This window comes from Cervus canadensis, chromosome 2 (genome assembly GCF_019320065.1).
Source record: "Cervus canadensis isolate Bull #8, Minnesota chromosome 2, ASM1932006v1, whole genome shotgun sequence".
Classification (NCBI taxonomy): Eukaryota; Metazoa; Chordata; class Mammalia; order Artiodactyla; family Cervidae; genus Cervus; species Cervus canadensis.
The window spans coordinates 4616609-4688697 of NC_057387.1; the positions used below are offsets into that span (position 1 = coordinate 4616609).

General features: G+C 37.7%; 1 protein-coding gene and 1 non-coding gene across 2 annotated transcripts; both read left to right on the top strand.

Moving 5' to 3' along the window:
• Nucleotides 1–33121: 33121 nt before the first annotated feature.
• On the top strand, nt 33122–33256 carry LOC122437499. The gene has a single exon (XR_006268313.1). It is a non-coding gene; the product is annotated as a small nucleolar RNA SNORA70 (small nucleolar RNA).
• On the top strand, nt 33129–33659 carry LOC122426861 (60S ribosomal protein L10-like). Its single transcript, XM_043446094.1, has one exon. The coding sequence runs from the start codon at nt 33207–33209 to the stop codon at nt 33657–33659; it is 453 nt and encodes a 150-aa protein (XP_043302029.1). The 5' UTR covers nt 33129–33206.
• The last annotated feature ends 38430 nt before the right edge of the window (nt 33660–72089 follow it).

Consider the following 72089-nt stretch of genomic DNA (forward strand, 5'->3'; position numbering starts at 1 on the left):
TTCGTTTTATTTCCATTACTCTGGAAGGTGGGCCATAGAGGATCTTGCTTTATTTTATGTCTTTGAGCGTTCTGCCTATGTTTTCCTCTAAGAGGTTTATAGTTTCTGGTCTTACATTTAGATCTTTAAAGAAATTTTTTTTTGCCATTGGGGACTATGTTTAGCCCTTTGAAAAATAAAACCACCATCCTTGAAAAAAAAAAAAAAGAAAAAAATAGATCTTTAATCCATTTTAAGTTTATTTTTGTGTATGGTGTTAGAAAGTGTTCTAGTTTCATTGTTTTACAAGTGGTTGGTCAGTTTTCCCAGCACCACTTGTTAGATTGTCTTTTTTCCATTGTATATTTTTGTCTCCTTTTTCAAAGATAAGCTGTCTATAGGTGCGTGGATTTATCTCTGGGCTTTCTATTTTGTTCCACTGATTTATATGTCTGTCTTTGTACCAGTACCATACTGTCTTAATGACTGCAGCTTTGTAGTATAGTCTGAAATCAGGCAGGTTGATTCCTCCAGTTCAATTCTTCTTTTTCAAGATTGCTTTGGCTCTTTGAGGTATTTTGTGTTTCCATACAAACTGTGAAATTATTTGTTCTAGTTCTGTGAAAAATACCATTGGCAGCTTGAGATTGCATTGAATCTATAGATTGCTTTGGGTAGTATACTTATTTTCACTATATTGATTCTTCAATCCATGAACATGATATATTTCTCCATATTTGTGTCATCTTTGATTTCTTTCATCAGTGTTTTATAGTTTTCTATATATAGATCTTTTATTTATTTAGGTAAATTTATTCTAACTATTTTATTCTTCTCATTGTAATGGAGAAAGGGATTGTTTCCTTAATTTCTCTTTCTGTTTTCTTATTGTTACTATATGGGAATGCAAGGGATTTCTGTGTATTAATTTTATATCCTACAATGTTATTATATTCATTGATTAGCTATAGCAATTTTCGGGTGGTGTCTTTAGGGTTTTCTGTGTAGAGGATCATGTCATCTGCAAACAGTGAGAGTTTTACTTCTTCTCCAACCTGGATTCCTTTCATTCCTTTTTCTTCTCTGATTGCTGTGACTAGGGCTTCCAAAACTATGTTGAATAATAGTGGTGAGAGTGGGCACCCTTGTCTTGTTCCTGATTTTAGAGGAAATGCTTTCTTCCTTTCTTTTTTATCTTTTTTCTTTTTTTCTATTGAGGATAATGTTTGATGTGTGTTTGTTGTGGAGAAGGCAATGGCACCTCACTCCAGTACTGTTGCCTGGAAAATCCCATGGACAGAGGAGCCTGGTGGGCTGCAGTCCATGGGGTCGTGGAGAGTCGGATACGACTGAGTGACTTCACTTTCACTTTTCACTTTCACGCATTGGAGAAGGAAATGGCAACCCACTCCAGTGTTCTTTGCTGGAGAATCCCAGGGATGGGGGAGCTTGGTGGGCTGCCATCTACGGAGTCACATAGAGTCGGACACGACTGAAGCGGCTTAGCAGCAGCAGCAGTGTTTGTTGTATATGGCTTTTATTATGTTGAAGTATGTTCCTTGTCAGCAATACGTGAACCAAGAACTTCCAGATGTTCCAGATGGTTTTACAAAAGGCAGAGAAACCAGAGATCAAATTGCCAACATCCGCTGGATCATCAAACAGCAAGAGAGTTCCAGAAAAACATATATTTCTGCTTTATTGACTATGCCAAAGCCTTTGCCTGTGTGGATCACAATAAACTGTGGAAAATTCTGGAAGAGATGGGAATACCAGACCACCTGACCTGCCTCTTGAGAAACCTGTATGCAGGTCAGGAAGCAACAGTTAGAACTGGACATGGAACAACAGACTGGTTCCAAACAGGAAAGGAGTACCTCAAGGCTGAATATTGTCACTCTACTTATTTAACTTCTACTTAGAGTACACCATGAGAAACGCTGGGCTGGAGAAGCACAAGCTGGAATTGAGATTGCTGGCAGAAATATCAATAACCTCAGATATGCAGATGACACCACCCTTCTGGCAGAAAGTGAAGAGGAACTAAAGAGCCTCTTGATGAAAGTGAAAGAGGAGAGTGAAGAAGTTGGCTTAAAGCTCAACATTCAGAAAACTAAGATCATGGCATCTGGTCCCATCACTTCATGGCAAATATATGGGGAAACAGTGGAAACGGTGGCTGACTTTATTTTTTTGGGCTTCAAAATCACTGCAGATGGTGATTGCAGCCATGAAATTAAAAGACGCTTACTCCTTGGAAGGAAAGTTATGACCAACCTAGACAGCATATTAAAAAGCAGAGACATTACTTTGCCAACAAAGGTCCGTCTAGTCAAGGCTATGGTTTTTCCAGTGGTCATGTATGGATGTGAGAGTTGGACTGTAAAGAAAGCTGAGCAATGAAAAATTGATGCTTTTGAAATATGGTGTCGGAGAATACTCTTGAGAGTCCCTTGGACTGCAAGGAGATCCATCCAGCCCATCCTGAAGGAGATCAGTCCTGGGTGTTCATTGGAAGAACTGATGCTGAAGCTGAACCTCCAACACTTTGGCCACCTCATGCAGAGTTGACTCATTGGAAAAGACCCTGTTTCTGGGAGGGATTGTGGGCAGGAGGAGAAGGGATGACAGAGGTTCAGATGGCTGGGTGGTATCACCCACTCAATGGACATGAGTTTGTGTGAACTCCGGGAGTTGGTGATGGATAGGGAGGCCTGCATGCTGCGATTAATGGGGTCACAAGGAGTCGGACATGACTGAGCAACTGAACTGAACTGAAATGAACTGATGTTCCTTCTATGCCTGCTTTCCTGTAGAGTTTTTGTCATTAACGGGTGTTGATTTTGTTAAAGGTTTTCTCTATATCTATTGTGATGATATGTTTTTTATCTTTCAATTTGTTAACATGGTATATCACATTTATTGATTTGTGAGTACTGAAGAATACTTTCATCCCTGGGATAAAACCTGCTTGGTTAAGATGTATGATTTTTTTAATATGCTGTTGGATTCTGTTTGCTAGAATTTTGTTGAATTATGTCCATCAGTTATATTGGCCTGTAGTTTTCTTTTTGTGTACCATGTTTGGTTTTGATTTTAGGGTAACTGTGGTCTCATAGAATGAGTTTGGGAGTTTACCTTCCTCTACGATTTTCTGGAAGATTTTGAATAAGATAAGTGCTAGCTCTTCTCTGAATTTTCAGTAGAATTCACCTGTGAAGCTATCTGGTCCTGGGCTTTTGTTTGTTGTAAGATTTTTTATTACAGTTTCAATTTCCATGCTTGTGATGGGTCTTTATGATTTTCTATTTTTTTTTTTGTTTATTTGTTTAAATTAGAGTGGTGACATTTAAAAAAATATTTATTTATTTGTCTGGTCTGGGTCCTAGTTGTGGCATGCAAGGTCTTTAGTTGTGGTTTGTGAACTCTTAGATGCAGCATGTGGATCTACTTCCCTGACCAGGGACTGAACCCAAGCCCCCTGCATTGGGAGTATGAAGTCTTAGCCACTGGATCACCAGGGAAGTCCCTCTGCAAAGAAAATCTTAATAAGCCATATGTAAGACTATGAGGAAAAGTCAGAGAAATTTGAGTTTTAGGCATGGGGATGGGAGTGGGGGATTGAGGACTACTTACAAATTGCCTGCAATATAATGATGGTAAATATATGTAATATGCAATGATATATAGGATTAAAGTAATTTTAATAAAGAATAACTAGCAGTTTTCTTAGAGGTTTTTAATCATAATCATTTAGAAGGTAGCAATTGTATCCTGTGTGCTTAGTCACTCAGTCATGTCTGACTCTTTGGGACTCCATGGACTGTAGTCCACCACACCTCTCTGTCCATAGAATTCTCCAGGCAAGAATACTGGAGTGGGTAGCCATTCCCTTCTCCAGTTTGGACCTTCTTGACCCAGGGATCGAACTGAGGTCTCCTGCATCGCAGACAGGTTCTTTACCTTCTGAGCTACCAAGGTAAGGAGAACTATGTCCTAGGCAGTATATTAAGTGCTATTTTTGGATTATCTTAATTATTTTTCATTACAACCCTAGGAAAATGGTATTATTATTATCATTTTACAAGGAGGATCCTGAGGCTGGAAGGGAATGTTACATTGTCTAAGACCAAACATCTGTAAGAAGAGGGCTAGGATTTTATCCCATGCAATCTACCCACACTCCTAATTAGTAGAAACGTCTCCCAAGTTATTGGGGAGTTTAATTGTATGTGTGGCTATGTGTTTTAATTAATAAAATGTGCCTATATCATACTACAAAATAATCACATGCTCCTTCAATTGCTGTTTTCCTTTTATAGCCTCTTTGCCATTTCTCTATTGATAATTTGTTTATTGAATCATGAGTTGTATCTATGCTTCTCTGGAAAAAAAATAACTCAATAAGTTATACTAATTCATTCTATCAAAAAACTAGGCATTATCTACTAAAGTTTATTTCCTAAAGAGTAAAGATCTTTAAGTAGTGACTAAGGCAGGGGAGAGAGGAGAAACTAGGATGGCTGAAGTCTTAGGCAGAGGTCTGTTATCAATGATGATAAAGCCATCACTTATAATGGATCACTCAGAGGTTGACATATATAGATAAGATGAACCAATTACAGCAGTTGAAGAACTAGGAGTGTGATGTGAAGGACTGTATACAAAGGTGGAGAATGGGGAGCTTGTGGACCGTTGGATCAATAATTTAGATACTATGGTGGAGCTAAAGAGAAAAGATGATTAGGCAGACCAGGTTCTATAGAAAGAAAGGTAGTAAAGATAAAATAATGTACATTAGAGGACCCCAAAATAGTTGAGATGAAAGTGGGTGAGTGGAGCATGCCCATGAAAAATATTTTGGACAAGATTCTGTCAGACAAGGGAATGTTCATGCAATAGTCATGCTTGGTCCAATATTTCCCAAGGTTAACATAACTGGCTTCTGATTCCAGAGATCTCAGGGAATCTCTAGAGGGCTTCAGGGACCTGTGAAAGTTGTAATCTGGCTCTCATGCATGTCAACGAACTCACTGGAAGAAATTTTGTGACACTTTCTACCTCTGAGAGCCTGCATTTCCCTTATTAAGTCCATCCCAGAACTCTGCTGAAGTGGCAACCCAGTAACAGGTAACACATCAACTCTTGGCTGGATAAATAGACAGATGATTCTTGGAACATGTTCTGTTCCACTGATTTCATTTCCCTTAGATGGAACGATACCTGGAGATTTAATCATTCTTACTGCTGAGTGGATGCACAAAAATACAAGACAAAGCAAGAAGAGAGCTGCAGCTTACAGGAAATGTTCCTGTGTAAAAGCTTTCTTCAAAAGAAGGTTTTTAAAAACAGCATTCTGGTAAGTGAGAAAGCTTGAACCCATATGGATTTTTAAATTATTTTTATTTTAATCCAGAGCATTTGCAAAAGCCAAAGAGAAAAGGAAAGGTATAGCCATCTGAATGCAGAGTTCTAAAGAATAGCAAGGAGAGATAAGGAAGCCTTCCTCAGTGATCAATGAAAAGGAGTAAAGGAAAACAATAGAATGGGAAAAACTAGATATCTCTTCAAGAAAATTAGAGATATCAAAGGAATATGTCATGCAAAGGTGGGCACAATAAAGGACAGAAATAGTATGGACCTAACAGAAGCAGAAGATATTAAGAAGAGGTGGCAAGAACACACAGAAGAAATATATATATATAAAGATTTTAATGACCCAGATAGCCACAATGGTGTGATCACTCACCTAGAGCCAGACATCTTGGAATGTGAAGTCAACTGGGCCTTAGAAAGCATCACAACAAAGCTAGTAGAGGTGATGGAATTCCAGTTGAGCCATTTCAAATCCTAAAAGATGATGCTGTGAAAGTGCTGAACTCAGTATGCCAGCAAAATTCAGCAGTGGCCACAGGACTGGAAAAGGTCAATTTTTATTTCAACCTCAAAGAAGGGCAATGCCAAAATATGTTCAAACTACCGCACAATTGCACACATCACACACGTTAGTAAAGTAATTCTCAAAATTCTTCAACCTAGGGATCAACGGTACATGAACGGAGAATCTCCAGATGTTGAAGCTGGATTTAGAAAAGGCAGAGGAACCAGATCAAATTTCCAACATCCGTTGAATCATCGAAAAAGCGAGAATTCCAGAAAAACATCTGCTTCATTGACTACTCTAAAGCCTTTGACTGTGTGTATCACAACAAACTGTGGAAAATTCTTCAAGAGATGGGACTACCAGACCACATTACCTGCCTCGTGAGAAATCGATATGCAGATCAAGAAGCACAGTTAGAACCGGACATGGAACAATGGACTGATCCAAATTGGGAAAGAGTACATTGAGGCTGTGTACAGTCACCCTGCTTACTTACCTTAAATGAAGAATACATAGTGCAAAATGCCAGGCTGGATGAAGCAAAAGCTGGAATCAAGATTGCCAGGAGAGATATCAGTAAACTCAGATTTGCAGATGACACCACCCTTATAGCAGAAAGGAAGAGCAACTAAAGATCCTCTTGATTAATGTGGAAGAGAAGAGTAAAAAAGCTGGCTTAAAACTCAACATTAAAAAAAACTAAGATCATGGAATCTGGTCCCACCACTTCATGGCAAAGAGATGGGGAAACAATGGAAACAGTGAGAGACTTTATTTTCTTGGGCTCCAAAATCACTGCATGGTGACTGCAGTCATGAAACTAAAACTTGCTTACTCCACGCAAGAAAAGCTATACCAAACCTAAACACCATATTAAAAATCAGAGACGTTACTTTGCCAACAAAGGTCCGTCTAGTCAAAGCTATGGTTTTTCCAGTAGTCATGTATGGATGTGAGAGTTGGACCATAAAGGAAGCTGAGCGCTGAAGAATTGATTCTTTTGAACTGTGGTGTTGGAAAAGACTCTTGAGAGTTCCTTGGACTGCAAGGAGATCAAACCAGTCAATCCTGAAGGGAGTCAGTCTTGAATATTCACTGAAAGGCCTGATGCTTAAGTTGAAGCTCCAATACTTTGGCCACCTGATGCGAAGAACTGACTCACTGCACAAGACCTTGATGCTGGGAAAGATTGAGGGCAGAAGGAGAAGGGGATGACAGAGGATGAGATCATTGGATGGCATCACCATCTCTATAGACATGAGTTTCAGCCAGCTCCATGAGTTGGTGATTGACAGGGAAGTCTCGTGTTTTGCAGTCCATCGGGTCGCAAAGAGTCAACATGACTGAGTGACTTAACTGAAGTGAACTGAAAGCATTTGGGGTTGGAGTAATTCATTTCTGTTGTACTTTTGTTGATACATTTGTTGCTAATAGTTAAAATGCAATAGTATCATTTTGGAAATTCAGCTATGTGAAATTTATGCTCTCTACTGAGAACATGGTTGGCACTTGTCATTTGTTCTCAAGGCCAGAGACTTAGGTTTGCTTGATCTTCACATTGTTTTCTTTCATCCAAAGAAACTTGTAAAAATATCAGTAAATCAAAGAGCCCTCCAGCTGAAAAGTTTTCACGTAATTTTTTAAAAATTATTATTCTCACATATATGTTTGGGTTTAAAAATGATGAGATAAAGCAGTGTATTACTAAAGTTTTTTGAGAGTATGTAGATTCTAAGTGACCCTTTAAACATGAAGGTAAATGGATGAATTAAATTCTTTTAATTTTTATGAATAGATTATATTTTTAAAACCCTGGTGTATCCTTTGGCATATTTATTTATTGTCTGAACACTCATTCATTCATGTATCCACTCCATGAATAAAATGGAAAGTTGGACCATAAAAAAGACTGAGCACTGAAGAATTGATGCTTTTGAACAGTGGTGCTGAGAAAACTCTTGAGATCCCCTGGGCAGCAGGGAGGTCAAAGCAGTCAATCCTAAAGGAAATCAGTCCTGAATATTCATTAGAAGGGCTGATGCTGAAGCTGAAAAATACTTTGGTCACAATTATATGTGTGATGACTGTGTGATATACTGTGATGAGAATAATATGAAAGAACATATACATTACTCCCAAAACATTCCTCTTGCCTCTTATAGGTCTCTTTCCTCCCATCCATTCTTAAACCCTTCCCTTCCTCAAGTAACCATTGATCTGCTTTCTATCACTATAGATTATCTTATGCTTTATAGAATTTTATATAGAGGAAATCATACACTATATTCTCTTTTTTGGGGGGCTGTTTTCAGCCATTGTGTCTATTTTGAGTTCATATATACTGTTGCATGTACCAATAGTTTATTTCTTTTTTATTGCTGAGTCACATTCTATTGTTTGGCTATGCAACAATTATTAATTTACCTGTTGATACATTTATATTTTTCTAGTTTCAGGCTTTAAAAACTAAACATTGCTACAAACACAGTGTTAAATCTTTATGGGCCTATGATTTATTTTCTCTCTGGCAAATACCCAAGAGTGGTATGGTTAAATCATGTGGTAGATACTCATTTATATATGGTCTTTTTTTTTTTTTTTTAACTGCCAAACTGTGCCCAAAGTTGTGATTGTGTAATTTTAGATTCCCATCAGCAGTGCATGAGAGTTCCATTTCTTCTACTTCCTTGTCAGCACTAATATTGGCAAGTGTTTTTAGTTCAAATTTTAATTTTAACAGATTTTATTTTTTAGAGCAATTTTACATTTACAGCAGAATTGAGGGGAAAGATAGATATTTCCCAAATGTCCTCTGCCATGAATCATGCATAACCTCCCTCTTTATTCACATCCCCCACCACAGTGGTCCATTTTTTACAACTGATGAATCTACATAATCCATCATTATCACTCTAGATCCATAGTTTGCATAGTTAACTCCTTGTGTTGTGCATTCTGTGTGTTTAGACAAATGTGTAAGGACATGTATCCATCATGGTATCATAAAGAGTATTTTTATTGCTGTAAAAATCCTCTGCACTCTACCTAACTCATCCTTCCCTCCCCATCCCCAATCCCTTGCAACTATGGACAATTTTTCTGTCTCCATAGCTTTTCATTTTCCAGAATGTCATATAGTTGGAATCATATAGTATGTAGTCTTTTCAGACATGCTTCTTTCACACATGCTTTCTTTGTTTTGTTTTGTTTTTGACAAATAATATTCTGTTGTCTTGATGTACCACACTTTATTTTTTCATTCACCTATAAAGTTGAATGAACCTTGGTGAGTTGCCAAATTCTATATTTTGGCAGTTATGAGTAAAACTGCTATAAACACTCATGTGCAAGTTTTTATGTGGGCATAAGTTTTCATCTCCTTTGGTAAATGCCGAGGAGCATGATTGCTTGATTGTATGCTAGCAGTATACTTAATTTTGTAAGAAACTGCCATTCTACCCTCCAAAGTTGCTGCAGCATTTTGCAGTCCCAACAGCAATGAATGAACATTCCTGTAGTTCAAAAATATTACCATTTGACGCTGTCAGCATTCTGATTTTTGGCCATTCTAAGTGGTGTGTAATAGCATTATTGTTTTAACTTGCATTTCCTTTATGTCATATGATGTGGAGCATATTTTCATATGCTTGTTTGTTATCTGTGTATTTTTCATGAGGTGTCTGTTATGATCTTTGGCCCATTTTTAAATCAGATTATTTTCTTATTGTTGAGCTTTCAGAAATTTTTGCATGTTTTGGAGAGCAATCCTTTACCAAATGTGTCTTTTTCAAATGTTTTCTTCTGGCCTGTGGCTTGTCTTTTCATTCTTTTAATATTATCTTTCACAGAACAATTTTTTTTTAATAAAGTAGAGCTTATCCTTTGTTTCATTGATCTTGTTGTTAATGTTTTATACAAAAGGTCATCATCCTACCCAGCATCATCTAGATATTTTCTTATTTGCTTTCTAGGAGTTTTAAACTTGTATTTTACATTTAAGCCAGCAATTTATTTAGAGTTAATTTTGTAAAGTGTTTTTTTTTTTTTCTCCTGAATTTGGATGTCCAAATGTTCTAGGACCATTTTTTGAAAATATTATCTTTGTTCCATTGCATTTCCTTTGTTCCTTTGTCAAAAACCAGTTGACTGTGTTTCAGTTCAGTCACTCAGTTGTGTCTGACTCTTTGCGACCCTATGGACTGCAGAACGCTGGGCCTCCCTGTCCATCACCAACTCCCGGAGTATTCTTAAACTCATATCCATTGAGCCGGTGATGCCATCCAACCATCTCATCCTCTGTCATCCTCTTCTCCTGCCTTCAATCTTTTCCAGCATCAAGTTCTTTTCAAATGAGACAGTTCTTTATATCAGGTGGCCAAAGTATTGGAGTTTCAGCTTCAGCATCAGTCCTTCCAATGAATATTTAGGACTGATTTCCTTTAGGATGGACTGGTTGGGTCTCCTTGCTGTCCAAGGGACTCTCAAGAGTCTTCTCCAACACCACAGTTTACAAGCATCAATTATTCAGTGCTCAGCTTTCTTTATAGTCCAACTCTCACATCCATGCATGATTACTGCAAAAAAAACACAGCTTTGACTAGACAGACCTTCTTTGGCAAAGTAATGTCTCTGCTTTTTAATAAGCTACCTAGGTTGGTCATGACTTTTCTTCCAAGGAGCAAGTTTCTTTTAATTTCATGGCTGCAGTCACCATCTGCAGTGATATTGGAGCCCCAAAAATAAAGTCTGTCACTGTTTCCACTGTTTCCCCATCTATTTGCTATGGAGTGATGCCATGAAGTAACTATGTTTATGGGGGCCTATTTATGGGCGTTTGTTGCTATTCATGTGTGTTTTTTTTTTTTTTTTTGCAAGTGTCTTTCAACCTTCTGACACATTTTTATTAGTTTTCAAATTTTTCTTATTGCTGAGTTTGAGAGTACTTTTTGTATTATCTTTGTATCTTTTTATCATGTGCAGTCTTTGCAAATGATTTCTCCTGGATTATAACTTGTCTTTCAAACCTTTTATTCATTTTTATTAGTTTTTAGTTTTTTTTTTTTCAAATTATTCATTTCTACTATTTACCATTTATTTTTGTATGTTGAACTTGAAACTGAAATTTGCTTATTTTACTTACTAGTTCTAGTAGATTTTTGCTGATTCCCTGTATTTTCTATGTGAATAATCATAATATTTGAGAATAAAGATTTCTTTCTTTCTGATGTTGATGCATTTATTTATTTTCTTTCCTTATTGTACTGAGTAGGGGCTTCCCTGATAGCTCAGATAGTAAAGAATCTGCCTGAAACGTGGAGACCTGGGTTGGGAAGATCCTCTGGAAAAGGGAATGGCTACCCACTCTGGTATTCTTGCCTGGAGAATTCCGTGGACAGAGGAGCCTGGCAGTCTACAGTCCATGGGGTTGCAAAGAGTCAGACATGACTCAGCAACTAACACACACACTGAGTAGAACCTCTATGCTGCATAGACATTGTGAAATAGCAATCCTTATCTTTGGTCTGATTTTATTTTTTTTTAATTTAATTTTATTTATTATTGGCCTTGTGGCATGTTAGGATCTTGGTTTCCCAACCAGGGATCAAACTCATGCATCCTGCTTTGGGAGCATGGATTCTTTTTTTTTTTTTAAATTAATTAATTAATTAATTTTTTTCAGTGGGTTTTGTCATACATTGACACGAACCAGCAATAGATTTACACGTATTCCCCATCCCGATCCCCCCTCCCACCCGCCTCTCCACCCGACTCCTCTGGGTCTTCCCAGTGCACCAGGCTCGAGCACTTGTCTCATGCATCCCACCTGGGCTGGTGACCTGTTTCACCATAGATAATATACATGCTGTTCTTTCGCAACATCCCACCCTCATCTTCTCCCACAGATTTCAAAAGTCTGTTCTGTACTTCTGTGTCTCTTTTTCTGTTTTGCATATAGGGTTGTCGTTACCATCTTTCTAAATTCCATATATATGTGTTAGTATGCTGTAATGTTCTTTATCTTTCTGGCTTACTTCACTCTGTATAAGGGGCTCCAGTTTCATCCATCTCATTAGAACTGATTCAAATGAATTCTTTTTAATGGCTGAGTAATATTCCATGGTGTATATGTACCACAGCTTCCTTATCCATTCGTCTGCTGATGGGCATCTAGGTTGCTTCCATGTCCTGGCTATTATAAACAGTGCTGCGATGAACATTGGGGTGCACGTGTCTCTTTCAGATCTGGTTTCCTCGGTGTGTATGCCCAGAAGTGGGATTGCTGGGTCATATGGCAGTTCTATTTCCAGTTTTTTAAGAAATCTCCACACTGTTCTCCATAGCGGCTGTACTAGTTTGCATTCCCACCAACAGTGTAAGAGGGTTCCCTTTTCTCCACACCCTCTCCAGCATTTATTGCTTGTAGACTTTTGGATAGCAGCCATCCTGACTGGCGTGTAATGGTACCTCATTGTGGTTTTGATTTGCATTTCTCTGATAATGAGTGATGTTGAGCATCTTTTCATGTGTTTGTTAGCCATCTGTATGTCTTCTTTGGAGAAATGTCTGTTTAGTTCTTTGGCCCATTTTTTGATTGGGTCATTTATTTTTCTGGAATTGAGCTTCAGGAGTTGCTTGTATATTTTTGAGATTAATCCTTTGTCTGTTTCTTCATTTGCTATTATTTTCTCCCAATCTGAGGGCTGTCTTTTCACCTTACTTATAGTTTCCTTTGTAGTGCAAAAGCTTTAAGTTTCATTAGGTCCCATTTGTTTAGTTTTGCTTTTATTTCCAATATTCTGGGAGGTGGGTCATAGAGGATCTTGCTGTGATTTATGTCGGAGAGTGTTTTGCCTATGTTCTCCTCTAGGAGTTTTATAGTTTCTGGTCTTACATTTAGATCTTTAATCCATTTTGAGTTTATTTTTGTGTATGGTGTTAGAAAGTGTTCTAGTTTCATTCTTTTACAAGTGGTTGACCAGTTTTCCCAGCACCACTTGTTAAAGAGGTTGTCTTTTTTCCATTGTATGTCCTTGCCTCCTTTGTCAAAGATAAGGTGTCCATAGGTCATGGATTTATCTCTGGGCTTTCTATTCTGTTCCATTGATCTATATTTCTGTCTTTGTGCCAGTACCATACTGTCTTGATGACTGTGGCTTTGTAGTAGAGTCTGAAGTCAGGCAGGTTGATTCCTCCAGTTCCATTCTTCTTTCTCAAGATTACTTTGGCTATTCGAGGTTTTTTGTATTTCCATACAAATTGTGAAATTCTTTGGTCTAGTTCTGTGAAAAATACCGTTGGTAGCTTGATAGGGATTGCACTGAATCTATAGATTGCTTTGGGTAGAATAGCCATTTTGACAATATTGATTCTTCCAATCCATGAGCATGGTATGTTTCTCCATCTGTTTGTGTCCTCTTTGATTTCTTTCATCAGTGTTTTATAGTTTTCTATGTATAGGTCTTTTGTTTCTTTAGGTAGATATACTCCTAAGTATTTTATTCTTTTTGTTGCAATGGTGAATGGTATTGTTTCCTTAATTTCTCTTTCTGTTTTCTCATTGTTAGTATATAGGAATGCAAGGGATTTTTGTGTGTTAATTTTATATCCTGCAACTTTACTATATTCATTGATTAGCTCTAGTAATTTTCTGGAAGAGTCTTTACGGTTTTCTATGTAGAGGATCATGTCGTCTGCAAACAGTGAGAGTTTCACTTCTTCTTTTCCTATCTGGATTCCTTTTACTTCTTTTTCTGCTCTGATTGCTGTGGCCAAAACTTCCAACACTATGTTGAATAGTAGTGGTGAGAGTGGGCAGCCTTGTCTTGTTCCTGATTTCAGGGGAAATGCTTTCAATTTTTCACCATTGAGGGTGATACTTGCTGTGGGTTTGTCATATATAGCTTTTATTATGTTGAGGTATGTTCCTTCTATTCCTGCTTTCTGGAGAGTTTTAATCATGAATGGGTGTTGAGTTTTGTCAAAGGCTTTCTCTGCATCTATTGAGATAATCATATGGTTTTTATCTTTCAATTTGTTAATGTGGTGTATTACATTGATTGATTTGTGGATATTAAAGAATCCTTGCATTCCTGGGATAAAGCCCACTTGGTCGTGGTGTATGATCAGGCCAGGGACTTCCCTGGTGGTCCAGTGGTTAAGAATCCATGCTCCCCGTCTAAAGGGAACCGCTTCAGACGGGGAGCATGGATTCTTAACCACTGGACCACCAGGGAATTCCCTGGCCTGATTTTATTGAGAAAATTTTGGATTTCACCATTAAGTGTGATGGTAGCTGCAGGATTTTTTATAAATGTCTATCATCACGTTGAAAGAGTTCACATTTTCCCCTAGTTTGACAAGAAATTTTATTCGTAGTAGATGATGGATTTAGTCAAATACTTTTTATCTGCTTATCGAGATGATAATTTCATTATTATTTTAAGAGTATGAATATGATGAATTATATTATTTGATTTTTAAGTAGTCCTTTGCAGTCCCAGGATAAACCCTACCTGGTTATATAGCATTTTCTCTATACTGTTGGGTTTAATTTGCTAAAATTTTGTTAAAAATTTCTATTGGGATATTGGGCTATTGTTTTTGTATCTTTTTTAAAATTTAATTTATTTATTTTAATTGGAGGCTAGTTACTCAACAATATTGTAGTGCTTTCGTATCTTGTACTACTTTTGTCTTGTTTCAGTATCAGAGTAATGCTGGCTTTATAAAATGGGTTGAGGATGTATTCTCTTCAATTTTCTTGAAGAGTTTGTGTAGCTTTGTCAAACATTGTGAATTTTAGCTTGTTGGATATATAGACACCTACATATAAACATATGTATCATACAACTTTATTAATACTTGCTTTTGGTATCTTCAGGTTTTTTTTTTTTTTTTTACATGAGAAGTTGAAATTACAAAAATGTTAAGGAATTTGCTTGAAGCCATAAGCTGGTAAATAATGAGACCAGGATGTAAAATAAGTGAACTGACTTCAGAATTCATGCTCTTAACCATCACAGTATATTCTGTTTTAATTACAGTAAGATTTCCTAGGTCTGTCTGATTCCTGAAGTTTTAAGTAAAGCAATATTGTCTTTCCCAGAATAAAGCAATGCTGTAATGATGGGCCACAGAAATATTCCTTTACTTCTTTCGACTAACTTCTCACCTTTTTCTTCATATTTTTCCTTCACACTACCGAAATAAAGAATATCAGCTCTCAGCTTAACATAACACATAGGCTTGAACATTAAGTACTCTCTAGGCTTGCTGTGTCTGCTCATAAATTGTTGGCAGGAAGATACTAAAGTAACTAAGGGTTTGCTTCCTATATGTTTTCTGTTTGATGAGATACATTTTGGAGATGGAAGTAGCTGTTGAGCTTGGCTTCCGTTTGCTTCCTCTTCCCACAACTGAAGACATTTTCTGACTTCTACCATTAGGCTCAGCCACACTCTGGTCCTAGAAACACTCCTTGGAGTAGACAGATCCAGGGGCTCAGTACTGTGTCACTCTTCTTGTTACCCTGATGTAGATTTCACAGTCCAGTTGTGGTGACTGAGCTCCTCCTATATTCCTTAATTTGACAAGAATCCCGTGGCCTATTCCTAAATGAAAACCTGACTGTGCTAACCCCATTCCACTTGTCTCAGCCTTCTCTCTCCAGACTGCTCAATTCTAGAACCAGAAATATAAACGCAATTACCTAAGATCTCATCTGCCTGTTATAGGGATTGCACTTGGTAATGTCATGAATGGAGTCACAGTTCTGCTGGTGACTCTCACCCCTGTGTTGGTAATTCTTTCACCCAATCAAATGTTTCCAGATGCCAAGTACTTGCTTGCTGCTTGACTCTCTGTCTTTATCAGCCCACCCCTCATGTAACTATATGCCTGAATGAATACCTACAGTGTTCTGCCAGGTTCTGTGAACAGGGTACCCTGCTGGGAGGCTGTGTCTTCAAACACGAGCACCTAAGTCTTCCTCCCTGGCATTTGTCTGGTCAAGTGGGTTGGTAATGTTTTTTTAATAATTGTTAATTTATTTAGCTATGTCAAGTCTCAATTGTGGCATGCCAATTCTGTGTTTCAGCACTGAGGCTTCTCTAGTTGTGGCCCATGGGCTCCAGAGCATGTGGGCTTAGTAGTTGCAGGGCTTAGTTGCCCAGAGCATGTGAAATCTTAGTACCCTGCCCAGAGATGAAAGTGACATCCCCTGCATTGGAAGGCAGAGTCTTAATGACTGGACCACCAGGGAAGTCCTGGGTTGGTAGTTTTGGACCTTGGATTCCTTGCTGCCCAGGTTCTATTGTAGTTAGCATAGCCATATCAAGGCATTAAGAGAATAACAAACTCTTAGAGCAAAAATAGCCCTTTTGAGTTCATATGTACAAAACTGATTTAGCTATGTCTCTTCTAACCCTTCCAACAAATCATTATCCTGCTTGAAGACCTCTGGGGATAGAAAGATAAATTAGGAGCCACTATTTTCTAGCAAGTCCATTTTGAAAATGTATGATAATATTGAGCCAAATTTTTTCCTTTAGATTTTTACATCTTATCCAAATTTCATTATCAGGCTTAAAGTCATTAGTTTTAACAAAAAAAAAAGCTAAAGTCAATACTATGTAATTTCACTACAGTTAAAAGCTGGCAATCTAGAAAACAACTTGCTAAACTTTAGGCATTAGTGGGCTGCTAACCAGGACTAAGAGTCTTAGCTCCATTTCTTTATCTCATAAGGTGAGAAGCTGAGCTACATCATCCATTCCGAAATTGTTTATTGGTTTTCTTACATTTTGATAGGCTTTCCAAAAATATCTAAAAAGCATTCTGTCAAATAACCCAAATTGCTGGGTTAAATAAATGAGTTTTTTTCACAGGAAGATTTCTTAAAACCCTTAATAAATCAATGTGCTTTATAAGTCCAAGAAGGAAATAATAGTTTCTAAATAATAAATCAAATAAAAGCAATAAAAAATAGTTTCTAAAACTTCAATTTAGTTCTTTTTTATTCTTTCATTGACTACCTAATTAACAGAATTCAACTGAACACTTCTGGAAATGCTGCAACTAATTTCTATGGCCAAAATATGTGATTCTATGTTGAAAAATGTTGCCTTTGAGGAGAAAGCTTAAAAAAGCATATATATATATAATTTATACTGAAGATTTGAATATCAGTTAATGTATCTTTCAAATATATCCTTTAAATTATAGTGTAAAACTTACCTTTTAAAAAGAGGCTTCCTCAAGTAATATCTATGTATGCTGATCACTCTTGAGCTCTGTGTATTCAGCTGTGAGACTCTGTCTGCCGTAATGACTCAGGTATATCCATGTGTTACCCTGTCTCCTTAACTAAACACTTCAAAGGTATGTGTAGCCTGCTCTGCTGTCTTCCTTTCAGGGTCTAGAATGGTGCTCTAAGTACAAGAGATCTGCACATACAAATGGACTTTCTCGTGATTTTTTTTTTATTTCTCGGTTTACTGATAGACTGATGTTTCTTCTCTTCAGAGCAGTTTCTTTCCCAAGACTCTATTTAGTCTCATGATTTTTAGGAACCGACGTGTAGCAATTGCTTAAATAAATCCAGTCAATCGTTTAAGTTATTCAAAAGATGAGCGGAACTTGAAGCTATATTATTTTCTGAAGAGATTTTTAGTCTCATTTAATACCATACCCCAAGAAAAATATGCCATGCCATTTCAGACAGATTTCAAACTTCCTGTTTATCCGTCCTCCAGTGTGCCAGCTCCTCTGCAGAATGAAATGTCTCCAAATCGCTGAGACTGTAATTTCCATGACGGTGTCGTCCATCTCATTTCGCGCCTGTCCTTTCAGTTTTATGAAGGTTACAGACATTCTTCCTGGGTGTTTGCTAAATTGTTTATCTAGTCTGGAACCAGCTACCTGTGCTCTGCTCAGAATATTTTATGCAGATTCTCCCATCCCTTGTTGCTGGACGCCTCTGAAAGCCGGCAGCCACCAAGCAGGAAGAGACACATCTTTGATGGCTGTTCCATTTGCGTTTAACCATATTCATTCATGTCAGTTTCTCATGCTTACTCGTTGGACTCAGAATATATGCTGTGTCAACAGACTAGGGCAGTTCCTGTTTGGTCACAAGTCTGTTGTATTTTTCTGTCTCACTCCAGTTCAGTGCACACTGCAGATTTTGGTTCCACCTCATCAATATTCAAACCTGTTGTTCTGATCAGGAAAATAAACACACATTCTCTCTCTTTCTCTCTCTCTCTCCCCTCCCTCTTTCTCTCCTTTTTCTTTCTCCTTTTGCAAGACATTTTGTAAAAATGACATACAGTTTCTCCTACTGAACTTCTCCATATATTTAATAGAAAATGCATTTATATGGTCATTCACTGATTGATGCACTCCAATGTTATTGAGCATGACCCAGGAATAAAAACAAAAATAATAAGACAAGATTCTTGCCTTTGAAGAGCTTGCAACGTGTTTTGTTTGGGAAGGACCAATGTGGTAGCAAGAAAATGGGCTGGTTTAGTTAGGAATGGAACTCATTATTATTATTTTTTTTAAAGCATTATGGCTAAAAAAGATGAAATTACTTTCCAAAGCTGGTGGCAATTCTTCCATTTCTATAGAGAAGAAATTTGACTTCTTTTTTAAGGTAAATAATCCAGTTGCATTTTAGGGAAAATTCATGTAACATTTTTAATGTACTAAGGTGAATCTGTGCTACTATTCCAGAATGGCAAGGATTTATGCTATGAAAACCTAAAGCATTCTCATGGAAACATGAACAGTTATCTTCACTATGGAGTGTTGTTTTTGTTCAGCTGCTCATTTGTGTCCCATTCATTGCAACACCATGGACTGCAGCACATCCCTTTCATCTCCTGCCTTCAATCTTTCCTAGCATCAGCATCTTTTTTTAATGAATCAGCTCTTTGTATCAGGTGGCCAAAGTATAGGAGTTTCAGTTTCAGCATCAGTCCTTCCAGTGAATATTTAGGACTGATTTCTTTTAGGAGTGATTGGTTGGACCTCCTTGCAGTCCAAGGGACTCTCAAAAGTCTTTTCTAAGACCACAATTCAAAAGCATCAGTTCTTCAGTGCTCAGCCTTCTTTACGGTCCAACTCTCACATCTATTCATGACTACTGGAAAAACCATAGCTTTGACTAGATGAACCTTTGTTGGCAAAGTAATGTCTCTGCTTTTTAATATACTGTCTTTGTCATAAGCAAGCACCCTTTAATTTCATGGCTGCAGTCATCATTAGCAACGATTTTAGAGCCCAAGAAAATCTATCACTGTTCTCACTTTTTCCCTTCTATTTGCCATGAAGTGATGCCAGGTGCCATGACCAGGTACCATGATCTTAGTTTTTTGAATGTTGAGTTTTAAGCCAGATTTTTCACTCTCCTCTTTCACCTCCATCAAGAGGTTGCTTATCACTATGGATAGCATCTCTGAAAATATAGTGGTGAAGAGCCTGGCCTTAGACTTGGAATAAGAAGAAAACTGAGACTTTCCCCTTCTGTTTGGTATCAGAAATGAACTTCCTTGAAGAAGACCATATATACAGACAGTCAGATTGGAGATCAAGATTTTTTTGTTTTGTTTTGTTTCATTTTCTTTTCATTCTTCTTTGTTGTCCCAGGCTATTGGTCAAGTTTTGATAAATGTTAAAAAGCCTGGCCTTGGTAATGCTTTGGTGAATTAAGGAGCAGAGATGGATTCTCATAGGGCAAAATGGAATAAGAAAAGCAGCAGCAACTCATTACACAGTTGGAAGCAGTGATTGTGGGAGCTGAACAGGGAGGGAGGGTCATTGCAATTCTGTCCTACAAGGTTATGAATGAAAAGTAGCTAGGCCTGTGTGACATGAAAGCTTTCCTCACAGGTGTCTAGAGATATCTGGGGAAAACATGGTAAGGACTGAGATTATTATAGCCACGTTGAATTAGTCTTCAGACTCTTGCTGTTTGAAAAATGAAAGATTACCATTTCTGATGAGGGGCCAAAAAAAAAAAAAAAATACAGATATTTTGCTATGATTCACAGAAGAGCCTTCTGACTACATCCACAGCTATATTCTAAATATACTACAATGAAACTAATTTTTTACACACTTATCAACTCTAACATAAATAAAGGGAACTCCTAAGGGCCAAATAACCACAGTTTTGAAGCACAGTAGCTGAAACTACAGAAAGTAGTAATAAACGGTGAGCAAGAACAAAAGCTAGGATTGCCCTGCAATCAATGAAATAGGGAAACTAAGTCTTAGACCCACCTCAAGATGAGGGAGTTGAACTTGATATTAAACTTGTTTCCAGATTATTAAGCTTTGTACTGCCAGTAAAAGGAAATGCAATTCTCCTCTGTAGGAAACTATATCCAACCTCAGAATTTTTCCAGATTATATTCAGTGGCATGTGAGCACATAGAAAATTTCTCTAACAAAGAAAAAAAATGAGATATCATAAGTAATAGTAAAAAAAAAAAAATGAATGATAGATGTATACCTTCTAAAACTTAAGATATTGTGATTATCAAGCACTTAATATTTAATATATGTATGGAGTGCCTAAAGAAATAAAGAAGAAATTAAGAAAAGCAGAAAACAGGAGACTATAATACATATTTAAATACAATAATTTTTAGATATAAAAATATAATTGTTAATGTTAGTACATGTTCTAAACAAATTTTATAATTGGTTGAATAAAATAGACTAGAAAAGTATAGAAAAAATATCAAAAGAGTATAAAAAATTTCTTATCTTTTCTTTAGGTGAAAGTAACAGGTGGGTAATTTTCTAAACTGTTCGTTTCTTATTTACTTTTATACAGAGAAGTGAACACTGAAATCTTAATTTTATATGATGTGGAGGGTGAAATTCTTTTTACACTCCTCACTTGAATAGATACTCAGATGGGACTGGAAATGGGAAATCTAAAGTCACCCAATTTGACAAATTTCTTCACTATAAAACCAGGCCTGGTTCTCTGCTTTCTTCTTGAGATTTCACATAGTTTTTTGTCTACTTAGCTTTTTGTGGAAAGATTTTTTCTACTTTATTGCTAATTCAGTTCAGTTCAGTTCAGTCGCTCAGTCATGTCCGACTCTGTGACCCCATGAACTGCAGCATGCCAGGCCTCCCTGTCCATCACCAACTCCCAGAGTTCACCCAAACCCATGTCTGTCGAGTCGATGATGTCATTCAAACATCTCTTCCTCTGTCATCCCCTTCTCCTCCTGCTCTCAATCTTTCCCAGCATCAGGATCTTTTCCAATGAGTCAGCTCTTCGCATCAGGTGGCCAAATTGTTGGAGTTTCAGCTTCAAAATCAGTCCTCCCAAAGAACATCCAGGACTGATCTCCTTTAGGATGGACTGGTTGGATCTCCTTGCAGTCCAGGGGATTCTCAAGAGTCTTCTGCAACACTACTTGTGCTTCCTCCAGCCCAGCATTTCTCATCATGTACTCTGCATTAAGGTACTCAGATCATGAACACTTTATTGCCAAATTCAGACTGAAATTGAAGAAAGTGGATAAAACCACTAGACCATTCAGATATGACCCATCAAATCTCTTATGACTATACAGTGGAAGTAAGAAATAGATTTAAGGGACTAGATCTGAGAGACAGAGTGCCTGATGAACTATGGATGGAGGTTCAGGACATTGTACAGGAGACAGGGATCAAGACCATCCCCAAGAAAAAGAAATGCATAAAAGCAAATTGGCTGTCTGAGGAGGTCTTAGAAGTAGCTGTGAAAAGAAGAGAAGTGAAACGCAAAGGATAAAAGGAAAGATATACCCATTTTTGAATGCAGAGTTCCAAAGAATAGCAAGGAGAGATAAGAAAGCCTTCCTCAGTGATCAGTGAAGAGAAAGAGAGGAAAACAATAGAATGGGAAAGACTAGAGATCTCTTCAAGAAAAATAGAGATACCAAGGGAACATTTCATGCAAAGATGGGCTCAATAAAGGACAGAAATGATATGGACCCAACAGGAGCAGTGGATATTAAGAAGAGGTGGCAAGAATACACAGAAGAACTATACAAAAAGATCTTCACAACCCAGATAATCACAATGGTGTGATCACTCACTTAGACTCAGACATCCTAGAATGCAAAGTCAAGTGGGCCTTAGGGAGCATCACTATGAACAAAGCTAGTGGAGGTGATGGAATTCCAGTTGAGCTATTTCAAATCCTGAAAGATGATGCTGTGAAAGTGCTGCACTCAACATGCCAGGAAATTTGGAAAACTCAGCAGTGGCCACAGGACTGGAAAAGGTCAGTTTTCATTCCAATCCCAAAGAAAGTCAATGCCAAAGAATGCTCAAACTATCACACAATTACACTCATCTCACACACTAGTAAAGTAGTGCTTAAAATTCTCCAAGCCAGGCTTCAGCAATACGTGAACCGTGAGCTTCCAGATGTTGAAGCTGGTTTTAGAAAAGGCAGAGGAACCAGAGATCAAATTGCCAACATCTGCTGGATCATCAAAAAAGCAAGAGAGTTCCAGAAAACATCGATTTCTGCTTTATTGACTATGCCAAAGCCTTTGCCTGTGTGGATCACAATAAACTGTGGAAAATTCTGGAAGAGATGGGAATACCAGACCACCTGACCTGCCTTTTGAGAAATCTGTATGCAGGTCAGGAAGCAACAGTTAGAACTGGACATGGAACAACAGACTGGTTCCAAATAGGAAAAGCAGTACATCAAGGTTAATTCAGTAATGCATTTTAAAAAGGGTGTTAGGTTCTGTTGCTCAGCACTTTATACTCTTTTAGATAGTCCTTTCAAAGCTTAGTTAAAAACAAGCAAAAAGAGAAAAAATCAAGCAAGTGTGGTGAATAGAAAAATACAATAAAATAATTTAAAAAAGAATAAAATAGTTTAATAGCCATAATATTAACATATATAATAGACTATTTGTTAAAGATAGGGTCAAAAATCCACTTAAAAAAAGTCTATATATGTTCTAGATACATATTTAAAGCCTGAGTATGAAAAAAATAATGAGGTCAAATATATGGCAAAACCACGACAATATGGTAAAGTAATTAGCCTCCAATTAAAATAAATAAATTTATAAAAAACAAACAAAACAAAGAATGGAATGTTGAATATGCCAGTTGAATACTAAAACAATCTGAAAGTGTACATCAGAAGACACAAATAAGACAAGCAGCACTATTCAGGCTATTAATAACTTAGAAAAGGCAGAGGAACCAGAGAACAAATTGCTGACATCTGTTGGATCATCGAAAAAGCAAGAGAGTTCCAGAAAAATATCTACTTATCCTTTATTGACTATGCCAAAGTCTTTGAATGTGTGGATCACAATAAAATGTGGAAAATACTTAAAGAGATGGGAATACCAGACCACCTGACCTGCCTCCCGAGAAATCTGTATGTAGTTCAAGAAGCAACAGTTAGAACTGGACATGGAACAACAGACTGGCTCCAAATTGGGAAAGGAGTATGTCAAGGCAGTGTATTTTCACCCTGTTTATTTAATTTACATGCAGAGTGCATCATGGAAAATGCCGGGCTGGATAAAGCAAAAACTGGAATCGAGATTCCTGGGAGAAATATCAATAACCTCAGATACGTAGACGACACCACTCTTATGGCAAAAAGTGAAGAAGAACTAAAGAGCCTCTTGGTGAAAGTGAAAGAGGAGATTGAAAAAGTTGGCTTAAAATGCAGCATTCAAAAAACAGATCATGGCAGGCATCTGGTTCCATCATTTCATGGCAAATAGATGGGGAAACAATGATAACAGTGAGAGACTTTATTTTGGGGGGCTCCGAAATCACTGCAGATACTGATTGCAGCCATGAGCTTAAAAGACGCTTGCTCAGTTTACTTCAGTTGCTCAGTTGTGTCCGACTTTGCCATCCCATGGACTGCAGCATGCCAGGCCTCCCTGTCCAACACCAACTCCCAGAGCTTACTGAAACTCATGTCCATCGCATCAGTGATGCCATCCAACCATCTCATCCTCTATTGACCCCTTCTCCTCCTGCTTTCAATCTTTCCCAGCATCAGGGTCTTTTCGAATGAGTCGGTTCTTCACATCAGGTAGCCAAAGTACTGGAGTTTCAGATTCAGCATCAGTCCTTCCAATGAACACCCAGGACTGATCTCCTTTAGGATGGGCTGGTAGTCTCTTTGTAGTCCAAGGGATTCACAAGAGTCTTCTCCAAACCACAGTTAGAAACCAATTCCGTGCTCAGTTTTCTCTATAGTCCAAACTCTCTCATCCATACATGACCACTGGAAAAACCATAGCTTTGATAAGACAGACCTTTGTTGGTAAAGTAACGACTGCTTTTTAATATGCTGTCTAGGTTGGTAATAGCTTTTCTTCCAAGGAACAAGCATCTTTTAATATAATATAATGGCTGCAATCACCATCTGCAGTGATTTTGGCGCCCCCAAAATAAAGTCTGTCACTATTTCCATTGTTTCCCCATCTATTTGCCATGAAGTGATGGGACCAGGTTCCATGATCTTAATTTTTTGAATGTTGAGTTTTGAGCCAAATTTTTCACTTTCCTCTTTCACTTTTATCAAGAGGCTCTTTAGTTCTTCTTTGTTTTCTGCCTTAAAGGTGGTGCCATCTGTGTATCTGAGGGTATTGATATTTCTCCTGGCATTCTTTATTCCAGCTTGTGCTTCATCCAGCCCAGCATTTCACATGATGTACTCTGCATATAAGTTAAATAAGCAGGGTGACAACATACAGCCTTGACATACTCCTTTTACTCTTTGGAACCAGTCTGCTTTTCCATGCCCAGTTCTAACTGTTGCTATTTGACCTGCATATAAATTTCTCAGGAGGCAGGTCAGGTAGTCTGGTATTCCCGTCTCTTTAAAAATTTTCCACAGTTTGTTTTGATCCACACATCAAAGGCTTTGGTGTAGTCAATAAAGCAAAACTAGATGTTTTTCTGGAACTCTCTTGCTTTATTGATGATCCAGCTGATGTTGTCATATTGATTTCTGGTTCTTCTACCTTTTCTAAATCCAGCTTGAACATCTGGAAGTTCAAGGTTCGTATACTCTTGAAGCCTGTCTTGCTCCTTGAAAGAAAAACTATGACAAACATAGACAGCATATTAAAAAGCAGAGACGTTACTTTGCCAACAAAGGTCCATCTAGTCAAAACTATGGTTTTTTCCAGTAGTCATGTATGGATGTAAGAGCTGGACTATAAAGAAAGCTGAGTGCTGAAGAATTGATGCTTTTGAACTGTGGTGTTGGAGAAGACTCTTGCAAGTCCCTTGCAAGGAGATCAAACCAGTCAATCCCAAAGGAAATCAGTCCTGACTATTCACCGGAAGGACTGAGGCTGAAGCTGAAACTCCAATACTTTGGTCACCTGATGCGATGAACTGACTCACTGGAAAATACCTTGATGCTGGGAAAGGTTGAAGGCAGGAGGATAAGGGGATGACAGAGGATGGGATGGTTGGATGGCATCACCGACTCAATGGACATGAGTTTGAGCAAACTCCGGAAATTGGTTATGGGCAGGGAAGCCTGGAGTGCCGCAGTCCATTTGGTCGCAAAGAGTCAGACATGACTGAGTGACTGATCTGAACATTATTAAGGATAAACATAGTCACTACATAATGATAGAAAGAGGTTCAGTTCAATAGGAAAATATGATATATCTAAGCGGTACACCTTTAATAAAATAAGCTCAATATTTTCTCAAAAAATTGAGAAAAATCTATAGGGAGAAGTTGAATAATTTACTAGAGTTGAAGCTTTTGATATACTTGTCTTAGTAGCAATGATATAAATTAGACAAAAGCTACCAAAAATAGTGAAAGTTTGAATAATGACATTAACAAATCTAATTCAATGAGCCTCTGTAACAATGTAAAAAAAAAAAAAAAACACATTATTCTCAAAGTTTATAAAATGCATACAATAGGGAACAAGACATTAGGCCATAAAGCAAAATTTGACAAATATGAAAGAAATCACCTTCTCTGAAAATAGTGGATCAAATTTGAAATTAGTAACAAAAAAGACAGGTGAAAACTCCAGTTTGGGGATATTACAAAATATTCCTAGTTAACCTGTGGTAACAGAAGAAATCATATTAGATATAATATTACAAAAGTAAATATTAGTAAATGTTTGTGTATATAAGTGTAGGATGAAATAAAAGTGGCACTTCAAATTAAATTTATAAATTTCAATGCTTATTAGGAAGGAACAAAGATAAAAAATGAATGTGCTAAATTTTTGATTTAAGGTATTAGGAAAACAACAGAACAGAGGACAGGATAAAATGAAGAAATCAGTGAAATAGAAAAATATATATATATAATAGAAAAATAAGTAATAAAATAAATTTCTGGCAATACCAGTTAAGGAAAAATATATTTTACAAAAAGTTCCACCAAACGTTCAAGTTCTGGATAATTCTTGATTCATGAAGAGACTCTTCAGAGGCTGCAATGAAAGAAAATATTCCAGAACTCATTTTAGCAGGACTGGAACAACCCTGTTATAAAGGAGAGAGAGAGAACCACAGAAGCAGAGATAAGGAAAGGAGGGGAGGGGAGAGAGATTGATTTATTATGAAGATAGTGTTTATGTGATTTAGGAGGCTGAGAAGTCCTACAATCTACTACTGTCTGTAAGCTAGAGACCCAGGAAAACTTTGGTGATGTAACTCAGTCTGAATCCAAAGGCCTGAGAACCAGGGACAGTGAAGGTATAAATCCCAGTCCCAAGGCAGAGGAGGTGAGATGAGATGTTCTAGCTCAAACAGTGAGGCAAGAATAAAGTGAGTGAATTCCTTGTTCCTCTGTCTTTTGTTCTGTCCAGTCCCTCAGTGGATTGCATTTTGCCCACCCTTGCTGGTGAGCACTACTACTTTACTGAGTCCACAGATTCAAAGTATAATCTCATTCAGAAACACTTTTACAGAAACACCAGGAAATGATGTTTAATCTGCAAAACCCATGGCCATCCAAACTGACATGTATAATTCACTATTACACTGGCTAAGTATAATAAATCCAAAGTCTTTAGAGCAGATTGAAAGGAAGGGAAGAGCTCAAGCAGATGAGAGCTCCATGGCACAAACTCAAATTGCTCTTTAGTGAGAATTCCTTCTCTCTTTTGGGAAAATCTCAGCCCTGTTTTTTAATTAATTAAGTTTTATTGACATATATTTTGCTCACAAAGATTCAGGTATATAGCAAAGTGATTCAGTTATATATATGTATATATGGGGATATGTATATATATATATATTATTTTTCATTATAGATTATTATGTGTGTTTGTTAGTTGCTAAGTCGTGTCTGACTCTTGGCGATCCTGTGAGCTATAGCCCACCAGCCTCCTCTATCCATGGAATTCTCCAGGCAAGAATACTGGAGTGGGTTACCATTTCCTTCTCCAGGGGATCCTCCCAACCCAGGGATCGAACCCAGGTCTCCTGCATTGCAGACAGATTCTTTTCCATCTGAGCCACCAGAAAAACCCTAATAAATTATCTAATGGACATGAGTTTGAGTAAACTCTGGGTGTTTGTGATGGACAGGAAGGCCTGGTATGCTGCAGTCCATGAGGTCACAAAGTGCCAGACACAGCTGAGAGACTGAGCTGAACTGCACAGGCAGGGACTACAAATTCATATCTAGAATATGTGTCTATTCGAATAAAAAAAAAACAAAAACAAAAACAAAAAACTGCTCCTTCCATGGTGGAAGTGGCCCAGTGTAATCAAACTTCTATCAGGTAGCTCATCACCCTAGGGAATGCTGCCATGTTGGAAAAGCCGTTTGTGATGGTGTTGGTAGACTGGGCACTCAGCATTAGCTCTAGTCAGGTAGTCTTGGTTAGTTAGAGTTCAAGACTGTTGAGCCCAATCATAACCTCCATTGTTGCCACTGTGGCTACTTTGTTCATGAGCCCATTGGATATTTGCAGGGATAACCAGACAAAGAGACTGCCTGAAATCTATAGAATGGGTCATTGTCTCCACTTGGTTATTAGAATCCATCTCTGATGAATTACTCTGGTGAATATTCCCATGGGGCACAAATATCTGCATGCCATTTGCTCATTTGGAGAGGTTTATCCATATAAGTCTTTCTCCGGACCTTCTCACCACTAACTTTCCAATCACGTTCTTCCTAAAGCCTTGATCGATCAGCTAAACCACTGGCTACAGTCCATGAAATGGTATAAACTCATGACTTTGGCCATTTCTTCTTCAAAGCAAAATGAACAATCAAGTGCTCTGTATGAAGTTATGTCCAAAGGGAGGAGTTCTCCCCTTTACTGTTTTTCAGTGTTACCTTAGAAAAGGACTGTAGTTCTATTGCTATCCACTTGTGGCTGGCACTTGCAATATCATACAGAACCATCAATAAATCTGGATCAAAATTTTTTTTTCTTTCTTAATCAACTCGTAGGAAACTCTGCATGAGAACATAGGTATGGACTAACAGAGAAAAGGTGATGTAGTAAGAGTCAGGTATGTGTATATGGGGCACTTCCACACGAATCTTACTTGTGTACTCAAGGTTTGCTTCAGTCCCATCTCACATCTATGAATTTCATTTAGTGTTGGAGTCTGGAGGTGCACACCCAGCTCTATAGTTTGATGGGTTGGATAACATCCAGTTCACGTTGTATAGTTACTTGTGACCCAGAGTCAAGTAGTCAGTCTCTACGAAGGGCCAGTAACATGCTAAAAAACTGATTCTTAAAAGGAGAGCTTTTCACAGATGGCATGGCTTTGCTCCAAAATCTTAAGGGTCTGTGTTGTAATTTACTTATACAGAGCTGCCAAAATATCCAAACAGCATCTCCATCTGTTGCTGACATTGCAAGCACCATTATATCTGTTCGATCACACGGCTTAAGTGTCAGGGTGGCTTGTAAGGCAGACTGGACCTGTTGAAGAAAATTCTCTTGTTCTGGAAGGCTCTCAAATCTATTAATAGCAACTTTCAGGTCACTTAATAAATGAGTCAGTGTAGTGTATCCACATGAGGTATATATCAAAATGCAAAGAGGTCCATTTCAGGAGGCACCAGACAAGCAGTTTGTCTTTTACCTTGGAAAAGATATTTTAATATCTCCCAGATCACTAGACACCTAGAAATTGTACTGTGATTTTTTTTGTGAAAGGACATTAACAGAACAGAATCAAGGTGATTTGCTATGCAACAATAAAAACAAACAAACAAACAAACTACTATACATAGGACCAGAACTTCAAAAACTGTGAAACTGACAAAAATAGGATTAAATCAAACTGGATATAAAAATTGAGGAAAAAAAAAATTGGAAAAGTAGATGTTACATTTCTTACTTGGTTTTCCTGGAAATAATACAATGAAAGAAAACTAATATTTGGAGTTATCATCAAGGGAAACTTTCTTAAAATAAGGTAAAATCACTACATTCATATTAACAAGGGCCAATTAAGTTACATGAGAATTATAAACTCTAGAACATACTTTAGTAAACTATTAGAAAAACAAAAATACCTACAAGGTCTTCAAGAATAAAAGCTAAAAAAAAAAAATACTTAAAAGGGTAAGAAAATGTGATTGGCATCAGATTTCTTAAGAGAATAAGGCAACTGTGCAAAATATTTACAAGAAACTCAAAGAAAGAAAGAAAATATGAGCCAAAAAATTTATATCCAGAAAATTTACCCTTTATAGATGAGGATAGATACTATTTTAAACATAGAATGAATCAAGCAATATTTTGTTTATGAACACTTTGTCCAATCTTGCTACTAAAGGATGAGATATATCCAATCAAGGAATTAATGGTAAAAAGTTGTGATGGTGAGCATTTATGCATATAATCAAACATTTAAAATAAAAATCAGAGAAAAGGGTTAAAGAATAGTATGTAAACATTATATGTTCTGACAAAATAGAAATATTATGACTAAAAACGTGAGGCAAGGGGAAAGAAAGTAGTAGAACAGAATCATTTATTACAGTAAGTGGGGTATTTATGGGAGTCAAAGAACACTTTGTAAAACTGACAAACTGAGTAATATTCCATGGTGTATATGTACCACACCTTCCTTATTCATTCGTCTGCTGATGGGCATCTAGGTTGCTTCCATGTCCTGGCTATTATAAACAGTGCTGCGATGAACATTGGGGTGTACGTGTCTCTTTCAGATCTGGTTTCCTCGGTGTGTATGCCCAGGAGTGGGATTGCTGGTACATATACACCATGGAATATTACTCGGCCATTAAAAAGAATTCATTTGAATCAGTTCTAATGAGATGGATGAAACTGGAGCCCATTATACAGAGTGAAGTAAGCCAGAAAGATAAAGACCAATACAGTATACTAACACATATATATGGAATTTAGAAAGATGGTAACGATAACTCTACATGCAAAACAGAAAAAGAGACACAGATATACAGAACAGACTTTTGGACTCTGTGGGAGAAGGTGAGGGTGGGATGTTTCGAGAGAACAGCATCAAAACATGTATATTATCTAGGGTGAAACAGATCACCAGCTCAGGTTGGATGCATGAGACAAGTGCTCTGGCCTGGTGCACTGGGAAGACCCAGAGGGATCGGGTGGAGAGGAAGATGGGAGGTGGGATCGGGATGGGGAATACATGTAAACCCATGGCTAATTAATGTCAATGTATGACAAAAACCACTACAGTATTGTAAAGTAATTAGCCTCCAACTAATAAAAGTAAATGGAAAAAAAAAAATAAAGTAATGGGCAACAGGAAAAAAAAAAACAAAACTGACAAACTAGTTAGTGAAAGGTTACACAAGGAGAAAAGGGGAGGTGGATTAAGAGTATTTTAGAATGTACAGCTATACATGTAACCACCAGAATTTAAATGTAAACCACCCTCCGAATAAGGGAAAAAAAGAGAACAGTGAAGGTATATCACTTGTGACCACAGAAAAATAATATATGCATAATTATGCAATAATATGATAAGAACATATTAGAGGAATTAGAAGAATCAAATATATTTACCTTATCAATAAATCTAAACTAGTTAAACTGGCATAGTAGAAGGACAAAGATTTTTCATATTGGTCCACAGAGCAAAACCAAATTTATGTTGTATAGAGACACATCTAAATAAAGAGATTCCAAACGACTAAATTTAAAGGAATGAACAAGGATATATCAGTCAAATGAGGGGGGAAAAATGAAAGAAAATTTCATAAGGTTGCTGCTGCTGCTACTACCACGCAAATAGACTACCAAACAAAAAGCATGAATTGAGATAAAATAGAACATTTTAAATAGAACACTTTAAATGCTAAAAGCCTTGACTATCAATGAAGATATAATAGTTATAAATATTTCTACATCATACAACATTGCTGTGACCTAAAGTAGAAACTGCATGAAATTAAAGGAGAAAGTAATAGACACATATTAATAAAAGGAAATGAACATTACTGTCAGTATAACACAAGCCAAATGAACAAAAACTAAGGATACTGATGACATAAACCACATTATCAACAGATAAACCATATAGATAGTGAGTGAGCATGTGTGTAAAACATTGTGAAAGTAGAGAATATATATTCTCATTTACATATGGAACTATCGCAAAAATTGACCACAAATAAAACACCAACAATTCTCATAAAATAAACATATTACAAATGATAATTCTTATTACAATGCAACAAAAGTAGAAATTAAAGATATCAGGCTTAAGAGGACCCCTATCTGGAAAGTTAAAAATCTTTTAAAAACTCTTGGTTAAACAGAAAGTATAAACAGATGTTTGAAAAATAGTGATAATAGAAACACTATAAATCAAAAATGAGATTTAAATGTGTGATCACAGAAAAACATATAGACTTAAGAACCAACATCAGTGCAAAGAAAATAATAGAAATTAAAAATTAACTTGTCAACTTATAAATCTAGAAAAAAGAACAAAATAAACCAAGATAAAGTACAAAATGTGGAATAGCAACAATAATACCAGTTTATGAGAAAGTAGGAAAACAGTAGAGCAACAAATAAAATTTTGACTGAGTTGCTCTACTGTTCTCCTATTTTCTCATCTGGAAGAAAAATGAACAAAATAGACAAACCACTAGTTAATATAACTGAAGTATAAGAGAGAAAGCACAAATATAGAAAATAAAAATTGACAAGAGAAATAACAGGAGAACTTTGTTTATACACACACACACACACATATATATATGTAATATATATATCTGCTTCATGCAACTTCATTTAAACACTGAGATAACTGGGAAATTATAGTATATCAAAAGCAACTGCATTAGTGACAAAAAACTTAGAAGACCAAATTCCACAGAAGAAATTAGGAACATTATCAAGAAACTATCTACTAAAACAAAATAAATCAAAACCAAAACAAAGAAACAAAATTACCAGATACAGATCTTTTCAGAGGGAAAGTCTGTCTATTCAATCTTTAGAGATTGTCTCAATGCTACGTAAATTGTTTCAAAGCATAGAATCTTAAGAAAAACTCCCAAATTCTTTTTATGAAGCAGATAAAACATTTATATATCCAACTGGATAAATGTGGCTAAGTAAAGAAATCATAGAAAAAAGCACTTAGGAAACTAATGCAAAACTCCTAAATAAAGTGCTAGTGAACAGATTCCAGCATCAAATTAAGAAAATAATATACCATGATTGAGTAGAATTTATACTAGGAATGCAAACATGCATTAAGAGCTCTATCATTTAAATATATCTAAGTAGAACAAGACAATCATAATTACCCCCATAGATGCTGAAAAAGCCTTGGAATAAATAAACATATTCTTTATAAAAGGAATATTCCCAAGAATAACTTCTTTAGTACAAAATCCAGTATTTACTAATGAGAAAACAATGGAAACATTCCCACTATGGTCAGGAAAAAGGCAAGAATGTTCAGAATCTCCATCACAGTGTATTGGAGGAATTAACCAATGCAATAGGAAAAAAAAAAAAACATTAGAGGTGCAAGAATTGCAAAAGAAAGGAAACTATTTCTAGATAATGGGAAAAAACTTTGACCTTGAGAATCAAGAGTATAACAAACATAATTTAGCAAGATGTGAGGATATAAATTTATGCACAGAAATCAGTTGCTGGTTAGAAACTATAAAGGAAAAAATAATCGATTTACAATAGCAGCAGTAACACAAAAGTTTAAATGCTTAAAAATATACTTTAAAAGTGTTCATTTGCAGCCAGTTAAGCCGACTGTGCTCTTTTCCCCATGGGGGCCCAGTGTGCAATGGCTGCAAACAGCAGCCTCCTTGGTAGTGTATGCAGCCTGTTGCCTGTACAGGTAGCCCTGAGGGACCTTGGAGACAGCTCTTCCTAGTGGGCATTCACGACTGGCCTGCTGTTTCCCAATCTAGACTCCAGACAGGTATGCGCGGTGCCTTTGGAAAGCCCCAGGGCACAGTGGCCAGGGTCCACACTGGCCAGGTCATAATGTCCATCCACACCAAGCTGCAGAACAAGGGGCATGTGATTGAAGACTTTCGCCAGGCCAAGTTCAAGTTCCCTGGCCATCAGAAGCTCCACAAATCTCCAAGAAGTGGGGATTTACCAAGTTCAATGCGGATGAATTTGAGAACATGGTGGCAGAAAAGCAACTCATCCCGGACGGCTGTGGAGTCAAATACATCCCTAATCGTGGTCCCCTGGACAAATGGCGGGCCCTGCACTCATGAGCATCAGCTCTGTTCCCTCCTTAATCACGCTCACCAGTAAATGCTGTTTCCTGTCCAAAAAAAAAATAAGTGTTCAAAGCCAGCATTAAGAAAACTTAAAATACTTCTGAACACAAAAAGGATAAACTTCCCTTATCCTTCGATGGAATGTCTAAGCAAGATGTCAGTTTCCCTTAGGTTAATTTATAAGTTTGGAATGATTCCAATACAAAACACCAGAAGTTGTTTGTATGACTCTAGAAAACTGATATTAGAGTTCTTGTGGAAAAATAGGCACATAAAAATATATGGGAAAACACTAAAAAGGGAGAGGTATCAGATACTAAAATATACTACAAAGTTTTAATACTTAAAACAGTATAGTACTCAGTATATCAACAAACAACTAATGAAATAGAGAGGTCACTAATAGACCCAAATGCCTAGGACCCTTTTGTGTATGATACACGTGGAGCCTCTAATCAGCGGGATAAAGTTGGAACTGTTTGATAAGTGTTTGGGGACAGCTGAACAGGCATGTGAAAGAGGTAATATAGAACTATGTGTCATACTACCCACAAGAATATGCTCTCAAGAGATCAGTGATCTTGATTTATAAAATGGAACTATAACTGTACTAAAAGATAATGTGGATTGATTCCTTTATAACTTAGGTGTATCTGTGTCTGTGTATTAATCTTTTAACCACATAGATCAGATTTCATGGAGCACTTTTTGGTGCTATATATTTTACTCTGTAATATGTATTAATCACTCAGTCATGTCTGACTCTTTGTGACCCCATGGACTGTAGCCTGCCAGGCTTCTCTGTCCGTGGAATTCTCCAGGCAAGAATACTGGAGTGGATTGCCAGTTCCTCCTTCAGAGAAACTTCCCAACCCTCAGATTGAACCTTGGTCTCCTTCCTCACAGGCATATTCTTTACTGTTTGAGTTATTTAACTCTGGGTATGAACAATTCTAGACTATGAATTTGCTTTTTTTCTAAAAAGTGAATGTTTTGGTTAAACATAGACCACTGCCTTGTTGTGGAGAACAATGAGGCTATGAGCTGTGCCATGCAAGGGCACTCAAGATAGATGTGTCATAGTGGAGAGTTCTGACAAAATGTGGTCCCCTAGAAGAATGAATGGCGAACCACTCCAGTATTCTTGCTACAAAAACCTGATGAACAGTATAAAAAGGCAAAAAGATATGCCACTGAAAGATGAGCCCCTCAGGTTGGAAGGTGTGCGGTATGCTACCGAGGAAGAGCAGAGGGCAATTACTAATACCTCTGGAAAGAATGAAGTGGCTGCGACAAAGCAGAAACCATGCTCAGTTGTGGATGTGTCTGGGGGTGAAAGTAAAGTCCGATGCTGTAAAGAACAATAGAACCTGGAATGTTAGGTCCATGAATCAAGGCAAATTGGATGTGGTCAAGCAGGGGATGGCAAGAATAAACATCAACATCTTAGGAATCAGTGAACTAAAATGGACAGAAGTGGGTGAATTTAATTCAGATGACCATAATATCTACTACTGTGGGCAAGAATCCCTTAAAAGAAATGGAGTAGCCCTCATAGTAACAAAAGAGTCCAAAATGCAGTACTTGGCTATAGTCTCAAAAATGACAGAAACATCTTGGTTCATTTCCAAGGCAAACCATTCAACATCACAGTAATCCAAGTCTATTCTCAAACCATTGATATTGAAGCAGCTGATGTTGACCAGTTCTATGAAGAGTGACAAGACCTTCTGGAACTAACATCAAAAAAGAAAAAAGAAAAAGAGAGAGAGAGAGAGAGAGAGAGAGATGTCTTTTCATCATAGAGGATTGGAATGCAAAAGTAGGAAGTCAAGAGATACCTGGAATAATAGACAAGTTTCACCTTAGAGGTCAAAATGAAGCAGGCAAAGGCTAACAGAGCTTTACCAAGCTGGTAAAGCTTGGCAAACATGCTTATCCAGCCACATAAGAGATGACTCTACACATGGACATCATCAGATGGTCAATACCAAAGTTAGATTGATTACTTTTTTTTTTTTCCTGCTGCTGAAGGTGGAGAAGCTGTATGCAGTCAGGAAAACAAGGCCTGGAGCAGACTGTGGCTCTCAGATCATCAGCTCCTTATGGCAAAATTCAGGCATAAGTTAAAGAGTGGAGGAAAGCACTAGGCCATTCAGGTGTCTGACCTAAATCAAATCCCTTATTATTATTATACAGTGGAGGCGAGGAATAGATACAAGGGATTAGATCAGGTAGACAGAGAGTCATGGATAGAGGTTCATTTAACATTTTACAGAAGGCAGTGACCAAAATCATCCCCAAGAAAAAGAAATGCAAGAAGGCAAGGTGGTTCTCTGAGGAAGCTTTACAAATAGCTGAGGAAAGAAGAGAAGTGAAAAGCAAGAGAGAAAGGGAAAGAAATGCTCAATTGAATACTGTTTCAGGGACTAGCAAAGAGAGATACAAAGGCCTTCTTCAAGGAACGATGTAAAGTAGAAAATAGTATGGGAAAGACTAAAGATCTTTCCAAGAGAATTGGAGATATCAAAGGAACATTTCATGCAAAGATGGGCATAATAAAGGACAGAAATGGTAAGGTCCTAACAGAGGCAGAAGTGATTAAGAAGAGGTGGCAAGAATACACAGAAGAACTGTATAAAAAGTCTTGATGAGCCATATAATGATGATGGTGTGGTCACTCATATAGAGCCAGGTATCCTGGACTGTGAAGTGAAATGGGCCCTATGAAACATTACTATGAACAAAGCTAGTGGTGGTGATGGAATTCTAGTTAAACTATTTAAAATCCTAAACGATGGTATTGTTAAAGTACTACACTCAATATGTCAATAAATTTGGAAAACCCAGTAGTGGCCACAGAACAGAAGAAAAATCAGCATTCTTCCCAATTTTAAAGAAAGGCAGTGCTAAAGAATGTTCAAAATACTAGACAGTTGTGCCCACTTCTCATGCTAGTAAATGTTACTCAGTTGTGTCTGACTCTTTGCGGCCCCATGGACTGTAGCCTACCAGGTTCCTCCATTCATGAGATTTCCCAGGCAAGAATACTGGAGAGGGTGGCCATACCCTTCTCCAGAGATCTTCCTGACCCAGGGATAAAACCCAGATCTCCGGCATTGCAGGTGGATTCTTTACAGCTGAGCTACCAGGGAAGCCCCAAACTTAGTAATATGGAGCCTCATGCTAGTAAGGTTATGCTCAAAATCCTTCAAGCCAGGCTTCAGTAGTACTTGAATTGAAAACTTTTGGAGGTACAGGTTGGGTTTAGAAAAGGCAGAGGAACCAGAGATAAAACTGGTAACATTCATTGGATCATAGAGAAAGCAAGGGGATTCCAGAAAAATATCCACTTCTATTTCATTGACTACACAAAATCCTTTGACTGTGTGGATCACAATAAACTTTGCAAAATTCTTACAGAGATTGGAATACCAAACCACCTTAGCTGTCTCCTGAAAAACCTGTTTGTGGGTCAAGAAGCAACAATTAGAACCTTACATGGAACAACAGATCGGTTCAAAATTGGGAAAGGAGTTGGAGATAAGCCTGTATATTGTCACCCTCTTTATTTAACTCATGTGTAGAGTTCAGTTCAGTTCAGTTCAGTGACTCAGTTGTGTCTGACTCTTTGCGACCCCATGGACCACAGCATGTTAGGTCTCCCAGTCCATCACCAACTCAAACTCATCTCCATTGAGTCAGTGATGCCATCCAACTATCTCATCCTCTGTTATCCCCTTCTCCTCACACCTTCAATTTTGCCAGCAACAGGGTCTTTTCAAATGAATCAGTTCATCACATCAGGTGGCCAAAGTATTGGAGTTTCACCTTCAACATCAGTCCTTCCAATGAATATTCAGGACTGATTTCCTTTAAGATGGACTGATTGGATCTCCTTGCATATGTAGAGTACATCATGCTAAATGATGGGTTGGATGAACTACAAGCTGGGATCGAGATTGCTATGAGAAATAACAACCTCATATATGCAGATGAACCACCCTGATGGCAGAAAGCAAAGATGAACTAAAGAGCCTCTTGATGAAGGTGAAGAAGAAGAGTGAAAAGCTGGCTTAAAACCCAGCAATCAAAAAACTAAGATCATGGTAACCTGTCCCATAACATCATGGCAAATACAAGGGGGAAAACTGGAAGCAGTGGCAGATTTTCTCTTCTTGAACTCCAAAATCACTAAGGACAGTGACTGTTATCACAAAATTAAAAGATGCTTACTTCTTGGAAGAAAAGCTATGACAAACCTAGATAGCATATTAAAAAGCAGAGATATCACTTTACTGAAAAATGTCTGTATCGTCAAAGTTATGATTTTTCCAGTATTCATGTATGGATGTGACAGTTGGACCATAAAGGAGGCTAAGTGCCAAAGAATTGATGCTTTCAAATTGTGGTGTTGGAGAAGACTCTTGAGAGTCTCTTGAATGGCAAGGAGATAAAAACCAGTCAATCCTAAAGGAAATCAACACTGAATATTCATTGGAAAGACTGACCTTGAAGCTGAAGCTCCAATATTTTGGCCACCCGATGCAAAGAGTTGCCTTAATGGAAAAGCCCTGATGCTTGGAAAAATTGAAGACAAAAGGAGAAGAGGGTGGCAGAGGATGAAATGATTGGATAGCATCAGTGATTCAGGGGACATGAACTTGGGTCAAACTCTGGGAGAGAGTGAAGGACAGGGAGGTCAGATATGCTGCATCCGGTCCCATCACTTCATGGCAGATAGATGGGGAAACAGTGGAAAGAGTGGCTGACTTTATTTTTCTGGGCTCCAAAATCACAGCAGATGGTGACTGCAGCCATGAAATTAAAAGACGCTTATTCCTTGGAAGGAAAGTTATGACCAACCTAGACAGTATATTAAAAAGCAGAGACATTACTTTGCCAACAAAGGTCTATCTAGTCAAGGCTATGGTTTTTCCAGTGGTCATGTATGGATGTGAGAGTTGGGCTATAAAGAAAGCGAAGCACCTAAAAATTGATGCTTTTGAACTGTAGTGTTGGAGAACACTCTTGAGAGTCCCTTGGACTGCAAGGAGATCCAACCAGTCCATCCTAAGGGAGATCAGTCCTGGGTGTTCATTGGAAGGACTGATGTGGAAGCTGAAACTCCAATACTTTGGCCACCTCATGCGAAGAGTTGACTCATTTGAAAATACCCTGATGCTGGGAACGATTGAGGACAGGAGGAGAAGGGGATGACAGAGCATGAGATGGTTGGATGGCATCACCGACTCGATGGGCATGAGTTTGGGTGGACTCCGGGAGTGGTGATGGACAGCGAGGCCTGGAGGGCTGCAGTTCATGGGGTCTCAAAGAGTCGGACACGGTTGATAGACTGAACTGAACTGAACTGAAGGGGTTGCAAAGAGTCAAACACAACTTAGTGACTGAACAGCAACAACAACATTACTTAAAAATAACTGAAAGTAATTAATTGAATAAAAATACTACTTAATTTCACACAAAAGTTAAATGAATAGCCAATGTACCATAATTGTGTCTACTTTATACCACCCTTTATTATCCATTTATTTCAGCTCCTAAACCCTCAAACTCCTTTCAAACAAACTAAATTTTAACCCAGTCCGTTCACTGACTGGTTGTGCAATACTGATTTGCCTCTTCATCACAAGAAATTAGGATAGAGGCTGAAATAGAATGATGAAAGTTAAGGAAAATAATACCACAGAGAGTGGCAAACCAAACTTGAGATAACATAACAAATTAATTTATGTGCTTTGAGATCCAGTCTTTAATTATCTTTTCCTACTAACCCTCCCAATCCATAATCCTTCACAAATCTAATTTCCGGCCATATCAAATTCTACTTAAATCCAAAGAGTCCATGAGTTGTTTCACTTCAGCACTGCTTGTAATCATAATAGCAATGGGTAATGAGTGTAAATGTAGCTAAAGTCCCATTGTCATCTGACTGAAATATCCCACTCTACTCTAGACTTAATTTAAGCATCAGTTATTTTAACTTTCTTTTCTTTCTCTAGTCTCTATATAGTTGCATTTGGACCTTTAAATTTCAGCCATTTTATTTCTCTAATTATTCTAAAGTCTGACTCTTCCAGGATTTCTCCAGAATAAAGCTTGTTCATCTCCAGCATGGTGCCCAATGTTTGACCCAAGCAACTGCTTAATAAATGTTTGCTAAATGGTAAGCATCAATGTCTGTAGAGTGTTCTACAATTTACAGCAAACTTTCACGTGCAAAGTCTTATGATTTTGTAAGCTTCCTTATGAGAAAAAAAGATATATCTTAACAGCTGCATCTACTTGCAATAATGTAGCCTCTTTCAAACTTTCAGAACCAGACCAGGGAACTACTGCTACCATCTACTTCACACATCCCCATATCCTGCTTGCCTTTTTATTTTTCAGTGTGGTAGTGGTATAGGAAGAACCAGGCTTTGAAGAGGATGCTCAGTGGACATGTAATTGTCAATCAGTAATACTAATAACAGCTAACATAGCTGCTTTGTCTCAGGCCACATTATAAATGCTTTACTTACATTAACTCATCTATTCTCATATCAGACATACAAAGTCTATATTCGTCTATTCATTTGTCACTTCCACTGTATAATCATAAGGGGTTGAATTTAGATCATACCAGAATGGCCTAGTGGTTTTCCCTACTTTCTTCAACTGAGGTCTGAAGTTTGCAGTAAGGAGTTCTTGATCTGAAGTCCTTATTGCAGTGGAAGGGATAAATAGATTCAAGGTATTAGACCTGAGAAACAGTGATAGAAGAACTACGGATGGAGGCTCACAACATTGTATAGAAGGAAGTGATCAAAATAATGCCCAAGGGGGTGGGGGTGGGAAACTGCAAAAGGCCAAATGGTTGCCTAAGGAGGCCTTACAAATAGCTGAGAAAAGAAGAAGCTAAAGGCAAAGGATAAAATAAGGAATGATATACCCATCTGAATGCAGAGTTCCAAAGAAGAGCAAGGAGAGATAAGAAAGTCTTCCTGAGTGAACAGTGCAAACAAATAGAAGAAAACAATAGAGTGGGGAAAACCAGAGACCTGTTCAAGAAACTTAGAGACACTAAGAGAACTGGACATGGAATGACAGACTGGTGCCAAATAGGAAAAGGAGTATGTCAAGGCTGTATATTGTCACCCTGCTTATTTAACTTATATGCAGAGTACATCATGAAAAACACTGGGCTGGAGGAAGCACAAGCTGGAATCAAGATTGCCAGGAGAAATATCAATAACCTCAGATATGCAGATGACACCACACTTATGCAGAAAGTGAAGAAGAAATAAAGAGCCTCTTGATTAGGAGAGTGAAAAATTTGGCTTAAAGCTCAACATTCAGAAAACTAAGATCATGGATTCTGGTCCATCATTTCACAGCAAATAGTTGGAGAAACTGTCTCCAACTATTTATTATTTGGGGCTCCAAAATCACTGCAGATGGTGACTGCAACCATGAAATTAAAAGACGCTTACTCCTTGGAAGGAAAGTTATGGCCAATCTAGATAGCATGTTAAAAAGCAGAGACATTAGTTTGCCAACAAAGGTCGGTCTAGTCAAGGCTATGATTTTTCCAGTAGTCATATATGGATGTGAGAGTTGGACTGTAAAGAAAGATGAGTGCTGAAGAATGGATGCTTTTGAACTGTTGGAAAAGTTGGAGAAGACTTGTTGGAGAAGACTCTTCAGAGTCTCTTGGACTGCAAGGAGATCCAATCAGAGCATGCTAAAGGAGATCAGTTCTGAGTGTTCAATGGAAAGACTGAGGTTGAAGCTGAAACTCCAATACTTGGCCACCTGATGTGAAGAACTGACTCATTGGAAAGGACCCTGATGCTGGAAAAGATTGAGGGCAGGAGAAGAAGGGGACGAACGAGGATGAGATGGTTGGATGGCATCACTGACTCAATTGAGATGAGTTTGAGGAAACTCCAGGAGTTGGTGATCGACAGGGAGGCCTGGGATGCTGCAGTCCATGGGGTCACAAAGAATTGGACATGGCTGAGTGACTGAACTCAACTGAAGAGAACATTTCATGCAAAGATGGGTATAATAAAGGACAGAAATGGTATGGACCTAATAGAAGCAGAAGATATTAAGAAGAGTTGGCAAAAATACACAGAAAACTGTACAAAAAAGTTTTATATTCTTTGCAGCCAAAGATGGAGAAGCTCTATACAGTCAGCTAAAACAAGACCGGGAACTGACTGTGGCTCAGATCATGAACTCTTTATTGCCAAATTCAGACTTCAATTGAAGAAAGTGGAGAAAACCACTAGACCATTCAGGTATGACCTACATCAAATCCCTTATGACTATACAGTGGAAGTGAGAAATATATTTAAGGGACTAGATCTGATAGACAGAGTGCCTGATGAATTATGGACAGAGGTTCATGACATTGTACAGGAGACAGGAATCAAGATCACCTCCAAGAAAAAGAAATGCGAAAAAGCAAAATGGTTGTCTGAGGAGGCCTTACAAATAGCTGTGAAAAGAAGCAAAGCAAGAAGCAAAGGAGAAAGGGGAAATTATATCCATTTGAATGCAGAGTTCCAAAGAATAGCAAGGAGAGATAAGAAAGTCTTCCTCAAAGAAGAAACAGAGGAAAACAATAGAATGGGAAACGCTAGAGATCTCTTCAACAAAATTAGAGATACCAAGGGAACATTTCATGCAAAGATGGGCTAAATAAAGGACAGAAATGGTAGGGACCTAACAGAAGCAGAAGATATTAAGAAGAGGTGGCAAGAATACATAGAAGAACTGTACAAAAAAGATCTTCACGACCCAGATAATCACGATGGTGTGATCACTCACCTAGAGCCAGATATCCTGGAATGTGAAGTCAAGTGGGCCTTAGGAAGCATCACTACAAACAATGGTAGTGGAGGTGATGGAATTCCAGTTGAGCTATTTCAAATCCTGAAAGATGATGCTGTGAAAGTACTGCACTCAACACGCCAGCAAATTTGGAAAACTCAGCAGTGACCACAGGACTGGAAAAGGTCAATTTTCTTTCCAATCCCAAAGAAAGGCAATGCCAAAGAATGCTCAAACTACTGCACAATTTCACTCATCTCACACGCTAATAAAGTGATGTTTAAAATTCTCTAAGCCAGGCTTCGGCAATACATGAACTGTGAATTTCCAGATGTTGAAGCTGGTTTTAGAAAAGGCAGAGGAACCAGAGATCAAATTGCCAACATCCACTGGATCATCAAAAAAACAAGAGTTCCAGAAAAAACATCTATTTCTCCTTTATTGACTATGCCAAAACATAGTCTATGTGGATTGTAATAAACTGTGGAAAATTCTAAAAGAGATAGGAATACCAGACACCTGATCTGCCTCTTGATAAACCTGTATGCAGGTCAGGAAGCAATAGAACTGGACATGGAAGAGACTGATTCCAAATAGGAAAGGGAGTACATCAAGTCTGTATGTTGTCACCCTGCTTATTTAACTTATATGCAGAGTACATCATGAGAAATGCTGGGCTGGAGGAATCACAAGCTGGAATCAAGACTGCCAGGAGAAATATCAATAACCTCAGATATGCAGATGACACCACCCTTATGGCAGAAAGCAAAGAGGAACTAAAGAGCCTCTTGATAAAAGTGAAAGAGGGGAGTGAAAAAGCTGGTTTAAAACTTAACATTCAAAAAACTAAGATCATGGCGTGTGGTCCCATCACTTCAGGGCAAATAGATGGGGAAACAATGGAAATAGTGACAGACTTTATTTCTTGGGCTCCAAAATCACCACAGACAGTGACTATAGCCATGAATTTAAAACATGCTTGCTCCTCAGAAGAAAAGCTGTGAAAAATCTAGACAGCATATTAAAAGGCAGAGATGTCAGCTTGCCGACAAAGGTCCATATTGTCAAAGCTAAGGGTTTTCTGGTAGTCATGTACAGATGTGAGAGTATGACCATAAAGATTCCTGAGCACCGAAGAATTGATGCTTTTGAACTGGTGGTGCTGGAGAAGACTCTTGAGAGTCCCAGAGAGATCAAACCAGTAAATCCTAAAGGAAATCAACTCTGAATGTACACTGGAAGGACTGATGATGAAGCTGAAGCTCCAATAATTTGGCCACCTAATGCGAAGAACTGACTCATTGGAAAAGACCCTGATTTTAGGAAACACTGAAGGCTGGAGAAGGGGATGACAGATGACAAGATAGTTGAATGGCATCATTGACTCAGTGGACATGAGTTTGAGCAAACTCTGGTAGATGGTGAAGGACAGAGAAGCCTGGGGTGCTGCAGTATATGCGGTCACAAAAAGTCGAACACAACTGAGGGACTGAACAACAACATCTATTCATTTTGATGGAGAAGGAAACTAAGACTGAGGAAGGTGAAGAAACTTGCCCAAGGACACAGCTCATAAATGGGAGAAGAGGAATCACACCAGTCTTCCTGGTTGGATCCCACTTCCTCGCATGCCTATTGCAATATTTTTTTAATTCCAAACAATGACATGTAATGAATTTCAAACTAGTTCAGGCTTGTGTCTTGAATTTGAAAAGGTAGAAAATCTTAGAATGCATTTCTCAAAGTAAAGGAGTTTTCTTTCTTTTTTCTTTCTTTCTTTTTTGTGAAACAGTTGTTTGAGATACATGCAGACATAAAACAGTTTCACTAGTAAAGTTGTACGTTTAGGGTGCTTCACAGAGACCCAGCTCTGGGGTCACAGGGGATACATGCAGCCATCTTCACATAGATCAAGCCATGTGCCGCAGTGTCTATGTCTGCAAGAGATAGCATCTGTTTCTAATTTGCCCACCCAGAGGGAGCACCTTTGAATAATTTTCACAAAGATGTCATAAAAAGTAGCAGTGCCTCTATACAAATATATGTGTGTACTGAATCAGGGTGTGAAATATATTCCTTACTATGGGCTGTAATCAAAAGAAATTTTTAAAAAAGTTTCCTACACCATGCCATTAACAAGAAGTTATGTTTTAAAACAGTAAAGAATAAAAGATATGTTAATTTCATATCATTTATTCTAAAGACAGGGCTTATTAAAGCTCAATGGAGGCTGATGATGGAGCAGAAATCTTCTGTTATATTTGTAGGATTTAGAAGTTGTTTCTTCAGTAGTTGCTCTGATCACAGGTTCATAAAACTCTTGTAAAAGTGCCTTCAGGACATGCATAAATTTTCACAATTTGGAATTTAGCCTGATTACTTTTTTAGGAATGTCCTATTTAAAAATAAAAGCTGTCAAATTTCTGTAATTGTAATAATACAGAGGAAGAGAAGACAGAGGAAGCAGAGAAGGGAAAGAAAAAGTATGAATAGCAGCAGCTACTAGGTGTTGAGCACTTAAACACTTTGCATTTTATTTTCACAATAGCAACATGAATAAGTCTTGCATTATCCTTACTCTGTACGAAGCTACCTAGGAATGGGGAGCTAGAGTCTGCACAAGATCACAGAGCTATTAAGGGTTGGACCTGGGAGTTGAACCCAGTTGCTCTGGCTTCAGGGTCCAGATGTCAGCTCCTCTCCTGTTCTCCCTCTCAAAACTAAATAGAAAGTTATTTTGGCCCCATAACAATTGCAACAAACTGGTAGGTACTATTCCAACTTTATGGATTAGATTTCCATGAAATATTTGTCACTGTATGATAAAATATTCTGTATAATCTCATCAGTAACTACAGACCACAAAGTGGTTATTTTACTCTCCTACTATGAAAAATACTATTAAGAAAACAGGATATTTTTGTTAAATAATTATTGCAGACTGCTCAGCAAGCACAAAGTTAGGCCTTGCCCTTGGGGTGTGACATCATAATGTTTGCTACCTCCACTAAATACAAGCTTGCACTTTCAATGGAGCGAGTCTTTAAGAAGCCAAGGAAAAAGAGTGCTGAGACCTCATGATCTCATTTCGACACATATACCAGCAAGTGATAAAAACCTGAGAAGTGAAATAGAGAACTATCAGTTGATAAAGAAATAAAATTGTCTCTAAATACTGTGCCTTTCAAAGTTTTCCTGGATACATTCCTGTGTCTGTAAAGACAGCCTTCCCTTCTTTAAAGACAGGGTCAGTCAAGGGCAGCCAGTCATTTATCTCAGAGGTGGCAGAAGTCTATAACTTAAGAACACCCCACTTGAAAATGACAGTCATCCGGAGGCCCCTTTTATGATGTCTTCTTCTTTCAAGCTGATAATAGCACAGAACTTGGTAAAGGCCACTCCGTGCCATGAATCAAATCATACTTCACAAAAGTCATTTCCTATTGATGTTGATGTGCCTGTTCCTCATTTATATTGATCAGTGGACATTTGTTTGCCAAGATAAAGCTAAAAGAGATTTCCTGGATGCCCTGTGACATTTTAAAAGGGGGAAATTCATTCTTTTCATCATTTTGAGTATGACTGGGTTTCAGAAAGAGAGTTACAAACCTTCTACTTTAGAGATGTCTGGACTGGAATGGGGAAGATAACATCTCTGGGTCACTTCCTGTTTCCCATGGGCCATCTTTACAAAATTGGAGTATGTATCATTTTTAAAATGAATTTGGGACCATCAATTCATTCAATTCAGTTCGGTTGTGGGATTCTAAAGCTTGTGATCAAATCTTGGCATCTATCATATAGAGTGACAATAGCTGGGTTTCAGAAAAACCTTAAAGTTTATAAAACCATGGTTCATGATACATGCTGAATTAAAAGTCCTAATGTGTATGTGTATATGCGCATATGTGTGTAGTGCCCCTCAAAGTCAAGTAGAAAAGCTCAATGTTTATTTGGACAAAATATTTACTTACATTTAGTTCATAAAAACAGTGCTAAAATCTGTTGCACTCAGAATATTGATATCTATCTATACAACTGTTATATTACAATAAATATATTTGCATAAGCAGTTTATCAAAATCAAATATCTGCTTTAATTAAAAAGGGGTTATTTTCACAAAGAAGATAAAAGTCAGGATTAATGCATTTAGAGATGGAGGCTCAAACCAAATGCCCATTAAGGAACAGTTACTGTATTTCATCTTGACAATAAAATGTATAAGGGCATTGAGAAATTGACCTTTTGTGGTAATATTCTATGACAACACTTTTTTCCAATTGATCTTGGTGATACTTTGGGTCACATACAAATCTTTTATTACCACCTGAAGAGGCCAGCAATCAAACTCAATCACCAAATTGAGAAGAACAAGATGCTCTTTTGAAGGTCATTGCTAATCTTCTGGGTACAAAAATCTGTGACCTTTCCTCAATTTTTATAATATTTATATTTCCTTTACTACTGAAACTGAAAATGCCCCTTTTATCAGAGGCCCTCTTGTGTTTTCATATTTCATGAAAATGTACTATCCATGTTTTCTTCTTGATATTCTGAGACTTCCTTTCATTATTTTCTCTTTGTCCTTTCCCTAATGAAATTGAAATTTTCTAAGACTGAGTCTATAGTTTCCTCCTTTCTTTTTGTAAAGTCTCATGTCATGATTTTGTCTTTGCCCTTGAGTAAGTGCCTGTTTGTATCACTTGTGTTATGATATCTTCCTAGGTTTAGCTTTATCTTACTTTTATGCAGTGTTGGGATGGTTAAAATATTAAGTTCAAATCGATCTATAAAACAATGTAACAGCAAAATTTTAGAATACTAGAGCAAGAATATTGGTTCATTATTCAAAATATGTGTGTATGTGTGTGTATATACATACATATATATATATATATATATATGTATGTAAAACTGAAGGCAAAGCAAATCTGAAAGAACAGTCTTAGAAATGAAGGAGTGATTGGACAGGTATTACTGCTACTCTGGTGGGAACAAATATCAAACCTGCACCACCAGTCCAAGCTGCTTCTCTGAAAGTTAATTCTAATTTCCAGACGTTTTCTTGATATCCTGTTAGAATGTCAAAGTCAACTTACCCTTTACCACAAGGCACATTTTTACTAATCATCACTAGATTTGCTACCATCCTTGATTTCTGTTTATGTTAGTTGTTGTTCTTGTTCAGTCACTAAGTCAAGTCCACTCCTTGCAACCCCATTAACTGTAGCATGCCAGGCTTCCCTTTCTTTCACTATCTTCTAAAGTTTGCTCAAACTCATGTCCATTAAGTAGGTGATGCCATCCAAATTTCTCATTCTCTGTTGCTCCCTTCTCCTCCTGCCCTCAATCTTTCATAGCATCAGGGTCTTTTCCAATGATTTGGCTCTTTGCATCAGGTGGCCAAAGTATTGGAGCTTCAGCTTCAGCATTAGTCCTTCCGATGTATATTCAGGACCAATTTTTTTTAGAATTGACTGCTTTGATCTTCTTGCTGTCCAAGGGACTCTTGAGTGTCTTCTTCAACACCACAGTTCAAAAGCATCAATTCAGTGCTCAGTCTTCTTTATGGTCCAACTCTCACATCTGTTCATGACTACTGGAAGAACCATAACTTTAACTACAAGGACCTTTGTCGGAAAGTGGCATCTCTGCTTTTTAATATGCTATCTATGTTTGTCATAGCTCTTCTTCCAAGGAGCAAGTGTCTTTTAATTTCATGGCTTCAGTCACCTTCTGCAGTATTAGTTGTATCACAACTGTATAAAGGAAAAATGTATATCTGTTCTTGCTTTGGAGAGGCTCCTCATATTTTAGATTAGGTAAAATTCTTTGGTTAATGATGGAGCTATTTGTCCAGCTCTCCTTCCCTACTAAGACTATTCTTCTGGTTTTGCATCTGTCATTAGGTCATTATTCCTGTTCTTATATTAATTTAATTATTAAATAACCAACATAGAATTTTATCCAGATATTCTAAAATCCAGTCTTTCCTAGGCTCTTTAGTTCCACTGGATGTCATGTTTTAGCTTTTTCAACATTTTCTAATGTTTATTTTAACTAAGCCAACTGGTAGGATCCTAGGCACAACACTGTTTATTCCTCTGGGACATCCTGTTTATCACATACTGTGAACACTATTATTCATCAACTCTATCTGCAGATCCAATATACTTTAGCTTCATCTAGTTAGAATTTATTTATATTTGCATATTCTTTCATTGTTCAGAGTTTATTCCCCACCCACTTTTGGCTAGGTATCATGCTAGGCATTGGGATGCAAATATAGAGAAGACACGGAGAAGGCAATGACAGCCCACTCCAGTACTCTTGCCTGGAAAATCCCATGGATGGCAGAGCCTGGTAGGCGGTAGTCCATGGGGTCACAAAGAGTCAAACATGACTGAGAGACTTCACTTTCACTTTTCACTTTCATGCATTAGAGAAGGAAATGGCAACCCCCTCCAATGTTCTTGCCTGGAGAATCCCAGGGAAGAAGGAACCTAGTGGGCTGCCATCTATGGGGTCACAGAGTCAGACACAACTGAAGTGACTTAGCAGCAGCATAGAGAAGACAACAGTCTTACTATTAAGGAGTTTCAGTCTCATGGTGTAGAGAGAAAATTAAGTTAATAAATATAATTCTCTGTAATGAGGTACACATCAAAGTCTACCTTGGGTGATATGTGATGCCAGAGAAGTAGAGCTGTGTCATCTAAATAAGTAGGGAATCAGTAAGATTAGAAACACTTCCTAGATGAGGAAGTATTTAGTATGTGCAAAGCTCCTGATGCATGAAACTCATAATCAGAAAGTTCTGAATGACTAGAAAGAAGTCATTTATCAAAATTTTATAGGGGATTTCATATTATATACACACACATATATTAGTAAATTATATAGATAAAGGCTTGAACTAAACTTTGAAGAAACTCTGCTTGGTTGCTGTGCTAATGAATTTGAACAGTGTTCTGAAAACTATGGGAGAAAGGGAGTGTTATGAATAGACAAATATTCTAGAAAGATCATCTTGGTAGAAAGGTAGAGAATGGGTCCTAAGCAAGCAAAATTGGAAATGAAGAGAGCCATTAGAATACAATAACAATTCAGGAAAATTATATTGAGAGTCTGATCTTCAGGTCCTGATATTTTAAAAGGAGAAATAATGATGGATTTGAGAGACATTTACCTAGTAGAATTATAGGTGCTGGTGAATAATTACATTTGGGAGTTGAATGATTGGGAGGGAGAGAGAAGTCTGTGATGAATACCAGGTTTTTTTTACTTCTATGATTAGATGTGTGGTGATATTTTCACTAATGAAAAACATAAAAGAGGAGAAACAGGTGTTTGGAAAAAGACAAGAAATTAAGTTTTGTACTTGTGCAAATCAAGATGTCTGTGGAACATGCAAATGGAAGTGTCTGGCAGCTTGTAGAGTTTTAAAGCTTAACAGGGAGATCTAGGTTATAGATGTACATTTGTAAAGTAATAATACAGATAGTAGTTCAAGCTATGAGAGTAGATGAAGTCATCCACGGTAGGTATGTGGCACATGATCAGGATCCTGAACTGAACATCAGATACTGCTAGTTTTAAGGGTTATTTGGAGGAAGCATAGGTCATGACAAAAAGGAAGGGAAGATGGGAAGGAAGAAGGGAAGGTGTAAAGGATGAAGGAAGGAAGGGAGGGAAGAAGGGAGTGAGGAAGAAAGAACGAGAGAGAGGGGGGGAAAAAGGTTTTTACTAGAGTAGAATGACAGCGAACAATCATGAAATTCAGTTAAATTTAGTCACTTAGTCATGTCCAACTCTTTGTCATCCCATGGGCTGCAGCACATCAGACTTCCCCATCCATCAGCATCTCCCAGGAGCTGACTCAAACTCATCAGGAGCTTGTTCATACTCATATCCGTCAACTCAGTGATGCCATCCAACTATCTCATCCTCTGTCATCCCCTTCTCCAACTTTCGATCTTTCCCAGCATAAGGGTCTTTACCAGTCAGTCAGTTCTTCACATCAGGGAGCCAAAGATTTGGAGCTTCAGCTTTAGGATCAGTCCTTCCAATGAATATTCAGGACAGCTTTCCTTTGGGATTGAGTGATTTGATCTCCTTGCAGTCTACAGGACTCTGAAGTGTCTTCTCCAACACCACAGTTAAAAAGCATCAACTCTTCAGTGCTCAGCTTTCTTTATGGCCCAACTGTCACACCCATACATGACTACTGGACAAATCACAGCATTGGCTAAATGGACTTTGTTGGCAAAGTAATGCCTGTGTTTTTTAATATGCTGTCTAGTTTAGTCATAGTTTTTCTTCTAAGGAACAAGTGCCTTTTAATTTCATGGCTGCAGTTACCATCTTGCAGAGCCCAAGAAAGAAAAGTCTGTCACTGTTTTCATTGTTTCCCCATCTATTTGCCATGAAGTAATGGGACTGGATGCCATGATCTTCATTTTTTGAATGTTGAGTTTTTTTGTTTTTTTTTTTTCATTTATTTTTATTAGTTGGAGGCTAATTGCTTTACAATATGGTAGTGGTTTTTGTCATATATTGACATGAATCAGCCATGGATTTACATGTATTCCCCACCCCGACCCCCTCCTCCCACCTCCCTCTCTACCAGATCCCTCTGGGTCTTCCCAGTGCACCAGGCCTGAGCACTTGTCTCATGCATCCAACCTGGGCTGGTGATCTGTTTCACCCTAGATAATATACATGTTTCGATGCTGTTCTCTCGAAACATTTCACCCTCACCTTCTCCCACAGAGTCCAAAAGTCTGTTCTGTACATCTGTGTCTCTTTTTCTGTTTTGCATATAGGGTTATCATTACCCTCTTTCTTAATTCCATATATATGTGTTAGTATGCTGTAATGTTCTTTATCTTTCTGGCTTACTTCACTCTGTATAATGGGCTCCAGTTTCATCCATCTCATTAGAACTGATTCAAATGAATTCTTTTTAATGGCTGAGTAATATTCCACGGTGTATATGTACCATAGCTTCCTTATCCATTCGTCTGCTGATGGGCATCTAGGTTGCTTCCATGTCCTGGCTATTATAAACAGTGCTGTGATGAACATTGGGGTGCACGTGTCTCTTTCAGATCTGGTTTCCTCAGTGTGTATGCCCAGAAGTGGGATTGCTGGGTCATATGGCAGTTCTATTTCCAGTTTTTTAAGAAATCTCCACACTATTCTCCATAGCGGCTGTATTAGTTTGCATTCCCACCAACAGTGTAAGAGGGTTCCCTTTTCTCCACACCCTCTCCAGCATTTATTGCTTGTAGACTTTTGGATAGCATCCATCCTGACTGGCGTGTAATGGTACCTCATTGTGGTTTTGATTTGCATTTCTCTAATAATGAGTGATGTTGAGTATCTTTTCATGTGTTTGTTAGCCATCTGTATGTCTTCTTTGGAGAAATGTCTGTTTAGTTCTTTGGCCCATTTTTTGATTGGGTCATTTATTTTTCTGGAATTGAGCTGCAGGAGTTGCTTGTATATTTTTGAGATTAATCCTTTGTCTGTTGCTTCGTTTGCTATTATTTTCTCCCAATCTGAGGGTTGTTTTTCACCTTGCTTATAGTTTCCTTTGTTCTGCAAAAGCTTTTAAGTTTCATTAGGTCCCATTTGTTTAGTTTTGCTTTTATTTCCAATATTCTGGGAGGTGGGTCATAGAGGATCCTGCTGTGATTTATGTTGGAGAGTGTTTTGCCTATGTTCTCCTCTAGGAGTTTTATAATTTCTGGTCTTACATTTAGATCTTTAATCCATTTTGAGTTTATTTTTGTGTATGGTGTTAGAAAGTGTTCTGGTTTCATTCTTTTACAAGTGGTTGACCGGTTTTTCCAGCACCACTTGTTAAGGAGGTTGTCTTTTTTCCATTGTATATCCTTGCCTCCTTTGTCAAAGATAAGGTGTCCATAAGTTCATGGATTTATCTCTGGGCTTTCTATTCTGTTCCATTGATCTATATTTCTATCTTTGTGCCAGTACCATTCTGTCTTGATGACTGTGGCTTTGTAGTAGAGTCTGAAGTCAGGCAGGTTGATTCCTCCAGTTCCATTCTTCTTTCTCAAGATTACTTTGGCTATTCAAGGTTTTTTGTATTTCCATACAAATTGTGAAATTATTTGTTCTAGTTCTGTGAAGAATACCGTTGGTAGCTTGATAGGAATTGTGTTAAATCTATAGATTGCTTTGGGTAGTATAGCCATTTTGACAATATTGATTCTTCCAATCCATGAACACGGTATATTTCTCCATCTGTTTGTGTCCTCTTTGATTTCTTTCATGTATAGGTCTTTTGTTTCTTTAGGTAGATACACTCCTAAGTATTTTATTCTTTTTGTTGCAATGGTGAATGGTATTGTTTCCTCAATTTCTCTTTCTGTTTTCTCATTGTTAGTGTATAGGAATGCAAGGGATTTCTGTGTGTTAATTTTATATCCTGCAACTTTACTATATTCGTGGATTAGCTCTAGTAATTTTCTGGTAGAGTCTTTAGGGTTTTCTATGTAGAAGATCATGTCATCTGCAAACAGTGAGAGTTTCACTTCTTCTTTTCCTATCTGGATTCCTTTTACTTCTTTTTCTGCTCTGATTGCTGTGGCCAGAACTTCCAAAACTATGTTGAATAGTAGTGGTGAGAGTGGGCACCCTTGCCTTGTTCCTGATTTTAGGGCAAATGCTTTCAATTTTTCACCATTGAGGGTAACGCTTGCTGTGGGTTTGTCATATATAGCTTTTACTATGTTGAGGCATGTTCCTTCTATTCTTGCTTTCTGGAGAGTTTTAACCATAAATAGATGTTGAATTTTGTCAAAGGCTTTCTCTGCATCTATTGAGATAATCATATGGTTTTTATCTTTCAATTTGTTAATGTGGTGTATTACATTGATTGATTTGCGGATATTAAAGAATCCTTGCATTCCTGGGATAAAGTCCGCTTGGTCATGGTGTATGATTTTTTTAATATGTTGTTGGATTCTGTTTGCTAGAATTTTGTTAAGGATTTTTGCATCTATGTTCATCAGTGATATTGGCCTGTAGTTTACCTTTTTGTGGCATCTTTGTCTGGTTTTGGAATTAGGGTGATGGTGGCCTCATAGAATGAGTTTGGAAGTTTACCTTCTTCTGGAATTTTCTGGAAGAGTTTGAGTAAGATAGGTGTTAGTTCTTCTCTAAATTTTTGGTAGAATTCAGCTGTGAAGCCATCTGGTCCTGGGCTTTTGTTTGCTGGAAGATTTCTGATTACAGTTTCAATTTCCTTGCTTGTGATGGGTCTGTTAAGATCTTCTATTTCTTTCTGGTTCAGTTTTGGAAAGTTATACTTTTCTAAGAATTTTTCCATTTCTTCCAAGTTGTCCATTTTATTGGCATAGAGCTGCTGGTAGTAGTCTCTTATGATCCTTTGTATTTCAGTGTTGTCTGTTGTGATCTCTCCATTTTCATTTCTAATTTTGTTAATTTGGTTCTTCTCCCTTTGTTTCTTAATGAGTCTTTCTAATTGTTTGTCAATTTTGTTTATTTAAAAAAAAAAAAAAAAACCAGCTTTTAGCTTTGTTGATTTTTGCTATGGTCTCTTTAGTTTCCTTTGCATTTATTTCTGCCCTAATTTTTAAGATTTCTTTCCTTCTGCTAACCCTGGGGTTCTTCATTTCTTCCTTCTCTAGTTGCTTTAGGTGTAGAGTTAGGTTATTTATTTGACCTTTTTCTTGTTTCTTGAGGTGAGCCTGTAATGCTATGAACCTTCCCCTTAGCACTGCTTTTACAGTGTCCCATAGGTTTTAGGTTGTTGTGTTTTCATTTTCATTCATTTCTATGCATATTTTTATTTCTTTTTTGATTTCTTCTATGATTTGTTGGTTATTCAGAAGCGTGTTATTTAGCCTCCATATGTTTGAATTTTTAATAACTTTTTTCCTGTAATTGAGATCTAATCTTACTGCACTGTTGTCAGAAAAGATGACTGGAATGATTCCATTTTCTTTGAATTTACCAAGACTAGATTTATGGCCCAGGATGTGATCTATTCTGCAGAAGGTTCCATGTGCACTTGAGAAAAAGGTGAAGTTGATTGTTTTGGGGTGAAATGTCCTATAAATATCAATTAGGTCTAGCTGGTCCATTGTGTCATTTAAAGTTTGTGTTTCCCTGATGAAAGAAATCAAAGAGGACACAAACAGATGGAGAAACATACCATGTTCATGGATTGGAAGAATCAATATTGTCAAAATGGCTATTCTATCCAAAGCAATCTATAGATTCAATGCAATCCCTATCAAGCTACCAACGGTATTTTTCACAGAACTAGACCAAAGAATTTCACAATTTGTATGGAAATACAAAAAAACCTTGAATAGCCAAAGTAATCTTGAGAAAGAAGAATGGAACTGGAGGAATCAACCTGCCTGACTTCAGACTCTACTACAAAGCCACAGTCATCAAGACAGTATGGTACTGGCACAAAGACAGAAATATAGACCAATGGAACAGAATAGAAAGCCCAGAGATAAATCCACGAACCTATGGACACCTTATCTTTGACAAAGGAGGCAAGGATATACAATGGAAAAAAGACAACCTCTTTAACAAGTGGTGCTGGGAAAACTGGTCAACCACTTGTAAAAGAATGAAACTAGAACACTTTCTAACACCATACACAAAAATAAACTCAAAATGGATTAAAGATCTAAATGTAAGACCAGAAACTATAAAACTCCTAGAGGAGAACATAGGCAAAACACTCTCCGACATAAATCACAGCAGGATCCTCTATGACCCACCTCCCAGAATATTGGAAATAAAAGCAAAAATAAACAAATGGGACCTAATGAAACTTAAAAGCTTTTGCACAACAAAGGAAACTATAAGTAAGGTGAAAAGACAGCCCTCAGATTGGGAGAAAATAATAGCAAACGAAGCAACAGACAAAGGATTAATCTCAAAAATATACAAGCAACTCCTGCAGCTCAATTCCAGAAAAATAAATGACCCAATCAAAAAATGGGCCAAAGAACTAAACAGACATTTCTCCAAAGAAGACATACAGATGGCTAACAAACACATGAAAAGATGCTCAACATCACTCATTATTAGAGAAATGCAAATCAAAACCACAATGAGGTACCATTACACGCCAGTCAGGATGGATGCTATCCAAAAGTCTACAAGCAATAAATGCTGGAGAGGGTGTGGAGAAAAGGGAACCCTCTTACACTGTTGGTGGGAATGCAAACTAGTACAGCCGCTATGGAGAACAGTGTGGAGATTTCTTAAAAAACTGGAAATAGAACTGCCATATGACCCAGCAATCCCACTTCTGGGCATACACACTGAGGAAACCAGATCTGAAAGAGACACGTGCACCCCAATATTCATCGCAGCACTGTTTATAATAGCCAGGACATGGAAGCAACCTAGATGCCCATCAGCAGATGAATGGATAAGGAAGCTGTGGTACATATACACCATGGAATATTACTCAGCCGTTGAAAAGAATTCATTTGAATCAGTTCTAATGAGATGGATGAAACTGGAGCCCATTATACAGAGTGAAGTAAGCCAGAAAGATAAAGAACATTACAGCATACTAACATATATATATGGAATTAAGAAAGAGGGTAATGATAACCCTATATGCAAAACAGAAAAAGAGAAACAGAAGTACAGAACAGACTTTTGAACTCTGTGGGAGAAGATGAGGGTGGGATGTTTCAAAAGAACAGCATGTATACTATCTATGGTGAAACAGATCACCAGCCCAGTTGGGATGCATGAGACAAGTGCTCAGGCCTGGTGCACTGGGAAGACCCAGAGGAATCGGGTGGAGAAGGAGGTGGGAGGGGGGATAGGGATGGGGAGTACGTCTAAATCTATGACTGACTCATATCAATGTATGACAAAACCCACTGAAATGTTGTGAAGTAATTAGCCTCCAACTAATAAAAAAAAATAAATAAAAAAAAGAAGAAAAAAATAAATAAATAAAGTTTGTGTTTCCTTGTTAATTTTCTGTTTAGTTGATCTATCCATAGTTGTGAGTGGGGTATTAAAGTATCCCACTATTATTGTGTTACTATTAATTTCCTCTTTCATACTCATTAGCATTTGCCTTACATATTGCGGTGCTCCTATGTTGGGTCCATACATATATATAATTGTTATATCTTTCTCTTGGATTGATCCTTTGATCATTATGTAGTGTCCTTCTTTGTCTCTTTTCACAGCCTTTATTTGAAAGTCTATTTTATCTGATATGAGTATTGCGACTCCTGCTTTTCTTTTGGTCTCCGTTTGCATGAAATATTTTTTTCCAGCCCTTCACTTTTAGTCTGTATGTGTCCCTTGTTTTGAGGTGGGTCTCTTGTAGATAGCCTATAAAGGGGTCTTGTTTTTGTATCAAATATTGAGTTTTAAGCCAGATTTTTCACTCTCCTCTTTCATTTTCATCAAGAGGCTTTCCAGTTCCTCCCTGCTTTCTCCCATAAAGGTGGTATCATCTGTGTATCTGAAGTTATTAATATTTCTCCAGGAAATCTTGATTCCAGGTTGTGCTTCATCCAGCTCAGCATTTCTCATGATGTGAAGTGAAATGAAAGTTGCTCAGTCATATCCGACTCTTTGCCACCCCATGGACTATAGAGTCCATGGAATTCTCCAGGCCAGAATACTGGAGTGGGTAGCCTTTCTTTTCTCCAAGGGATCGTCCCAATCCAGGGATCTAGCCCAAATCTCCCACATTGCGGGTGGATTCTTTACCAACTGAGCTATCATGTACTTTGCATGTAAGTTAAATAAGCAGGGTGACAGTATACAGCCTTGGCATACTCCTTTCCTAATTTGGAACCAGTCCATGGTCCTATGTCTGGTACTAACTGTTGTTTCTTGACAACAGTTGGAACAACAGACTGGTTACAAATTAGGAAAGGAGTACATCAAGGTTGTACACAGGAATCTGCACACAGATTTCTGCATACAGATTTATCAGGAGGCAAGTAAGGTGGTCCGGTATTACCATCTCTTCAAGAATTTTCCACAGTTTATTGTGATGCACACACATTCAAAGACTTTGGAGTAGTCAATGAAGCAGAAGTAGATATTTTTCTGAAACTCTCTTACTTAGTCTATGATCCAACGGATGTTGGCAATTTGATCTCTAGCTCATCTGCTTTTTCTAAACTCAGCTTCAACATCTGGAAATTTTTAGTTCACATAATGTTGAAGTCTCCCTCACTTGGATAATTTTGAGCATTACTTTGCTAGTAATTGAGATGAGTGTGATTATATGGTTCTTTGAGCATTCTTTGGCATTGCCCTTCTTTGGGACTGGAATGAAAACCGACCTTTTCCAGTCCTGTGCCAATGTTTAATTTTCCAAATTTGCTGGCATATTCAGTGCAGCACTATCACAGCATCATCTTTCAGGATTTGAAATAGCTCAGTTGGAATTCCATCATCTCCACTAGCTTTGTTCATAGTGATGCTTCCTAAGGCCCACTTAATTTTGCACTCCATCATGTCTGACTTAGGTGAGTGATCACACCATCATGGTTATCTAGGCCATTGAGAACTTTTTTTTGTATAGTTCTCTGTATTCCTGCCACCGCTTCTTAATACCGTTTGATTCTCTTAGGCTCATACCATTTCTGTCTTTTATTGTGCCCATCTTTGCATGAAATATTCTCTTGGTATCTCTAATTTTCTTGAAGAGCTCTCTAGTCTTTCCTATTCTATTGTTTTCCTCTATTTCTTTGCATTGATCACTGAAGAAGGCTTTCTTATCTCTCCGTGCTATTCTATGGAACTCTGCATTCAGATGGGTATATCTTTCCTTTTTTTTCTACCTTTAGCTTCTCTTCTTTTCTCAGCTATTTGTAAGGCCCCCACAGACAACCATTTTGCTTTATTGCATTTCTCTTTTTTGGGGACGGTCTTGATCTCTGCCTCCTGTACAATGTCATGAATCTCCACCCATTGTTCTTCAGGCACTCTGTGTATCAGATATAATCCTTTGAATCAGTTTGTCTCTTTCACTGTATAATCATAAGGGATTTGATTTAGGTCATACCTGAATGTTCTACTGCTTTCCCCTACTTTCTTCAATTTAAGTCTGAATTTTGAAAGTAGGAGTTCATGATCTGAGCCACAGTCAGCTCCCAGGTTTGTTTTTGCTGACTGTATAGAGCTTCTTCATCTTCAGCTGCAAAGAATACAGTCAATTTGGTTTTGGTATTGACCATCTAGTGATGCCCATGTGTAAAATCATCTCTTGTGTTGTTGGAAAAGGGTGTTTGCTATGACCAATGAGTTCTCTTGGAAAAACTCTGCTAGCCTTGGCCCTGCTTCATTTTGTACTCCAGGGCCAAACTTACCTGTTACTCTAGGGATCTCCTGACTTCCTACTTTTACATTCCATCCCCCTATGATGAAAAGGACATCTTTTTTTGATGTTAGTTCTAGAAAGCCTTGTAGGTCATCATAGAACCATTCAACTTCAGCTTCTTCAGCATTAGTGGTTGGGGCATAGACTTGCATTATTGTGGTACTGAATGGTTTGCCTCAGAAAGAAACAGAGATCATTCTGTCATTTTTGAGACTACACCCAAGCACTGCATTTTGAACTCTTTTGTTGACTATGAGGGCTATTCCATTTCTTCTAAGGGAGTCTTGCCCACAGTAGTAGATATAATGGTCATCTGAATTAAATTCTCCCATTCCAGTCCATTTTAGTTCACTGATTCCTAAAATGTCAATGTTTATTCTTGCCATTTCCTATTTGAACACTTCCAATTTACTTTGATCCATGGACCTAATATTCCAGGTTCCTATGCAGTATTGCTCTTTACAGCATTGGACTTTACTTCCACCACCAGTCACATCCATAACTGGGTGTTGTTTTTGCTTTGGTTCTGTCTCTCCATCCTTTCTGGAGTTATTTCTCCACTCTTCTCCAGTAGCATATTGGGCATCTATGGATATGGGGAGTTCATTTCAGTGTCATATCTTTTTGCCTTTTCATACTGTTCATGGGGTTCTCAAGGCAAGAATGCTGAAGTGGTTTGCTATTCCCTACTCCAGTGGACCACGTTTTGTCAGAACTCTCCACTATGACCCGTCCATCTTGGGTAGCCCCACATGACATGGCTCATAGTTTCATTGAGTTAGACAAGTCTGTGGTCCATGTGATCAATTTGGTTAGTTTTCTGTGATTGTGGCTTTCATTCTGTCTGCCCTCTGATGAATAAGGATAAAAGGCTTATGGAAGCCTGTAGAATAAACATGAAAGGAATTAAATAATCAGTAGCTAAAATTAATGGGTAAAATTTGATGAGAGGCAGGTTATTATACAGTCTCAAAATATCACTCAACAATTTTATTAATTTGCAAAGAGAAAACTGTAACATTATAATGAACAAACTTGGTGGACATCATCAGGTAGTCAAATTTTGTAATATCAATATTGGGACAAAGTGACATTATTTGCCTCTTGATATTCTCAGAGAAAAGTAACATGACACTTCTCTAGAGAGTCTGGAGAAAATGTAGGGACCTGATCCCATCCCTTCATGGCAAATCAGTTCAGTTCAATTGCTCAGTCATGTCTGACTCTTTCTGGCCCCATAGACTGCAGCATTCCAGACTTCTCTGTCCATCACCAACTCCCCAAGCTTGCTCAAACTCATGCCCATAGAGTCAGTGATGCCATCCAACCATCTCATCTTCTGTCATTCCCTTCTTCTCCTGCCCTCAATCTTTCCCAGAATCAGGCTCTTTTCCAATGAGTCAGTTCTTCTCATCAGGGGGCCAAAGTATTGGAGTTTCTGCTTCATCATTAGTCCTTCCAATGAATCCAGGGCTGATTTCCTTTAGGATGGACTGGTTTGATCTCCTTGCTGTCCAAGGGACTCCCAAGAGTTTTCTCCAGCACCACAGTTAGAAAGCATCAATTCTTCAGCACTCGGCTTTCTTCATGGCAAATAGATGGAGGAAAAGAGAAGACTCTTGAGAATACCCTGGACAGCAAGGAAATCAAACCAGTCAATCCTAAAGGAAATCAATCCTAAACATTCATTGGAAGGACTGATGCTGAAGATGAAGCTCCAATATTTTGGCCACCTGATGTGAAGAGCCGACTCATTGGAAAAGACCTTTACAATAGGAAAGATTGAGGACAGGAGGAGAAGGTGACAACAGGGAATGAGATGGTTGTATGGTGTCACCAACTCAATGGACATGAGTTTTAGCAAACTTTGGAAGATAGTTAAGGACAGGGAAGCCTGGCGTCTGCAGTCTATAGGGTCGCAAGGAGTCGGACATGACTGAGCATTTGAACAACAATAAAAAAAAAACATGAAAAACTTCAGAAAAACACTAGTGAAGGACATTCTAAAAAATACTTAGCATGTTCTCTTTATATGTAAAGATCAATAACAGCAGGAAAGACTGAGGGCTCATCCCATAGTAAAAAAGACTGCAGAGACAAGACAACTATATAAATGCTTGAGTTTGTGTTGCATCCTGAAAAAAAAAAAAAAAACAACTGTAGATGCCATGACAGCTGATAAAGTTTGAATATGGACAGTAGATTAGATAATAATATTACATAGTGTTAAGTTTCCTGATCTTGATAATCATTCTATGATTATCTAACACATTGTCCATGTTGTTAGGAAGTATACACTGAACTATTTGGAGGCAAAGAGGCATACTGTTTCCAGTGTATTCTTAAATTGTTCAGGAAATAAAATCAGATAATTAGATAGATAAATAATGATAAAACAGATCATAAATAAATTGGTAAATCTCTTTAATGGGCATACAGAAATTCCTTGTACTAATCTTGTGACTTTGCTATTTGTTTTTCAAAGTTTGAAATTACATCAAAAAGAAGATTCTTTTGCTGCTGATTCTTTACTGCTGAGCTACTAGGGAAACCCTGTTTCACCCATACCCCATTCTGTAATGTCCTGCCAAGACCAACACAATACCAGTTCAGAGAGGAATCAAAGACACAAATTGCTCCCATTAAGACAGAACATTTGTCAAGAAGCTCTCCTTATCTTCAGAATTAACACCAGGATGTAATGAATTTGTGACACTGTCAAATTGAGGGCCCAGAGCCACCCTCACCACTAAAACAGTTGGCTTCACTAGTCATTCCTCTCCACTACTTTGAGTTCAACTTCAATGCCAGAGGACAGACAATCTCAGACTGTTTCACATCATAGAGCTGCAACATCAATAAACTCTAGTATTTTATTAGGTCTATCTGGTCTGCTGGCCAAGATGTGTGGATCTGTTATCAAAACTCTATCCCACTTTATCTCACAGCAGCAGTCTATAAATAACATCTTACATCCATGCTTAAAATATAACTGGCATTCCATTAAAGCTCTATAGAGTCTATTCAATGTGCAGCAGAGTCAGGGCCAGTGAATTGTGCATACAAAAGGAAATAGATTATAGTTTGATCCTTTTTTAACAGTAAAAAAAAAAAAATCTGGGGCTTTGTCTCTTCCTAGAGAAACAACTACTACAACTTTCTTGTTATATTGTAAAAATTCTATTTTATTTTTAATTTTATCATCAGCTTAAGTTTGTCCTAGTATTTTGCACAAAGAAGTATACATAACTTTTGGGGCTTCCCCAGTGGCTCAATAGGTAAAGAATTCGCCTGCAATGAAGGAGACACAGGAGATGAGGGTTTGATTCCTGGGCTGGGAAGATCACCTGGAAAAGGAAATGGCAATCCATTCCAGTATTCTTGCCTGAGAAGTCCCATGGACAGAAGAGCCTGGTGAGCAGCAGTCTGGATGTTTGTAAAGTCAATCCAAAAGGAGGAAAAGAGTCAGATACAACTGAGTGACTGAGCACACACAAATAAATTACCTTGCTTAAATGAGGGCAGTTAGGGTGCAACCTTAGCAGCAATATTATCCTTAGGGTTATAACCCACAACAGATGAAGTAGTGTACTGTTCACACACATACTCTATTTTCTAGAGCAGCAAATGCCTTTATGAATATATGGACTCTTCATTGGTACGTGCCATTTCAACCTCTTTTCCTCATCATGATTTTAGATTCATCAAATGCAACACTAAGGTAGTTTCCCTATTGGATCACTGAGAAGAAAGAAAGGTGGGAAAGGAAGGAGAAGAACCAGGAGAAGGGGGACAAAGAAAGAAGAGGAAGAGGAGGAAGAGAACGGAGGAGGAGAGGAGGAAAATGAGGCGAACGAAGAGGAGGAGGAAGAAGGAGAGGAAGAAGAGGGTGAGGGGTGGGGGAGGAAAGGAGGAGGAAGAAGACCAGTGGTACTATACTACTGTATTTTACTCCAGTTGTTTATTTTCTATGGGTTTATGTATAAGATCAGAAATATCAAATAATAATCAGCTTTGCCTATTCATTGACTACATTTGTCTTCTGATTCAACTTCTAACCATATATAACTTTCCTTTTTATACCTCAAGTCAACATATTTGACTAGCCTTATAAACTACAACTTTTCCCTAAAGAAACCTTCCATATCCCTCCTAAGCATAGTGTCTTATCTCCTCTATCATGTTGACATTGCCCTTCTATATACCTGCCTTATTATACACATCACACTGTTCTGCAAGAAATTATAAATAAGGTTTTTTTCCACTACCTTCTGGAACTCTTGTTAACTTTAAAATTTTAGTTTTGAACCCTAAATACCTAGCTTCATGATTAGGTGAAAGGTAGCTCTCAGTAGTAAGCTAAACCTGTTTTGTTGGAAGTAATAGGATGTAAAGATGGGCTTGTCAACTCAACTTTCCACAAAGACCAGTAAAATAGAAGGTACTGAAGTCACTGTGGGAAAGACACTTAGCCCCCACCAGGCCTATGTAAAATCTACAAAAGAAATATCTGCATATCAGGTTATCTATAATTCTTTTCCCTTTAATGGATCAATAAAATAGAATGGAGTAAAGACTATGAAGATAATTTCTTCAGAGACCCTATACTTTGATTCCCAAAAGATTGGGATGTGGCAGGGGAATGCTACCTGTTTCACTTGAAAACCAGATTGTAGTTTAGAGTTAAGCAGAAGTAAACGGCATAGCAAAGGATGTAGAAGTAAGGAACTATATGTCTCAGACTTTTCAGGACAGCTCTACTATCAAATAGATTGTCTGTTGTCCCCCGTAATTATGCTGTCAGACCACATGTTTTAATTTTATGATAAAATATGAAAAAAAGATGACTCAGAAATTTAAAAAGATAATATGATTTTCAAATTTTATATCTGAGGAATTTGAAAAAGTAATAAGAAGACAAATGGCTCGGCAGTTCAGATAAATATGGGGGGTAAGGGTACTTTTGATGATCCTTTTAGTCATATAGATTTAGAAGACTTGGAAGTTGGCTTCTATGAAGCATCTCCTTGCTTGACAGTCAGCCTAAACTTCCACTGAGGCTGATAAAACTTGAAATATCTTTGCTTTAGTTAGAAGCAATCAAACCTAAGAAGAAAAGAGATGGGATCTGGGTGTGAATTAGGGACCATAGATGGCTATTGAAACTCAAAGCCCAGAATGTACCTGGAAATGGGGAAGCCATGTAGAAATTGGATATTTTTTGAGGTTTCTCATTTCTGTTTCATATACAAGTCTGTTTATTTCTTTTATATTTGTAGCTTATCTTTCTCTGATCATCACAAAATAGTATTGTGACTAGCTAACACATTGAGCATTTACTCTATGCTTCATTTACATGGAGGGAGCTGGTGACTCAGTGGTAAAGAATCCACCTGCCAATGCAAGAGGTGTGGGTTCAATCCCTGGGTCAGGAAGGTTCCCTGGAGGAGAAAATGACAACCCACTCCAGAATTTTTGCTGAAAAAAAAATCCCCTGGACAGAGGAGCCTGGCGAGCAACAGTCTGCGGGCTCACAAAGGGTTGGACATGACTGAATGACTGAGCATGCACATCATTTACATAATAGCTAATTTAATGCCAACTACAACCTTATGAGATAATCCTATTTTACAGATGAGGAGATTAAGGCCCAGAGATGTTAAGTAACTTTTCCAAACTCTTAACTCTTAGAAGAGAGTTTTGAAAATAGGTCATTCTGACTCTAGGACTTTTAACCACTAAGGAAAATTCCTCTATGTGGCAAAATTAGTATTCTCCCTCTTTAAATATCTCATAAGAGATCAAGGTACTGGAAAAGTATAATTCTGACTCCTCAGGCCCAATTCTCAGTCCTTAAGGGTCAATATCTGCCTAGTCAAGATTGAGTGAAATGGGAATTTCTGATGGGGATGGTCATGCTTTGTAAACTGAGGGCTCATCTTCTACAGAGGATCTTTACTGAGGAATGATCCATTTCCTGAAAATGGAGACTCACACCCCAATATATTGCAAATGATATTCCAAATCTCTGCTTACAATGCTAATTGTATTCCACATTTCATAGGTTAATTTGATTCTATTCAACAAATATTTATTGAACACCTATTATGCACATGGCATTATTCAGGTTGCTCAATTTAGCAAATAAAATATAGGACATCCAGCTATATTTAAATCTCAGACAAACAATTAACACTTTTTTAAGCTTATGTATGTCCTAAATATTGCATGGTCAATATGGATTTTACATGGCAACCCTGGGCATTATTTTTCACCCCAAAGGTTCTAGTGTCATGAAGAAGAAGGAAACTAGTCACTGTTTCTGGTCACTTTAAACTAAATTCAGGCAGTTTCAGTTACTACGGACAGGCTTGAAGAGTATATTTTCTTCCTATATTTCAGTTTGGATTTACTCCCAATATCAGCTAGCATTTTCTTTTCTAGACAGAAGAAATTATTACCGAGGTTATTACCTGTGGGGTTATTTTGGTAGTTATAAAAGGAATTAGCTCATTGAAGAGCCCTCCGCCAAATATCGTTAAAATCACAGATCTTTGGATTCAGCATAGGCACCTAAGACTTTGAATCTGTTCCCATGTCTTATTTAGGAAATTAATTATTTAGAAATATTAAATGGGTTGGGAATGGCTAATTTAAGATGATTAAGTGGTCACTAATTAAAATCAATTTTATGTCCAGAAGAGACTTCTATCCAGGTGTGTGTTATGACAACTTGGCGCTCCAAATATCAACTCATTAAAATGTCTCCATATTGCTCCTCTTACTTCACTGTTTCCATGCCTTACCTCCCCCTCAAAGCATGCACACATGCACACACACACACACACAAACACAGAGTTGTGCTCACACAGATACACATACACACATACACACAGTTAAGTGGTGAGTTGGAAGGACTGCACAGCTTTTGTGTAGAGAAAGGTGTTTATGATTCAGCTGTGTACACCTTCAATACTACATTATTCCCCAGCAAAACTCCCCCTCCTTTCATATCTGGCTCCAGACCACATCCAGTATACCTGAGGCACCGGCTGTGCTTTATGAAGTCTAAAATTTTCAACTGGTTGTATCTTTCCATGCAAACTCATTAGGCACTATTTACACCCGCTGCAGCTGCGAAGAGAGAGGTTCTGAACTCTGGCATTCTACAGTAGGCTTTGTTTCTCATTTACATTTGCATATTAAAGTGTTTGCCTGAAATAGGCTATTGAAATTAATTCAGGATTAATTGGTGTCTTTATCTCATTAGGACAATCTAATTTAAGGATGATGAAATTGTTTAGCCTCCCGTTTGCATAATTAGATTGCTTTGAATTGCTGTCATTATTGGCTCTTTAGCATCATCTGTAGGCCTCAAACAGACAAGAGCTTCAACCTCATAAAGACCAATCATGTGTTACAGCAGAGGGCTGTTAACCCCTTTTAACCCAAACTCACTTGGATTAGCAGTCACAATAGTCAGGCCTTGGTCCCTGAGAGCCTTGAGTGCCTTCCTTCTTGAATTCTTAATGTTCAGATTGATAAATTTCTCTGCATTTGTGTGTTTGGTTGTGGAAACTGCGATAGCATCTCTTTTGAGATCTAAAGTGTTCTCAAGACTCTTCTCCTTTGAGCATCACCCTCAATGGAGTAGACTTTCCTTCCCTGTAAGTTTATCTCTTTCTACCTCTTAAGCCAATTGGAAATTCTTTCATGACCTCAAAATGTGACAACATTCTTAACATCTCTGAGAGTATATTGGGCTTCTACCAAGTCCAACGCTCTTTACTTGTCTGAATGCTCAGCAATAAGCCTTACTATTTTAGTGAAGTTATAAAATAAGACACAGGGAACCTTCTGACATTCATTCAATTATTTATTCATTCTACATTTAACAAGTGTTTAACTGAGTACTTTCCATGTACTTGATATTGTGCATGGCACTGAGAGGTCATTGGGAAATGTTATAGGCTTGTTCTGCAAATGTTTTTGGTGAGGGTGAGAACATTGAATAAATGACAGGAAAGTTGGGTTCTAGACCCAGCTTAGTCACTGCTTTGGGAAGTCACAGAACCTCAATGAACTTGAATTTCTTTACTATTTTGTTTTATCAATGAAGAGTTGTACCACATGCATGATTCTCATCCCTGGCTGCACATTAAACTCACCTGTATGCTTTTGAAAACTATCAATGCCTGGGCCCAAATTCTCAATAAATTAAATTCAAATTGCTCAGAAGGGGTGTAGCCCCCTAAATTCTTCAAAATTAGTTAAATCTGAAGCACTGAAAGCCAGTCTCCTAAATATCTTCAAGGCTGTTTGTAGTAATTAAGGGCTTCCCAGGTGGTGCTAGTGGTAAAGAACCTGCCTGCCAATGCAGGAGACATAAGAGACATGGGTTCGATCCCTGGGTCAGGAAGATCCCCCAGAGAAGGGTATGACAACTCTCTCCAGTATTCTTACTTGGAGAATCCCCAAAACAGAGGAACCTGGCTGGCTACAGTCCATAGGGTCTCAAAGAGTTGGCCACAACTAAAGTGACTTAGCACACACACACGTGGGTAGTAATTAAAATAAACCTACAGAAAAGACAGTGTTTTTACTTTATGCTAAACTAATAAGAATAATTCCTGGAATACAAAATTTGACTTTAATTTCCTCAGGTATTAATTAAGAAGAATGAAAACAACAGAATAAAGAGAATTTTTAGATTTCAAACTAGAAAAAAAGTGGTAACTTAAAAAAAAATCAAGGCTTTATCTGGAGAATACATATTTGAGAAAATTAAAGCCACTTAAATTAAGAACAATACAAACAATATATAATAAAACAACAAAAGCAGCATACATAAATATTTGGTGACATTTTGCCCCTGAAAAACTGAAGTGGCTTAAAGAAACCTTAATACACTTAAACATGCTTGATTCTTATGTTAGCTGTATTTCTCATGTGTTGCTGACTCTGCGGGTCATAAGAGTTAATTTCTCCAGATTATCAGTTAACAAAACAAGCCAAGTCAAGAACAGACAGTGGAAAGAAAAACTTTAGACATAATATTAAGTTGTGGTAATTTTTCACAATACAATTCAAAGAACCCTTGAGTACCTTTAGTCAATACTCCTTACCAACAGTACTATGATACAGTGATGCATTGTTTCATCACCCAAGTTATTTAATAGAGAATGAAATTCAGAAAAGGAATTATCTATCATGAAGGATTATGATATCTGATTTTTAAAATCTGTTTTTATTTCCATTGATTTTTGCTTTAAACTTAGCCTGGCTTCAAATCTAAAGGGTTGAGATTATAATTATGTGTTTATATTATATTAGTGACTGAACACATGCACACACATTATATTATTAGTTTCCTGAAGAAGCACAACAATGTACCCAAACAGAAGGCTGGAGCCTTGGGTTTGAATATCAGATTGCATAATCTTGATAATTTGCTTAACTTTCATGGCCTCAGTTGCTTCAACTTAAAATGAGGAGTATATGCAAAAGCCCAAAGGGTCTTTCAGCTTTGCTATTTCTAGAACTACACTCTGGAACATATATTGCAATTCATTATTTCCTAAAAGTGTTAAATATGTCTTAATAAGTTTGAAAGAGTAGGAATCATATGCAAAGTCAGAGCATACATCTAGGGGTGTGAGTAAGGACCATAGATAGACTTGCTATTTTCTCTGATCACTGTATACAGGGAATGATATCATCACACAACACAGCAAGAGTGTTCCCAAAGAATGGCAATAAACTCCACACAGGAGCATTAGGTGACAGAAAATATCTGTAGAGTTGGTGATAACAACTACTTCATTATTCACGTTGAAAGATATAATTATTCTGGAAAGTGATTGACTTCAGTTTGGACAAAGAAGCCCATCGGCTGAGGATGAAGAACTAAATGGACCACCAGCTTCCATGAGTTGGGAAGCAAGACAGAGCAGGCGAGAGGCTGCTTTATGAGTCAGTTCACGTTTGGCAACATCTGGTTGTGTCTCATCACATTGCAAATTTATGACCCTGGAAACAACATGTTGATGTTGATGATCCTTTACGAAGAGAAGCCTGAACTATAAGCTTATGACCAGAGCAGTGGCAAGAGGCTGTGGCTGCGTTCTCTGATCTGACAACTCCCTGGCTTGGGTCAAACAGATAAAGACTTGGACTGCTGGCCCTTCCTAAACAATGTCATGGATGAATATTGAGCGAAGAGGACTAGCTGACAGACGAGCAGCAGGTTATGAGGAAGTTAAGGCCTGGCTTCCCCCAGGAAAAGCATAGTGAGATTTAGCAGAGGCCACACTGCACAGAAGTCAAGAAATGAAGACCTATTACAAGTCAAACCTACAATATTTAACTCCCACAATGGCAAATTCACCAAATTACAAGGTAGAATTGCTCTCTGAAAATATTGGGGTTTGCTTTTAGATACGTCTGAAACTCCAAGAACCAAAGGCATGCTGTGTTTATGTGTTATAATAACTTTAGGCTTCTCATCACAGCCATGTTACAAGATAAGATATATTTCAGCTCACAAGCACTGTGTTTTTAACAACAAAAGAAAAGATCCTGTCCATGAAGAATTCACCTTTGAGAAATTCATTCTCTCAAATCAAATGGAAGACTCTAAACATTTCTCTTAAAATACATTAAAAATATACCCCAATATTTGCTTGGCAATGTAGGCAATGGAAGAATGATTGTATTCCTGAATATTATATTTAAATGTCTTATTTTTTAAGACTGCTGGTAAAAGAAAGCAGAATAAAGTGTATGTTCCATACCATTCCCTGAAACTGGTTCCATAGAAATAAGAACATTTTTTTTTAAAGAGAAAATTTCACTTTCCACAAAAATAAGAAAATCTGCCAAACAATAAAAATTGCACATTTAGACATGTTGTGAAATAACACATACTACTCCAGATCTCATTCGGTGTGCCATATTTTCCTGCAATAAGTTAGAGTCTTGAAAGATTCCAGTAATATTTTCTCCAGACTGATGAGAAATGGGTGTGTATGTTTCAAGGGAGATGGGTACAAGAGTCAAAGAAGGCATTTTTAGGGCAATTCATTTCCAGGAAAAGAATATAGTTGAAGGCTACTCATGGAAAGATTTGTCCATATTTGCCAAATTCATTCACCACACATCCTCTCAGGAAACATAAAGGGCAGAATGTTAAGAAAGAGAGAACTGCACAGTAGGTAACACTGAAGTTGCTGACAAGAATCAACTGAATAGAGATATATAAAAATCTAATAAAACAAACAAAATCAGGTAAACAAAATATTTAACGTGTCACACTGTCTTCTTAACAGGGTAAAATATTCATCTCAAAATGTGAACTTGCCATGCTCAGGAGACTTTTTCACTGAAATTGAAGGATATAGAAAATTTAATGGAGTATTTTAAGGCACCATGAGTGTCACTGACTTCCCCAGTTCATTTTATCAGTTCGGTTCAGTGCAGTTCAGTAGCTCAGTCATATCCGACTCTTTACGACCCCATGAGCCACAACATGCCAGGACTCCCTGTCCATCACCAACTCCCAGAGTCTACTCAAACTCATGTTCATCGAATCGATGATGCCATCCAACTATCTCATACTCTGTCATCCCGTTCTCCTCCTGCCCTCAATTTTTCCCAGCATTAGGGTCTTTTCCAATGAGTCAGCTCTTTGCATCAGGTGGCCAAAGTATTGGAGCTTCAGCTTCAGCATCAGTCCTTCCAATGAACACCCAGGACTGATCTCCTTTAGGACGGGCTGGTTGGATCTCCTTGCAGTCCAAGGGACTCTCAAGAGTCTTCTCTGACACCACAGTTCAAAAGCATCAGTTCTTCAGCGCTCAACTTTTTTTATAGTCCAACTCTCTCATCCATACATGACCACTGGAAAAACCATAGCCTTGATTAGATGGACCTTTGTTGGCAAAGTAATGTCTCTGCTTTTTAACATGCTGTCTAGGTTGGTCATAACTTTCCTTCCAAGGAGCAAGTGTCTTTTAATTTCATGGCTGCAATTACTATCTGCAGTGATTTTAGAGCCCATAAAAATAAAGTCAGCCACTGTTTCCACTGTTTCCCCATCTATTTGCCATGAAGTGATGGGACTGGATACCATGATCTTAGTTTTCTGAATGTTGAGCTTTAAGCCAACTTGTTCACTGTCTTCTTTCACTTTCATCAAGAGGCTCTTTAGTTCTCCTTCACTTTCTGCCATAAGGGTAGTGTCATCTGCATATCTGAGGTTATTGATATTTCTCCCAGCAATCTTGATTCCAGCTTGTGCTTCCTCCAGCTCAGCGTTTCTTGTGATGTACTCTGCATATTGATCTTTATTAGTGGGATTAGGTGAAATTCTCAAAATTCAAAAAGATACATGCACCCCAATGTTTATTATAGTCAGTACATGAAAGCAACCCAACTTTTCATCAACAGAGGAATGGATAAAAATGCAGTACATATATACAACAGAATATTACTCAACTATAAAAAGGATGAAATAATGCCATTTGCACCAACAAGGATGGACCTAGAGATCGTCATACTGAGTGACGTAAGTCAGAGAAAGCCAAATATGATATCACCCCTTACATGTGAAATCTAAAAAATGGTACAAATGAATTTATTTACAAAACAGAAGTAGTCACAGACATAAAAAGCAAACTTATGGATACCAAAGGGAAAAGGAGGAGGGGATAAGCTGGGAGATTGTGATTGACATATATACACTACTAGACATAAAACAGACAACTAATAAGGGTCTACTGTATAGCACAGAGAACTCTACTCAATTCTCTGTAATGGCCTATATGGGAAGAGTCTGAAAAAGGGTGGACACATGTATATGCATAACTGATTCACTTTGCTGTCCACCTGAGGCTAACACAATTGTGTGAATCAGCTATACTCCAATGGAAAAATCAAAATAGAATTAAGTGTGTATATATATATAGTTAAGTGTATATATATATATGTATATATATATACATGATTTTATATGTAAAATATATGATTTATATGTTAAATCATGTATATATATATATATATATATGCATGATTTTGGAAATAAAAACACATTAGAAATACTCAAAATTAGAATAAATTGTTGTTTGAAAAGAATGAATGCATGGGATATGGCTTGGAAAAATCTTATAAAAGAAAGTAGAAAAGCACAAAAAGCCATGACATGATATTATTACAAGAGAGAAAATAGGGAT

Coding starts and splice junctions, on each gene's coding strand:
- LOC122426861 (XM_043446094.1), top strand. CDS start 33,207: ATGCAGCCTGTTGCCTGTACAGGTAGCCCTGAGGGACCTTGGAGACAG.